General features: G+C 35.8%; 2 protein-coding genes across 3 annotated transcripts in view; one reads left to right on the top strand and one right to left on the bottom strand.

The window, feature by feature from the left end:
- Positions 1 to 10,798: 10,798 nt before the first annotated feature.
- On the top strand, positions 10,799 to 35,327 carry tmcc3 (transmembrane and coiled-coil domain family 3). Of its 2 annotated transcripts, none has more exons than XM_051107426.1 (4): positions 10,799 to 10,885; positions 28,404 to 29,353; positions 32,402 to 32,537; positions 33,758 to 35,327. In XM_051107426.1, exons 2-4 carry the CDS (start codon positions 28,443 to 28,445, stop codon positions 34,058 to 34,060), a joined length of 1,350 nt encoding a protein of 449 aa, XP_050963383.1. In that variant the 5' UTR covers positions 10,799 to 10,885; positions 28,404 to 28,442; the 3' UTR covers positions 34,061 to 35,327. The 2 variants fall into 2 exon arrangements, with proteins under 2 accessions (XP_050963383.1, XP_050963382.1); XM_051107425.1 differs by lacking the exon at positions 10,799 to 10,885 and adding an exon at positions 12,053 to 12,297.
- Positions 35,328 to 38,933: 3,606 nt separating this feature from the next.
- lamb1b (laminin, beta 1b) overlaps positions 38,934 to 72,089 on the bottom strand; it is a 35,075-nt gene continuing 1,919 nt past the window's right edge. The window contains 32 exon segments of the mRNA XM_051107611.1: positions 38,934 to 39,110; positions 39,295 to 39,456; positions 39,458 to 39,472; positions 39,557 to 39,698; positions 41,218 to 41,422; positions 41,723 to 41,867; positions 42,374 to 42,574; positions 43,960 to 44,201; positions 44,285 to 44,469; positions 46,567 to 46,936; positions 50,804 to 50,900; positions 50,990 to 51,204; positions 51,496 to 51,720; positions 51,810 to 51,973; positions 54,278 to 54,509; positions 54,619 to 54,762; positions 55,061 to 55,250; positions 56,458 to 56,578; positions 56,661 to 56,782; positions 56,863 to 57,021; positions 57,156 to 57,291; positions 57,391 to 57,470; positions 57,557 to 57,669; positions 57,815 to 57,991; positions 60,172 to 60,360; positions 60,458 to 60,578; positions 60,650 to 60,849; positions 62,969 to 63,032; positions 63,144 to 63,332; positions 63,554 to 63,627; positions 67,004 to 67,139; positions 69,478 to 69,650. Coding sequence (XP_050963568.1) covers positions 38,949 to 39,110; positions 39,295 to 39,456; positions 39,458 to 39,472; positions 39,557 to 39,698; positions 41,218 to 41,422; positions 41,723 to 41,867; positions 42,374 to 42,574; positions 43,960 to 44,201; positions 44,285 to 44,469; positions 46,567 to 46,936; positions 50,804 to 50,900; positions 50,990 to 51,204; positions 51,496 to 51,720; positions 51,810 to 51,973; positions 54,278 to 54,509; positions 54,619 to 54,762; positions 55,061 to 55,250; positions 56,458 to 56,578; positions 56,661 to 56,782; positions 56,863 to 57,021; positions 57,156 to 57,291; positions 57,391 to 57,470; positions 57,557 to 57,669; positions 57,815 to 57,991; positions 60,172 to 60,360; positions 60,458 to 60,578; positions 60,650 to 60,849; positions 62,969 to 63,032; positions 63,144 to 63,332; positions 63,554 to 63,627; positions 67,004 to 67,139; positions 69,478 to 69,650 — 5,150 coding nt within the window. The 3' untranslated portion in view covers positions 38,934 to 38,948.

Consider the following 72,089-nt stretch of genomic DNA (forward strand, 5'->3'; position numbering starts at 1 on the left):
TACTTAGTACAACTTAACATTTCAAGTTGAATAAACTTATTTGAGTTGACTGAACTTAAAATTTTAAGGCAGCAGGGTAACAAATTATTTTAAGCTGACCCAGCAAATTGTGTTTTTTATTTTTTTACAGTGTAAATAGCCATCTTGTAAATATATACAAATTGCCATGAGATTGCAAGATAAATACTCACAAGAGTTTACGATTTTGTAATTGTGACTTTTTTCTCTCAATTCTGACTTAATAACACAAAATTCTGAGCAATATAAACTCGTAGTTCTCACAAATTTTGAGTAAAAAATTGCTAGAAAAAAAGAATTTCTCTTTTGAGTTTTTATCTCGCAATTTTGACTCTATTTCTCATGATTCTCAGTTTATATCCCGCTGTTCAGACTTTGTAACTTGCAGTTGTGAGTTTATTTCTTGCAATTCCGAGTTTATATTCTGCTATTCAGACTTTATAACTCGCAATTGTGAGTTTATATCACGCATTTCTGAGAAAAAAAAAAAAAAAAAAACCATCAGAATTGCAAGTTTATATCATGCAATTCTGAGAAAAAAAGTCAGAACTCAGAAAAATAAGAACTGTGAGTGTTTATCTTGAGAAAAGTTCTGAGTGTTTATCTTGCAATTCTGACTTTATTTCTCGCAATTCCGAGTTCATATCCTGCTATTCTGACTTTGTAACTCTTAAATGTGTTTATATCACGCAATTCTAAAAAAAAAAAAAAAAAAAACCATCAGAATTGCAAGTTTATATCATGCAATTCTGAGAAAAAAAGTCAGAACTGCAAGAAAAAGTAAGAACTGTGAGATATGAACTCGGATTTGCGAGAAAAGAAGTCAGAATAGCGAGTGTTTATCTTGCAATTCTGACTTTATTTCTCGCAATTCCGAGTTCATATCCTGCTATTCTGATTTTATAACTTTTAAATGTATTTATATCATGCAATTCTGAAAAAAAATGTCAGAATTGCAAGAAAAAGTCAGAATTGCGAGATATTATCTCAGATTTGCAAGAAACAAAGTCAGAATAGTGAGTGTTCATCTTGCAATTCTGACTTTATTGCTCACAATTCCATGATTATATACTGCTATTATGACTTTATAACTCGTAATTGTGTTTACATCATGCAATTCTGAGAAAAAAAATTCAGAATTGTAAGTTTATATGTGAGTTTATAATAAGTCAGGATTGTGAGAAAAAGTCAAGTTTTAATCTCAGAATTCTGACTTCACTTTTCACAATTCCAAATTTATATCTGTCAGGATTCTGGACTTTGTGTTCCATGTTTTCCCTCCAGCCTTAGTTCCTGTTTTCCTTTGGTCATTTTCCTGTTCTTGTTTAGTTTGATTAGTTCATTAGCCCCCACCTGTTATTAATTATCTTGTGTATATTAGTTCCTTCCTGTTTAGTTACCCTTCCTCTGATCTACTAGTGTCTTACGTGTGTTTTCCTGCTCCTGAGTTTTTGTTTTCCCATTCTGTTCACTTTTATTAGACTGTTTAAATATATCTCTGCATCTCTTGCATTCCCCAACAACGTAACATGACAATATCCAACTATTCTAAACTTTATAACTCACAGTGCATGAGTTTTTATCATGCAATGTTTATTAGCGCAATCCTGAGAAAAAAAGAGTTGTGAGATGTAAATTTTCAGTTGTGAAAAAAACTGAATTGTGAGATAAAAAGTCGCAATTACCTTTTTTTTTTTTTATTTAGTGTTGGAAACAGGCTTCCATAGTACTCATAAGCAACTTATAAATAAAAGTGTAAATATTTTGCATTAAATTTTTAGCCAATGACTTGTACAGTTCTTGTTCATTTATTAATGTCATCTGCAATGCTTTATGGGATGAGTAGTTAATTCCTTCAAAATAGGCAAATACAAAAATAGGCGTACATCCATCAAAGAGAGTAGAATGCGGGCACCTCAAAGTGTACTTAATAAATTTAAAATAAATGATATTTCATGCTTTTGCATTCTCTTGCAAAAGTATGGCAGTAATCTAAGAAGCTTTGCACTCATTTATGTTCTCTTGCAAAAGTATGTGCTCCCTGAGAACCTTTGCACTCATTTGCATTTTCTTACAAACGTGTTCTCCCAAGAAACGTTGTAAATGTCTCACCTCATATCTTAAAAAAATAATTTCACAACAGTCATATAGAAAATATCTTCGTGAAGATTCTTTAAATTCCAACAGGTTCAAAACAACATCAAAGTAGGTAAATGGTGGCAAAATCGTATTTTTTAAGTGTACTATCCTTTTAAAGTGGATGGTTGGATAAATAAGGGAAGATTTAATGATAGCTATCTGTGGAAAGTAAAACCGTTTCTCTGCGTCTCGGCCATAAGGGATGAGCTTTTGACGCCAACTCTGGCATGTGTCATGAAAGAAAAAGCAGTTATTGGCTGAGATGAAAGGATGACCAACTGATGCATTCCTCTGTGTGTGCGTATACCAGCTCTTTTCATCTCACCCTTAGAGGATCAAAACTACACCGTAGTGATGTCATGTCCTGCAGGGGGGCTGAGTGAACTGAAAGGGCGAAGGTCATTTTTCTTTCTTTTATCTTTCAGTTCTCAGTCTCTTTATCTTTCTGTTTTTTTGCAGTTCACAGCACTAATTCACTGAAAAGAACAAGGGAAAGGACAAAAGAGTCCTAAGTGGGTGTGTTAGAGAGACAAATGAACAGTACTAGCGTATGAACTACGGACAATAAAAGAGGGATAGAGATAGAGGGGGAGAGAAAGGGAGAGGTATGATAAAAGGTAACAGTGGTATTTCAAGATGGATAACTAATAAGCTAGTTTGACCTGTTGTAGCTGTTGCTGAAGGAATATTTCGCTTAAATATGAAAAGTGAGCCATCGCTGTTGTTCCAAACCCACTTTATTTTTTTTACGTTTACTTAGCCTTATGTGGTTCTGAACCCATTTCATTTGATTTCTTCTGTGGAACACAAAAGAAGACAGTTTGAAGAATGTTCAGTCTGCTCTTGGGCCTGTCCGTTTTTCAAGCAAGCCCCCGTTTACTTTCATTTCAAAGGACAAAAAACACCATATAAGTAGCCCAAATTGTATTTCCAGTCATCTTAAGCTCTACAGTCAATTGTATTCAAGGCATTATTCACTGAAAAGCTTCCCTTCCTGAGGTTTCTAATCTAATTTGCACTTATACATTGAAATTAGGATGATTAAAAGATGACAGATTACTTTTATTTTTGGGTGAACTATCTCTTTAGGAAAGCAGAATGCTTATGTGATTGTGTAAATAAATGGAAGTGAGAACAGTGAGCCACACTTTTTCCATTTTATCTTGTTACCAAACGTCATTTTATTGCACTGTTAATTTAATGTGGTTTCTGCGTGATCAGTGCCAATCAATTTATTAGACTCTGTTTTGGCTTGGTTTTAGTAGAAAAGCTTTCAGCTAGACAGAAACAGCCCTGTGGTCATTCTCATGGATTAGGTTTTCCACTGATTGTTAAAAATAGAAGTCATGGCCTTTACAACACCTATTGTCACACGTTGACATCTGTGTGTGTGAGATGGGGGGCGGGTGGGGACACGTAATTTAGGAACAGAAACAAAAGTGGCTTCGGAAGTAGAAGGGAACAAACCGGCCTTGTTGCATAAACAGCTAGTCACGAATGTGGGTTTCCTTTTAACTATGCTTTGGGGACAAAAGTGAAGTCACTCAAAAATGAAAATTACTCACCCTCAAACCATCCTAGATGTATATGACTTCCTTTTTTCAGACGAATACAATCAGAGTTATATTAAAGGGGTCATATGATGTTGCCAAAAAGAACATTATTTTGTGTATTTGGTATAATGCAATGCGTTTGAGGTTCAAAACATAACACCATGTCTGCATTTGTGATCGTAGAAACAACAAACAACAAGCATTACTCTACACTGCTCAGAACTCACATTTGAATAGCCAGTAACAAATTCTTTAAATATGAAAATGTACTTACAGGCTGTGAGTCAGAAGCGCCAGACTGTCTTTGCAGTGTTGGAATTGACCCACTTTATAGTGTGCGCTGGCATTGTAGGCTACTCTCCCAGGTTCAGGAAACAGTCCTCTGTTAAATGCGCTGCACACGCTCGAATTTTTGCGTTGTACTGTTCTGGAACTGTGTTGTAAATACAACTTAACCACTGATTTCTAGTTGTGTACTCATTTGGAAGGCCAAACAAAGTATTTTTGCTTTCGCAACAAAACACAGCGTCTCCACAACATGGTGGTGGCTGCAACAATACTACAGTGAGAATAAAAGTTACGCATTCTTTCTTGCATATACATTTGGGCGGTGTTATGCAATTCTTCCCACACCTTCACTTAGACATGTGGGGCCGTGTTTAAATGAACCATTTTAGGAGGCCGTGGTTGAGTCTTAATTTTTATAGAGAATATATCTTTGGGTCTGAGAATTTAATCTTTGCAACTTTACAGATCTTATATATGTACAAAACAGCTTGTAACACTCCAAAGACAAAGGAAAACATGAAATCGCATCATATTACTCCTTAAAAAAAATTCCTGGCTCTTCCACGCTTTATAATGGCAGTAAATGGCTGTTGAGATTTTGAAGTCCAATAAAGTGAATCCATCCATCATAAAAGTGCTCCACACGGCTCTGGAGGTAAATAAAAGGCCTTCTGAAGTAAATCGATGCATTTCTGTAAGAAAAATATCCATATTTAAAACTTTATAAACCATAATCTCTAGCTTCTGCTAAATGTCGAATGCACGTTCACCCAGAAAGTGGTGTTCTAGCGGATGACGTAGGTGTAGCATAAGCTCTGGTAAGACGTGATGAACGCGGAAGTGCAGAGGAAAGAGCAAAACAAAACACCGGTCATGAATTAGAAGTACCAAACGAGGATTTGTAAAGAAAAAGAAGGTTTCAATATAAGCCAAGAGGAGACTGGTTTTCCTTTTCTGTAAACAAAACTTTATTCTCACAAAACTAGCATATTCACACTAGTGCTTACACTATACCACATCTTACGTTATCCATTGGAACGCCACTCTCTCATGAACATGCGTATGACAGTTAGCGAAAGCTAGAGATTGCGGTTTATAAAGTTTTAAAAATGGATATTTTTCTTACACAAATGCATTGACTTACTTTGAAAAGGGCTTTATAACTGCCGTGAGCCATGTGGGGTACTTTTTATGATACATGGATGTACTTTATTTTGCTTCAAAGTCTCAACAGCTATTCACTGGCATTACACAGCTTGAATGAGTCAAAAGGGGTCATATGATGTTTTCCTTTGTCTTTGGAGTGTGTTTGCTGTTTGTGCATATGTAAGATCTGTAAAGTTGCAAAGATTAAATTGTCAAACCCAAAGAGATATTCTTTATAAAAGTTAAGACTTGGCCATGACTTCCTAAAATGGCTCATTAAAACACGCTCCCACAAATCTATGTCACTGTGTGGGAAGATTTGCGTAACAACACCAAGAAAGAAGGCGTAAAACTTATTCAGCTGTAGTATTGTTGACACCGCCGCCATGGTGTAGAGACGCTGTGTGTTTCATTGCGAAAGCGAAACTACTTCTTTGGCCTTCCAAATAAGTATACAACTAGAAACCAGTGGTTAAGTTGTATTTACAACACTGTTCCAGAACAGTACAATGCAAATTTTCAAGTGTGTGCAATGCATTTTATGGAGGATTGTTTCCTGAACCTGAGAGAGTAACCTACAATGCCAGATGTGCACAATAAAGTGGGGCAATTCCAACTTTGCAAAGACAGCCTGGCACTTCTGACTCATCAGGTTTTCATATTTACAGAATTTGCTACTGACTATTCAAACGTGAGTTTTGAGCAGTGTAAAGTAGTGCTTGTTTGTCACTTCTACGATTACAAATGCAGACATGGTTTTATGTTTACGCTACGCAACGCAATACATAAAAAGACAGTATAAGTCATTATAATCAGTAATTATGTCCTCACTGGATGCAACAAATGCATCATTTATAATGGGTTTTATAGTTTCTGTCTTGTCGTGCTGGGACACGGCATCACAACATGGTAAGGGCCGTATCATTTCTGTCACACGCTTTAGGTATTTGGCCAATAACAACACACTGGTAGCTGGCTAATCAGAGCACACCACGCTTTTCAGATCGATGACCTTTGTAAAAATCGACACGTTTCAGAAAGGCGGGGCAGAGAGGAACAACAATAATGTAGAGTTTTTGGAAAATAATGATTTTTTAATATGTGTTTTTTTTTTTTTTATGTGAATTGTTTAATACAAATCAACCTCTTTGGACATAAAAATGTCTGTAGCTGACCTATACATTAACACAATAGTGTCTGTATTTTTATATACTTAGGTTGCAAATGCATGTTTAGTTGCAATGCTGTGCAATGTTTTCTTGTAGTTATTATTCTGTTTTACATACAATCATTTCAAATTGATGCTGTGGGCGTTGTGAATTGAATGCATTTCAGAAAAATCCACAGACTCAGAAGCAGTTGTGAGTATATGGGAGGGCAGATGCGATGATTCATTCATTTAATTATGTTTGGCAGATACAGTCTGTAGGTCACTAAAACAGCATCATTTCCATCTGTCTGTATGAGTGATTTAGGTCATGATATTAAAATGCAGATCTGCTCAAGCAGAGGTGGGGTGAGAAACACAGCTGCTTCAGAACTCTCATGTGCATCTTATGCTGGAATGAACAAAAATGGTTAGATCTTAAAGATGATTCACAGATATATCACTAACAACCTCTCGGAACACTTTAGCAACCACATAGTGATGTCACAGGTTGAATATTAGGTGTGTGACAAGCTGTTAAAAAAATTGTTTTTGCCGACTAAATATTGACCTTATGTGCTTACTGTTTTCATGACATTGAACTTACTGCTCCTAAAAGTCACTAATTGCTGTCACATTGACCAACACGTTTTGGGTGGAGGGTTACTGCTGTTCACTCGGTTGACATCACATGGCATTGCCCTTCTCATTAGGTCTAAATGCTAATGTTACAGTCAAACATCTGAATAATCTCTCTACGTGTTTGTACACACACACACAATCTTTCATTTTAGACAGGAAGGCTGAGCTCCAGACACACTATTTGCTCTGGTATGAATGTATGTACAAGCTCTCACAAGTAGGATAAGTGCCGGTGTGATTGAGTAAGGTGCTTGTGCACGGAGAGTAAGCAAGTGTGTGTGTGTCTCAAACTCTGTGTGTGAAGATCTTATTACATTTTGTGTTCAGTTCGATGAACATCAAGTGAAAGGGTATATCAGCCCGAGCCTGTGCGTGAGTGTGCGTCTAACTGGTGTTACCGACAGGGTTATTTCACACACTTGAAATAAAGTAGGCCCTCGAGAGCAGTATATTTTCTTCTGGTGAATATTTCATGCGCTCCATTTGTTTTGAAAACAGCCAGAGATTAGATGTCCTAGAACTGGTCACAGTCCAGCAAGGTGTCAAATTATTTTTTATTCTAAAAGTCTTTTGCTGTAGAACAAAACACTAAATCAAAGAGTGCCATTGCGCTATGGGCGTCCCGAGTTCGAATCCCAGCTCGAGTACCTTTCTCGATCCTCCTTCCTGTCTCACCTACACTGTCCTAAAACAATAAAGGCAAAAAATAAAATTAAAAATGTAAAAATTGTACATTTGTATAACATACATGAAATTAAACTGTTGAGTGATCTATACAGGTGGAGCTGGGGAAGGTGGAGGGTTTTTGTGGAAGGTGGAGTTGCGCTGCAACTGCTACAGCAAGCACTAGCCAAGTATTTGAATGTTGCAACCTCGTCTCATGGCGAAAACGTACCTGTGGAAACTTTTCCGCGAGAGGCGAAATGCATTTAAGTACATATTACTGCAGCTTCCAACAGAAATGTCTAGCTAAAAGAGTGTTCATTTTTTTCCATGAAACAGATAAATGTACTTTTATGCTGAAGTCTAGATGGTATACAGATGTACTGTATAATAATAAAGCAATAAGCCCCAAGAAGCAGTGGTTTACAGTGAATTTATAACAGCTGAGAGGCGTTGTTAGGCACGACACGAAGCGAACCCTTAGCTGTTATAAATTCACTGTAAACCACGGCTTCATGGGGCCTATTGCTTTTATAAAATCTTTTAATTTTTTTATATTGCTTTTCATAAAAATATTCCATATACGTAGGTTTCACAAAATAAAACAGCAAATAAAGTGTAATGATATAAATAACAACAGTATTCTTCCACTGAACAATGTAGTTCCTTAGTAAACAAAGGTGTAGGTTTGTAGAGTATTTTACAACAGCTTAGAACGCAGCTCAACTAATCAGAATCAAGGAACAAAACTACCCGTTTTATAATTACTGTTTTTGCATTATTGTAAGGTAGGGTACACTGTAAAAAACACAATTTGTTACCCTGCTGCCTTCAAATTTTAAGTTCAGTCAACTCAAATAAGTTTAGTCAACTTAAAATGTTAAGTTGTACTAAGTGACAACTTAGATATTTGTGTTTGTTAAACTTAAAAGCAAGGTAATTAACCCAGCTGCCTTAAAATTTTAAGTTGAATCAACTCAAGTGTCTAAGTTGTCACTTAATATAACTTAATATTTCAAGTTGAATAAACATTTTTTGAGTTGACTGAACTTAAAATTTTAAGGTAGCCAGGTCACAAATTATTTTAAGTTGACTCAACAAATTGTGTTTTTACAGTGTAGGTTTTGGGTTGGCGTAGGTGTGGACATTAATAAAATACAATATAATAAATTAAATTTATTCTTAGTTTCCGGCCGCAGCTGTATAAACCAGGTTTTATGTGGCGTTGTTTTTGTACGTGTCACCGCTGACTTGAAATGTTCAACTGATGACTGCAATAACTCTAATGCTGTCACAGTTCTGTCTGTTTGCATTCTTAGTTTCTCCCATTGTCTCCCCCCCGACGATCTGTCTACTTTGGTTTAGTCCCTGTTAGCGTTATCTGGTTCACCTGTCTGTCATTATTAGTTAGCCTTTATAAATCTGTCTTTGTCATGAGTTCCCTGTCGGTCTTTATTGTTGATTTGAGTTTCTGTGTGTGTGGACATCACTCTGTGTTCCTGCCTGTTCCTCTTGAAAGTAATTAAAATAAGATTTGTTTCGTACGTTGTATCCTGTCTTCCATCCAGCACCAGCAACCGTAACAAATGCTCTGTGATGTTTTAAAATAGTGTACCATCTGCACTACACCTAAACCTACCCGATAGTATGAACAAAAGCGAATGTGACGTAAAAACACAATTGCAAGCATGCCGTTTTAGCTTGTTTTTTTCAATCTTTCATCATGAGTCATGTTTTTCACAGGATTCGTACCCAAGGTACGAAATCCAATTCTGTGCCAGCTGAGCTACCGAGCAATCTTGTTATGTCCGGAAAGCGAAACATGGAGCTGTAATCATAACTGTGTATGAAAACGATTACAAGTGTTCACTGTTTTACCGCCTCTACTGCAGCGATACGTACTTATTGGTGCGTATTTTGCGTCTTGCAAAAAAGTTCCCTCAGGTATGTTTTTGTCATGAGACCAGGTTGGAATGTTGAGCAGCAAGCTCATTGGCTGCTGATAGAACTAGAACCAATCAGCTGTGCCATGTGAATAATGATGTGATTATATAAGATTGAGCTTGCACCATCTAGAGTTTCATGACAGAACTACAGCCATATGCAAATGGCTTCATTGGAACGTTTTATAGAATGTAACCTGCCATGCAGGGATGTCAAGAACTTTATGCTGACAGTACTTTATTTTTTTTTTTTTTTATTAAAACAGTCTTTTTGAAAAAGATTGGTAAAATGCGAGTTTAAATTCTTGGCTTTTCAGAGTGTTTACAAAATCAGTTCCAGTTCTTTCAAGGCCAGTGTCTTATTATTTACCAGCATGTCCCTGTTTCTGCATAATATCTTTTGTGGGGAAAATGCTTCAAATTACAATATTGTTTTTGTATTATAATGCTGTTTTTTTTATTATAATGCTGTTTTTTTGGGCTCTCTTTAGTTGTTTACACGCTGTTTTTCATGTTAAGCGTTTTTGAATGTTTTCACATTTTAGAATATCCATTCACCATCGCAAAAGCATAATGCAAGCATCAGTGTTTTTGCATAACCGCATATTACTTAAGCCATAACTGTACCATTTTATTGTTTTATTAATGTCGTAAAGCAGTGTTAAAACCATTTTGCATATAGCACTCCCAAACAAAACTATTTCTGAGCCTGGTGACCACCCCATGACCCTCAGCTATCAGACCTCTGTGCTTAAATGCGATTAGATGATTGACAATTTACAGTCAGGGATTTGTGCTTAAAAAAAAAAAAAGAGATTATTTAGCAGCACAGCAGGGCGGATGAGAATAATTGTAACAGTTCCTCTGGGAAACACATTACTAAACCCATTAAATTAATGACTCTCATACACTAAAGTAGCTTTGGTGTATGATTTCATCATAGTTTGTGCAGTTTGCTAAGCGTAACTATTATTATTAAACATTAAATTCATATGGGTACTGATACTTTAACGCTCCTCCTTCGTTAACCCATGTAGTAAACAACAGGTTAACGGTTAAATGTGGGTATGTTCAGTAAACAATAGCTCTGACCTTGTAGTATTGACCCTTCACCTTGACAAAACACTCTGTGTGTGTGTTTCTATGAGAGCTGGAGATAGTGGTTTGTAAAGCTTGACACACCCTCAATGACGTAACTCTTTCGGACCAGTGGATGTTTAAATATTCAGCACTCATTTGAAAAGGTTTCTCCTCTGAAACATTAATGCGGTAAGATATGATGGTTATTTGTGGTTCGGGAGTCGGGACTATCGGGTGACGTGTTGTGAATCGCAGGAATTGTCTAGGTGAGATAAATAATTACTTGACTGGAGATGCTGTAACGTTTTAATATTCAAGTTTTAATAGATGTAGTTGTTTGTACATGAGGGTATAGAGTGTGTTTGGGGTAGAAAATGTAAAATATTGTTAAAAATTTTGTTTATTAAACAAACATGTTTTGTAGATAATTTCAGTAATATATACACTGCCGTTCAAAAGTTTGCGATCAGTACGATTTTGAATGTCTTTTTAAAGAAGCTTCTTATGCTCATCAAGGCTGCACTGAAACATGATCCTTTAGAAATTATACTAATATTCTGATTTATTATCATTGTTGAAAACAGTTGTGCTGCTTAATATTTTTAAGAACCTTGTGATACTTTTTTCAGGATTCTTTAATAAATAAAAAGTTAAGAACAGCATTTATTCAAAGTAGAAATCGTTTGTAACTATAAAATACCATTTAAAAGTTTGTGGTCTGTATGTTTTTCATAATTAATTTTTTTTTTTTTTTTTTTTTTTTGAAAGAAATGAATACTCTTATTCAGCAAGGATGCGTTAAGTTGATAAAAAGTGATAGCAAAGACTTATATTGTTAGAAAAGATTTCCATTTTGAATAAATGCTGTTCTTTTACTTTTTCTTTTTGTTCAAGAATCCAAAAAAAAGAATCACAGATTCCAAAAAAAATATTAAGCAGCATGACTGTTTCCAACATTGATAATAAAAGTAATATATATATATATATATATATATACTTTTTTTTTCAACTAATTTTGGGTTAGGTTTTGTTTAAGTTATTTATTATTTTAAGTTATTTATTTACTTGATTGTTCTAAATCTGTAATATTTATAGAAACAAAGAAAGATGAATAAATAAATAAATAAATAGGATCACAAAAGGTTCTTTGTGGCGAAAGAAGGTTCTTCAGATTATAAAAAGGTATGGTTCTCATCTACATATTTACGTGTGTAAAATCAGAATATACTTTACATATAACTATATTTTAAAAACTAAAGAAAAAAATACTTTAAAACGACATTTTTGTTTTGATGAATGAAGCGAAAATATTTTACCACCTGTAGTTCCTCCCCTAAATAGCTGTGACGTAATGATGAACTCGCGTCCCGCTCCTCCCTCCAATCTCTCTCTTTCTCTCTTTCTCTCTCTCTCTCTCTCTCTCGCTCTCCAGATAAATGTGCACGAGGGTTGAGTGACTGAGAGAGTGAATGTGTGTGTCGCGCAGATTACAAAGAGGAATCTACGAACCGAGCGCGCGCGGCGGCGCCCCGCAAACCGCGACACAATGTAGCAAACCGAACCGCCGTAATAGCACACGAGAGTCCAGTTTGACCGGACCGAAGTCAACTGAACTATGCCCAGCGCCGAGAGAACTTTACCTGAACTCGAGAGGAACTCTTTCTTACACTGCGAAATGGTAGTTATGCCTGAGTCTTTTTAATCCATCAGTGCAGCATGTTATCTAACCTTGACACTGTGCATGATATGTGTGGATATCATATGGTCAAATGTGTTTCTGCTGTTTATGGTTCCTGAGATGATGTTGTTTTTCCTGTTTATCAATCTCATGCTGCCCCGAAATATCTACCATTTACTATAGTAATGCTGCAGTAACCAGTATCGTTTCGTAAACAATGGTTTCGATACATCGGTTTTGGTTCAAGTACGGCGATTTTACTATCTTTTGCATACATGATTTGGTACTGGTTGTCATGTTGTTTTATTTGCGTACCTTTACTGTGGTTTTACAACGTTTAAATGTAGTAAGGGTCTTAGTAGCTGTATACCTACAGTAATATAACGTCTCAGTTAAACCCTTAAAATGGCAACATATACCTCAAAAATGAATTGCCTGCTACTTTCTAAGACATTAGGGCTTGGTTTACTATTTTTTTTTTTTTTTTTCAAAATAGTGCTTTAATTCAAATATTATAATTTGTATATGTCAAATATGTCATTTACCTCAAGCTTAGTTGACGTCCCATAGCATGCTGACAGTAAATTACTATTGAAAAGTTTGGGGTCAGTAGCCTAAGGTTAAAAAAAAAAGTAAAATTAAAAATAAATACCAAACAAAACATAAATAAATAGAAATTAATACTCTGGGTGCATTAAACTTATTAAAACGTGACCGTACAGACACATTGTTACAAAAATAAATAAATAAAATTAATCTTTTGACCCTTCTATTATCTGAACAGAAACTACTTTGAAAAGTAGTGTTTATGTCTGAGACATTTCGGTTTATTTGCATGATCTATGCATGTTGCTCAAGTTAAAAAAAACAACAACAACAACAACAAAAAACGTTTTATTATAAGATATTCTGTCATAGATTGGACACAATCTTAAAAGGGTCAGATGGGAATACTGATATTTTTATTTATTTATTTTATCTTATTTTTTTACAGACTTTCTTGTTCATAATCTCTTTAAAATTAATTTTCCAATTATAATCAAAGGTTTTTTTTGTGACTACGTCTGGTATAAACATTATAAAAATACGCTGAGTGCTAAAGTACTTCAGTAATGCTTTAACTACTATTGTAACTCTTGTAACTATTGTGTGTCTGTCTCTCCCCATAGTTTATTCATAGGTCATTGGATCAGACAATAGTGATACTTAACCCCAGTTAAACCGGTTATGCTACTGTTTGCCGTAACGGAATGAGTTAATGGCGACGCTTCAGAATTTTAATTAATGGAAATCAAAATTCCAAGTATCTGTTGCACACACGCCTAAACCACATTGAAATGCATTGGAGAGATGGTGGCGTGCTGGGGCATGTGCTTGGGTCTTGAGTCGGGCTGTTGTCAGCAGAACAAGTGCTTCTGTGTCCAACGTACGTGAGTGTGTGCGTGCGTAGACCCCCCCGACCCCTGGCACTAAGACAATGTGTGTGCCAGACTGATGCTGTGCCACATTGTCTTTTTTTTTAATGCAAGTAGCTCCTGCTTTGTTGGTTTGTCATCTTGATAAACCTCAAGAGTGTTGGGGTTTAAGAAGATCAGTGCATTAATGGCACTGCATCAGTCTGTGTGTTTAAATTAGGTTTTTGGAGGAAACACATTTACATGCTGTTAGCACAGAAGGGGGTTTTAGTGAATGGCGGAGTCTCTGACTTAATTGATTGTTTTAGGTCCGCCAGTGCACTATTAGGCCTGGCGTTAATGGAGAGAAAAAAATGTAAAACGCATTCGATTAGCCTTTCGTAATTGAATTGCTTTACGTGTACGGTTTGATGGATCATAAACGTGTTGCGTTAGTGACGCTGCCTTTATGGATCTTCCCATTGGATGAAGTAATGGAGTATTGATTAAATGACAGATCAAATGGAAACATACGTTGAGTTCATATGACTGCAAAGCATTGTGTTTTGCCACTTTGGGATATCTAAAAACACAACATAAACGTTTACAGATCTGTTATTGACCTGTATTGCGGTTACTTGCATTTTCTTGCTTTTAAATTTTTTTTTTCTAGTCTTTAACATGCTGATATGAGTAATGGGTTGAAAATTTCATCATTTTTCTTTTTTTGTCAAGTATGTCGTAATTTTCCAGCAAAGTAGTTTTTATTGCTGTGTACAGTAATACCTGTGTATAATAAAATGTAAACAATCATAAAATATAATAATAAATCACATTTTTAATCATTTTATTACTATAATTTAAATTATAAGCATTAAGTATTTTTTTTTATTACATTTAATGTACCTAGAGGGGACATCTATGGAGAAAGAAATTTCACTGGAAAAACTTTAAAATATGTGTAAATTCTTTTATAAGAGTATGTTTTAAATAGGGTTGTGAAACGATTAATCACGATTAATCGCATGCAAAATAAAAGTTTGGGCTTACATATGTGTGTATATTTATTATGTATATATAAATGCACATGCATACATGTTTAAATTTAAAATAATAATGGTTATAAAATATATATATACAAACACACAAACTTTTATTTTTGATGCAATTAAATGTTTCTTTAAACTTTTGTCTTGGTCATGTAAAACCGACAGATATGTACATTTGTGTAACATGCATTGCAGAATGAGGATAACAGAAAGGAACGTGATGTTACCATCCATAAATTATTAAATGTGACCCAGGACAACAAATCAAAACTAGTCTTAAGGGTCAATTTTTTTAAAATTGAGATTTATACATATGAAAGCTGAATAAATAAGCTATCAATTGATATATGGTTTGTTAGGAAAGGACAATATTTGGCCGAGATACAACTATTTGAAGATCTGGAATTTGAGGGTGCAAAAAATCAGTTCTTGGCAATACATATTACTAAGCAAAAAATAAGTTTTGATATATTTAGGGTAGGAAATTTACAAAATAATACAAATGTATCATTTTGACCCATACAGTGTATTATTGACACTTGCTGCAAATACCTGTGCTACTTATAACTGGTTTTGTGGTCCATGGTCACAAATGATAACAGTAAAATCATATGTTTTAAAATATGAAATGTAATATTTATTACAATAAAAAAATATTATAATAAAAAAAATCTTTAAATAAATCATTTTTAATCTTTGAGGATGTCTCCAAAAACAGATTTAGTCATATTTATGTAACCTCTGGGGACCGTTTTCTTCCCAAAATATAGCTACCACATGCACGCGTTCTAAACGCTTTAGAATGTACTTGTTCTGAGGACGTAGTGGTGGTCATGGGTGTTCTGCATTCCTGTTGTTTCCAGGGTAACCCGTAGAATCCCCCCTCAACCCCCTCACCAGCATGTCTGGATATTGGACTGGTGCAGTGCTAAAAAAAACTAGAGCACTCCCATCAGCGGTGCTGTACATGTCAAATGCTTGCAGTGATGACACACTCTCTCAGTTTCACTCAGAGTTATTGGTGTTTCTGTCCCTGTTGTGACACTGTCCGATGTGGCCATAACTTACTGCTGTACTATTGTGCGTGCGTGTGTGTGTGTGAGTGTGTCACAAATAAGATTGTGGAACTGGCTGTGCCCCAGAATGCCCTCTTGCGAAGACAGAAGATGGATGAGGGTGGATTTGGTATTTTATCTTCCTACTGTATAGGAAGAGATGTGTGTACTGGTGGAAAACAAATTAAAGGAATGTTCCGGGTTTAATAAAATTGAAGTGGCGTGAACAGCATCTGACGTTGTTTACAACCACAGAAAGCAACTGTGACGCATCACAGAGTTTGTAAATGCGAACAAAAGGGGATTCACAGTAATGAACTTACAATGGAAGCACACAGGGCAAAACATTCCTAAAACATTGCTAAAATATGCATTTTCTGAATTGATTTATGAGTGTTTTTTTTAATGATGTATATGAATTAGTAATTCATTAAATGAGTTAAAAATACTTATTTTTGAAAAACAGACTTAAGATATGCATTCCCAAATGTGTAAGGAAACATCAGTGCTTTTTATACTTTATTAAACCACATGACATTTAAACCAATACAAAACCAACATGAAACATCTCTGAGAACTTAGCAAATGTGTTTTAAACTAGTTTTAAATGTCATTTCCTTTTTTTTTTTTTTTTTTTATTCTGGATGCTCTTATTTGTCACCAAAGCACAATTGCTTTAACACAATTTTTGAATGTTTTTTACAGACTGAGGGGAAAGTTTAAAATGATCATCACATTTGAACACATTTTAATATCATGTATTGAGTTTCAGTTCTTGTGCGAGTACAGATATGGTAGAGGAAGTTTGATGTCTTGTACAGGTCTTTATATAGCCATTGTGTCTGCATAATACATTTGCATGTGTGTTTTTGAGAAATTTAAGCGCAATCAAACTGATCTACAGTGAGTTTTGTAGCTCACACAAACATGTTTTTGCCCTCTGGCCTTTGAGTTTCAATGTACTTAGTCACATGACAAGCAGACAGAGCAAGTTTCTGCAGGACCCACATGCTGGACACACCCGAGTATTTATGTGTGTCTTCACGCAGATATGCGTGTTAGAAGTAACAACAGAGTGATAACGGATGGCTCGTGGAGCGTTGTGTTTACACAGAGAATTTAAGGCACAGTTGTTTGTTTTATTCCAGAATGCTTTTAAGTGCCACATGCTTGTTTTTGCAGTTAAATGATCTCTATAATTTATGTGAGCATGTCTCTCCATAGTTTGAAGAAACCTTGTGGGTTTCAGTGTCTGATCCTGATGAGCTTGATAAGAAATGAACTGACCTCATTAACAAGTGTGATAGTTTATAGCACTGCATGTGGGAGGGCTTCATACTGTTTAGTATTTCCAGTTAACTGTGCAATAACTGGTACATGTAGTTGTGTTTTAAAGGAAACTTATTTAATATTCAAAGAAAACTAGATCTGTTATGCTCATTTAAACTGAAGAGGGACAATTTTCGAGTGGTAAGTGACTTCAGTACAGCTTCCAATGTTTTTTGCAAATTAAGTTGACATTTTAATTTTAAAAATGTATTTTTTCTAAAACAGAAATCATGCTATTACATGTCTAAATCTAAATCCAGTTGTTTCTTACACATAAAGGTAAAAAAAGGTAATTGCAACTTTTTATCTCACAATTCTGATTTTTTCAATTTTCACTTTTTAGTTTTTCTCAGAATTGTGAGGTATAAACTTGCAATTCAGAATTGCATGATGTAAACTCAAAATTGCAAGTTATAAAGTCAAAATTGTCAATGATATCACATGACCAATTTGTGTGTATTTTATGAGGTGGCTAATTCAGACAAATTCGATAGACCTCACTCATACGATTTTGTACATTTTCTGTTAGGGGTAGGTTTAGGGGCGGGGATTAGGGTTTAGGGCAAATTCGAATTTGCCACCTCATGAAATATGTACGATTTTTCAGAAAACGTACAAATTCATACGAGCCACCTCGTAAATATGTATCAATTGCTGTAAGATTGGGTCTGAATTGCGAGATATAAACTCACAGTTCTGACTTTTTTTTTTCGTGCAGTTGAGAGATTACATCTCCCAATTCTTTTGGGACCTTTTTCCTCAAAATTCTGAGATTATAACTCGCAATTGTGAGTTTCTAAGTTACAATTGTCAACATTATCTCACAGCTGTTGGCGCCGATAGCCTTGTGGTTAGTGGGCTGACATTGCGCAACTGTGCTTGCGCTGACCCGAGTTCGAATCCCTGAGGTCCTTTGCCGATCCCACCCCCCTCTCTCTCCACCCAGTAATTTCCTGTCTGCTCTCTAGTGTCCTAATAAAAATCTAATAAAATCTAATAAAAAAAGGCAAAAACCTTACTCATACGACCTTACTCGTACGAGACCTTACTCATCACTCATATGATTTTGTACATTTTCTGTGAGGGGTAGGTTTAGGGGTGGTTATATGTATGAATTGCTACGAATTTGCCACCTCATAAAATATGGCAGATTTTTCACAAAATGTACAAATTCATATGAGCCAGGTCATACGAATTCGTATGAAATTCATAAAATATGTTGGAAAATATGTATGTATTTTTGTGAAAGCGGGTCAGAAGTGCAAGATATAAAATCACAATTCTGATATTTTTTTCACAGAATTGTGAGTTATTAAGTGAGAATTGTGAGATATAAACTCATTCTGAGAACACATTAGTCTTTTTTTTTCCCCTCAAAATTGGACTTTATTACGAGTTTCTCACAATTCTGAAAAAAGGCAGTTTATATCAAGCAATTCTAAGAAAAGGACTTCTGACTTTTTTTTTCGGAATTGCGTTTTTATTGGAATTATGAGTTTATATCAAGCAATTATGAGGAAAAAAGTCTGAAGTTTGATCTTGCAATTGAACTACTTGTGAGTTTATATTCTGACTTTATTACTTGCAATTGTGAGTTTGTATCACATTCCTAACTCGCAATTACAATTATATCTCACAATTCTGAGAAAAAGTCAGAATTGTGAGATATAGTCGCAATAACTTTTTTTATTATTATTTTTTTTATCCAATGGTGGAAACGGGCTTCCATAGATCACTGACTGATCACCAAGAAAAAAACAAAAAAACTATGTCTTTTGCCAGAATAGGTGCTTTATATGTACTAATAAAACAGCCAATATATTAATAATAGTCACACTAATAAGTAACCAGTTAATAATGAGAATTGTTCCCTATATGGAAGTGTTACCAAAATCTCTAACTCTTACAGAGCTACTAAGTAGTTTCAAAGATACTCAAGCTGCAAATGAATTTAAATGATATTATTAAAGTAGGGGACCTAGTGATCCAAAATACTGTCAAAAATAGGCGCATGACCCCTTTGACTCTATATTTTCAGTTGTGTGTGTGTGTATGTGTGTGTGTGTGTCCTCAGCTAAAAATGTTAACACACAAACGCCCACATTTACAATGCAACAGCACCTATTCAATGCTCAGACTCTTGACCCACCCAGTGAGGTAATGTAAAGGAAGTCAGATTAATACTGTGATTTCTAAACACAGGAAGATGGTATTATTCTACTCTGCATATAAATACCAATATTTATGTCATGAAGAAAGTCTGCCAAACATGCTGTTTCTGGCTCCTTGGATGTGTGAAATGAATAATCTTAATTATTTCTCCAATTAATTAAGCAGCCTTGACACTAGAGAGAAAAACATCCAGTTAACTAGAACAATAAAGTACAAAATTTGTTTTTATTGTAACAGTAAGACATCTAGTCCATCAGTAATGTTTCTTCCTGTTACACTAGTGTGAGCTTCTACAAAGCTTTGTTTTTACTTTTGTGACTTCCTCATTACAACATAACTGATTCCTGCAGCACATTCCAGACTTGGAGAAGAAAGCCTCAAAGAAACCTCATGCAGTTTGAAAGACCTGCAGTTAGCCATACAGATAGACATTTCAAGTGTGATTTACTTTTTTTTTTTTTTTTTTTTGCATTAGCATTTTTTTTTAATTTGGCACTTTCCTAGTACTTAACACGAGCAGATATAAAACCAGGTTTATTCTTGGTGCCCTTTGCTTGGAAAAAGGATTTGGCTGTTTATACGTGTGGTTTTGCTGTTGGTTTTATTACATTACCTCTAAAGCAGGGCTCTTTTGACTGGATTATAGCTTAGCCAACACACACAGCTGCACAACTCTCTCCCGCCTGGTGTGTGCCTCATTCCCAATGAAGTTAAAGAGAGAATAAATCTTCCCGGGGGGATTTGGAAAAATAGTCAGAAAGAGAGCGAGTGAACACATCTTTTCAGGCTTTTTGTTTGTGGGAATTATGTTATGGACTTTGTGCCTAACTACTATATAAATAAAGTCCTTGTTTGCCTAGGTATATCTCATTAGACTGGGTGAAATAGTGCAGCCGCTGAATGATGCAAAATAATAGTACTGACATGTGACAATAAATATAATATAAATATATAAATATAGCTGCAGTGATTACCGGGGTTCAAGTTCTTAAGGCATTTAAGCATATAAGGAAAAAGACATTACATATTATTTAGCAAGGCTGTACCCATCTAAATCAATGATTTTAAAAAAGCATTTTGACAAATCCAGGTAATTTACCATAGAAATATAATGTTTTTTTTTAGCATTTATGACTGTTACAGCACCAGCTGTGGTCCGATTCCCCTAAAACTTTGCATGCTTGTTTATAATAACCTGTCGCATGTTTAGCAGGTTTTGTGAAGTTTTGAGGTTTCCTTTAGGATTTATAGGATTTTGGGTACATTTGGGCAGGCCCCTTTTCTAAACGACTCCATTGTAGCTTCCCGAAAGGTAAATTTTAACTTTTTTTTTTTTTGATAATTATTGGCCTAGAGAGAATTGTACTGCAGTGTTTTTCCCAGATTAAGTGAAAAACTTAGGACTAGTTAGCAAAATTAGTTTTTTTTTACATCGTCTTCTCAATCACTGAACAATGATTTGGTTGACAGTGGTGATTCTCGAGGCAAAGTTGTCCAGAATGAGAAATTCTATCGTGCGTATGTGCAAAAAACTGCACAGCGTACAAACGTTTATGCTCTTGAAAAATCCCCCCAGTGGCCAATTTCTTTCAAACTTCTCTCAGACATTTGGAGCCTTGAGTTGAACAGGCCCACTGAGTGTCGTCCCGATCGCCCTCCGTTAACCTTGTCTAAGACTGCGTTTACACTAGTGCATTTTCGTAGATGCCCCATTCGACCACTACCCTGCTACCCTGCCTGCTGGGAATGAGAGCCCACTCCACCAGGGGTGTTTCTGCCTCGGCAGTTTTTGCGAATGTGGCCTCTTTAACAGACATCTGCAGAGCTGCAGGTTGGGCTACACCTAACACATTCGCCAGGTTTTACAACCTGCACATGGAACTGCTAGACTCTCGAACGCAAGCTCTTTGACTCAGGACACTGGTTTGTCTGCCATCTAAGTAACAGGGCATCTACCTATACATATCTATGGTTGCACCTGCATGAATGGTTATGTGACATGTTTTTGGTTGTGTAGTTTGGACGGAGCTTGTTTGTTTGTTTGTACGCCAGTATATACAAGGATTGTTTTCATTTTAAAACAAAAATGCACCAGTGCTCAATCGTCGTGCTCAAACTTCGCCAGCCAATGGCAGCCATGTTTTTTGAGATATGCAAATGTCCTTATAAATGCTTGTGGCACTTTGGACCAAGACCGTGCACACCAATTTTCATGTTGATAGAACAAAGCTTTGTGCATTATAGCCATTTTTATATATATTTTTTCCCCTTCTTATAGTGCCAATGGCGAAGCTCTGCAATTTTTTCCCTGAGTTTGGCAGAGATATGTCAGAAGGAGATATAGGCTTTTTACTAAAAGTGGCCCTGGCCCTTTCACACGTTTTGGTGCCTCTTTGCGACAGTGAGTTAAAAGTTCATCTTTTTTAGATAATTATTGATATTCACTCTCCAGAGAATCTTTCTGCACTGGTTTGGTTACAATCGGGTGAAAAACCTAGGTCTAGTTCGCAAAAGTTTTGTCCAGCGTTAGCCAAGAATTCCAGTGACATAAGACACTTGAGCCTGCAGTTGACGATTTAGGAGTTATGAGCGATTTCGTACGTTCCCGTCAGGTCGATTGGGGCGAGCCTTGGTCATGTTATAGGCAGCGTGAGTACTACCATCCCTCGACGTTTCAAGTCTCTATGACTTACGGTTTGGTCTGCATGATCAGTTTTACGTGGAGATCGCTGATCCATGACTATTCTAACAATTACAGTAGGGTTTCAGCGCTACGTGCCCGAACCCCTGATAAGTATCTTTACTGACTGCATCCAAATATGACTACTTCCCTACTATACAGAAGGCGAAAAATAGTATGTGACGAGAAGGAAGTCTGAATTCACAATACTCATAAAATACTACTGCTTAAGACCTACTAATTCCAGCGAGATACTGAAGTGTGTATTCAGTAGTCACATTACAATCATATGAGGCCATAAAAGAGGAGTTGGAAATGGCAGTGAATCAACTGCCAACTGCTTTTTAACATTTGTAAAGTAAAATAAATAATTATTCAAAAGAAGTATCTTGTAAAGAGAGTATGTGATTTCGAATGAACTTGTATTAATGTTTTTATTATTTATACTAAAGTTTTTATTACAATTAACATTATGAACTGTTTTGTTCAGTATGTAGGATGATGCAAAAAGAGATTTGTGTAGGAAACCTTGTAAAGTATGCATAGTCACAGCCAGTGTATGCAGTTTATCCAGTTCAGTCTTATCATTTATTTTAGGGGATTGCCAGCAGAAACACCTGTTTCTCTACAACTTTTCAGGCCTTTGAACATTTGATTTTTAGATTACGTTTGAGTTCACAAAACACTGTCTGAAAACTGACACTCTCATTCTTTGTGTTGGGTATGCAGCTGCATTTGGATGTACTTTAGACATTGTGTTAGAAACCACCATCTCAGCTCTTTGTAATTATATTACTCTGCTGTCTTCTTTCATTTCCTCATTCTCCGCATCTGGAACTCAGACTTTCCTTTGTTAAATGCAAATGATGAGGTGTGCTTTTTAAAAACAAGTCTACTTGTTTGAGTGTCTGACAAAGAATTTCCAGTGGAAGTTTTGATTTCTATTTTATGTAGATGGTTTCGTTTCAACAGTATTGTTTTTGTAGACCTCAGCATTATGTAAAGCATGTGAATAAGCATCTCACTCACATGCTTGCGCACACACACAAGGGGTTTTATAAGTGTACAGAGCTGTTCTATACTCAAAAGCTGAGAGCTCTTCACATGATAGGCCTGCTGTGAGGTCACTTCCACTGGCCACATGCTAACTCTAATCTTTTTATCTTAACCTCTCTCTCTCTCTCTCTCTCGGGTAATAATCCAGGGTTGGATTATAAATCTCAGTACACACATTCTTTGTTGAATTTGTAGGGGTGTAAACCTTAGGTTTTAGTTTTAGAGAGAGAACATGATATACTTTCAGTAAATTAACAGGTTTGGTTATACTGAGATTCTGTTAGTTTCAGTTATGTTTATGTGCATGTGTAATTATTATGTGTAATTACTATCATTATGTGTTATTATAAAGTTAAAAATAAATCAAAATAATAATTGGGAGGAAGAAATGATGCCGACGTGTTAGACAGGCTTCATTTAAATACAAAGTCATGTTTTAACGTCAGTTTAAGAATTTAAGATTATTATCCAAGAAATATCCAAAAATTCCAGATTAGAGATGACGTAAATCAGGCGCCAGGTGCGTGTGGGTCACATGAAGGAGAAAGTAAGGGATGTTAGATGAGCAGACGGCCTGTTTTACACGTTTGATCTGACTGACCTAGTTCTCCAGAGTACCATCTCTGCCCTGAAGACAGTCTGGTCAAAGTTAAAAGAGGTTCAGTGACACATGCGCAAACATGATTAGAACTTTTTTACAAGCATTAATCATTAAAAGCCATTTGACAATAAAGCTATGTTTGTTTCACTTGGCATTAGGGCTGCCCTCGACTATTTTTCTGATCGACTAGTAGTCTTTCATTTTAAGCGTTAGCTGACTATTAGTCGCATGTTTATTAATAAACACATAAATTATAATAATGAGCTTTTAATTGCCTACATAGCCTAATAAGCGCTTAAGCGCATGCAAAAAAAAAACTTGCCACAGCACACCAGCAGATATAATAATTATGAATTTGTCAGGTAACAACATCAAGGAGTCTTAATGTTTAATTTATCGATAAACTAGTGCTTTCTTTGTTTTCGGCTTAAAGAAGTCCACTTCCAAAACAAAGATTCACAGATAATGTACTCACCCCATTGTCATCCAAGATGTTCATGTCTTTCTTTCTTCAGTCGTAAAGAAAATCTTTTTTTTAAAGAAAACCTTTCAGCATTTTTCTTCATATAATGGACTGATATGGTCCCCCGATTTTGAACTTCCAAAATGCAGTTTAAATGCGGCTTGAAACGATCCTAAATGCGGGTATTATCTAGCGTAACAATTGGTTATTTTTATAAAAATAATACAATTTAAATACTTTTTAATGTTTTGTCTCACTCTGCCTAAACTGTTTTTGTTCCGGGTCATGACAGTTGGGGTATGTCGAAAAACTCCCATCTCATGCTCTCCCTCAACTTTAAAATAATCCTATATTGCTGTTTTACCTTTTTTGTTAAGGGCGTTTGATCTTCTTTGCATGTTGACATTGCAAAGACACTGTAAAAAATAAAAAACACAATTTGTTGAGTCAGCTTAAAATTTAATTTGTTACCCTGCTGCCTTAAAATTTTAAGTTCAGTCAACTAAAATAAGTTTATTCAACTTGAAATATTAAATTATAGTAAGTAACAACTTGGATATTTGTGTTTGCTAAACTTAACAGATGGGTAAGTAACTCAGCTGCCTTAAAATTTTAAGTTGATTCAACTCAAATATCTAAGTTGACACTTAGTATAATTTAACATTTCAAGTTGAATAAACTTTTTTTGAGTTGACTGAACTTAAAATTTTAAGGCAGCAATGTTACAAATTATTTTAAGTTGACTCAACAAATTTTTTTTTACAGTGTGGGTCGGTACTTCTGCAGCGATGTAGGATGATTTTGAAATGATTTTTGAAGTTGAGGGAGAAAATACGATTGGAGTTTTTCGACATACCAAAACTGTCTTGAGCCAGAATACACCAAGTTGTAATGTTACCTTGGTGACATAAATTAGGTGCATGCGAAAATAAATAAAGAAATAAATAAATGTGTGAGGCATTAAAAACAACACATACAAATTTAGTGACAGTGAAACATTGGTCAGTTTACACTTTCGAAACTCTCACACTGTGTTCAGACCAAAGAAATTGTGAAATGAAACTGATGTAAACTGATGTATGATGTTTGTTGATTTTGCAGAAGTCCTTTGTAATCATCACAACAGATTAAACCAAAAGAGCTTTAGAGTTTTGAGTTTAAAAATGTAGTAAAAATTAAAATAAGTGTCCTCATATGCTTCGATCCAAATTATGAATCACGGGATGTATCATTTCTATTCAGATTCATGAACTTTGCCAGTAAATGCTTGAGCTGACATGAATTTGTTCCCTGTGGTCTGCATTTGCTTGTCTTATCTTCCCTCTCCTCCACTGCAGTCGAGTCATAAAAGCCTGTGTCCCTGATCTCTGTCGGCCTGTTGCCGCTTGATGGCTAGCTGCCATGGTAACAGACAAATTTAATTTCATTGCAAATATCTGACATTTAGACATCTGAATAAAGTTTTATACAAGCATACGGAGATAATTCACCCCAAAGAGCTGATAATAATAAGTATTCTTCTCTGAAAAGAGCTTTTCTGAAGCCATAGTGATGGCTCATAACTTTGAAAATTGCAGCCTCCATCTGTCTCTTGTTAGTGTGTTTGTAAGTGTTGAGATGCTGAATGTAGCTCTTAGTAAGGCTTGAGAATGGCCTGACAAAAATGAACCGTCTTCACAATCTTGGAGAAGAGAAGATGCATCCAGGATTTGAAAGGATAATTCAGCCAAAACTGAACTTAGTGTCATCATCTATTCATCCTCATTTATGTTAGGTCATCTCGTTAGCTATTAATTCATCTCCACTTTACCTCAAAAATCGAATTTATGTTTCTCTAATAGAATTGCCAGGAAGATTTTTAGATCCATCACAGATGGGAAGATTTTCAGAATTGAGAATGAATGAATAATTTAAAACGTCTCAAATAGCTTTTAAAGACATGAGGTCAAAAAGGTCAAAAGTTTACATACACCTTGCGGAATCTGCAAAATGTTAATTATTTGACCAAAATAAGAGGGATCATACAAAATGCATGTTATTTTTATTTAGTACTGACCTGAATAAGATATTTCACATAAAAGACATTATTTTTGTTCACATTTTCATTTTTAATCATGAACTTTTATGACAGCAGCATAGTGTTTAAAAAAAAAAAAAAAAAAAAAAAAAAAAAAAAACTACGCTAGGGCTGGGTAAACAAAACAAAAAAAAAAAGATTTCTCGATTTTAATAGATTCTCATTTTGATGAACCAATATCGATTCTTAAATCCCAATCGATCTTTTGGTCTATGCTGTTTTCAGATGATGAATGAACAGTACACAGTGTGCCTTCCTTCCAATAAATAGCAATAAGCTAGGCTTTGTTACTTTTGATACGAAACAAAGTCTCAGATTTTAGATTCTGTCCATTACGAAATTCAAGCAATAAATACCATTTTGGCGCTTTTTAATGTGGCTTGATAGATCGTTGTAGCTTCTGTGTAATCGCCTGTGAGTATTCAAACGCATAACAAAACATTCTTGACAGTTTCGTTTTTGTTCTGGATCCCATGCTCTGCTGCCAGACTTAAGCGCACTCGTCACCAACTGGACAGGAGTAGGAATTACAGTTAGAAGTTACAATAAATCACCCTCAGTGTAATCTGTCAAAGTGACGGATGGCCTTCAGAATTTTTTCGTCACTGATTAAAAAATTCTGTCAATGACGGACAATTCTCAGTTTATGTGACATCTGATGTATAATTGCGAATCATTTTAAAAATGTTGTGTATAGGTGAAACTTTTTACCAACGCAAGGGAGAAAGTTTTCGTTTTTGACTACATTGTTGTCGTGTAAATGTAGCCTGAAATGCAGTGAAAAGAACGGGAGAACAGGATCTAGTGTAAACATGGCCTTAGGATGTTTCCTGAATACCTGCGAATGTATTTTTATGCTTTAGTACAGTCAAAAAATCACATATGTCACCATATTCATTTTTTTTTTGTTAGTAAGTACCAAGGTACAGTGTGCATGCAGATCCAACGGACAACTTTAAAATGGATTGACCTGAGTTTTCATTTTTGGATGAGCTACCCTTTTAGCTTGCCTGAATGAATTTTATGTCTTTCAGGACCTTGGGGATGGCTTATTATTGTCAGCCCATTGCACAGTTTCATAAAATGACCTTATGAAGAGTTTTGTTCATTTCCACATTCTAAGAGGAATTCCTTCCACTTCATTTGGGCCACGGCTTATTTCAGTTCTAAAAATGTTGACCTAAATCTTTATTTACTGCTAAGCTACAAGAGAACCATTTTCTTTATTCATAGTCATTACATTGCAGGGCTCGAAATTAACCCTTTGTCCAGGAGAAGAGAATTTTACTTGATGGACAAGTCGGCTGATTAAAACATCAGTAACAAAACAACCAGAGTAGCACAGAAACTTTGGCGAGAACGTTTCTGATTTTATTGGATTCAGTGTAAATGGTGATTGATGATGGATAATGTGTTGACAGTAACAAGCCAGTTGAGGCTTCTGCAGCCTGTCAGCGTGTGAAAGGGAATTTAATGGAAAGATCAAAACACAAATAAGCCAACGAAGATAGTTTTTCATGGAAACAGCCCTATAGTGTCTTATTACTCTAAAAAAAATACTTTCCAGACAAGCAAACTTTTTTTTATTACTTGGACAAGTGAGTGACCGATTTACCTGTCTGAAGGACAAGCACATGACAGGGCTTAATGTCGTGCCCTGCATTGGAGAAATCCTGAATTACGTTAGGTAGCTTATAAAGTCCTTTTCCAGCTTTTAGTTTCGGGCAGTGCCATCATGTGACTGCATGACTGAAAAAAACAAACAAAAAAAGTTTCCTTCGCTTATTTCCTGTTGCAATAAAGTACGGCTTCTTTTGTCCTATGGTTGCTTTTCTGGATCCTGTCCAACTGTGTGCCTCTGTTATATTTATTTTAGAAGGCCTATAAATATACATATATATTTAATTTAATCTTGGAGGATTAATAAACTGAATAGAGCAGAAAAAAATGCAGTTGGTAATCAAGGACTGGTAAAAATTGACTAATTTTTGAGTGATGAAGAAAATGATTTCCTCAGTAAGCCTTTTGAAATGTTTCACAGAAATGTGCAGTTCAAAAGAAATAAAATTCCCAATTGTATCTGCTTTTTTGCTCAATTTGAATTTAGAAACAGTGTTAAAATTATGCTATATTTGTCATTTGCCCAGTACTAAATACAAGCTCTTTGTGAACATTTGTATCCTATGCATCCTAAAGATATTTATATTATTCTCTCTCTGTTTCTGTTCAGGCGGAGAGAAGTGGTGACGTGAACACCCTCACTGTGCCAATGGTCATGCGTAGAGGAGGTTCAGAGACGTGTTTAGATCTGGATTCTGATCTGGTGGTACGGGACAGCCCACGATCACGTACTGGTCTGGACTCCCTGCAGCAGAAAGTGCTAAAAGTAAAAGAGCAGTTGAGAATTGAACAAAATTTACAGGATGAAAACGTGGCAGAGTATCTCAAACTCATTAACAGCGCCGACAAGCAGCAGAGCAGCCGTATCAAACAAGTCTTTGAGAAAAAGAACCAGAAAACGGCACACAATATCGCTCAGCTTCAAAAGAAGCTAGAGCAGTATCAACGCAAAATGAAGGAATGCGACATCTCAAATGGGACCAAACACACGCCACCACACCCCAAAGAAAATGAGTTGTCCAAAGACAACCTCAAGGAAAGTGTGGTCACAGGAAGTGGGCGCCACCCACATTTGGACAAAGTCAAAACTATCGGCCCGGGAGTTTCGCTATCGCCACCGTTCTTCTTCAGCAAACCCAGAGAGATTGCAAACCTCATTCGCAACAAATTTGGTAGCGCGGACAACATTGCACACCTAAAGAGCACCATGGAGACGGGAGGTGGGCTGCAGGCGGAAGGGGGAGCACGAAATCTGAGCGGCAGCGCCACGATAACCCCTAAACCCAAATACCCAAGCGATGACGAGTGCTCCACAGAGACGTCTGTGTCGGTTGAGAGTAATGGTCATGTGACTGGATCAGGTGTGACAGGGCAGCACAGCGGGTCTGGGAGAGAAGGAGCCCAAGGGGAAAACAGCAGCCGGCTGGTGGAAGCATGGGAGGAAATCAGGGAGTTGAGAGTGACTCAGAATCTCATGGCAGAAGACATTGAGACTCTGAAGAACCAGTTTAGATGTGAATTTGAGAATATTATGCAAACACTACAAGAGGAGCGGTACAGGTAAATAGTCTTTAACAATTACATTTTGATATAATCATATTAGTCTTCCAGATAAGTGGTTTTCAATCCTGGTCCTGTGGACCCACTGCTCTGCACGTCTTCCTTATCTGACACACTCAGTTCAGTTCATGGATCTCTCTCCTAATGAGCTGATGATCTGAATCAGGTGAGTTAAATAAGGGAGACACAAAATTTGCAGAGCAGTGGGTCCCCAAGACCAGGATTAGAAGGCACTGTTTTAGATAACGATTGATAGATCGATATTGGTCGTGGTCACGTACACACTGCAGCTAAATTCGATTGTCAGTTCACCTTTTACTCCTTAATCACGTTCTGTACACACATAATTCACTAAAATATGAGAGTGACAACTGCATTCGACCACAGCATTAACTGCCGAATAATACTGCATTTATCGAAATTCTACGCAGTGTGTAGAGAACTGAACTGAACAACTAGTTGTTAATGACGTATTTAAATGCGCATCAGAAATGTATCTTCGTCTGTATGTGAGATGTAAAAAAATAACAGTGAAAGAAGTCTTAACCTTAGCACATTTTGGTAAAGTGGTAAAGTGTCAATGTTGCCAGATCTTCATAGGAAAAAACAACAAAAAATACTAAAACACCCAAATGCTTCGTTTTATAATACACACACCAAAAATAATCTCATATCCGCAACAGGCCACTTTATTAACTCCATAAAGTTCTTAGCTTTATGAGCTAAGATGAAACAACATGCCTAAAAGTGCTTGTAAATATGAGGACATGGCAACACTGCTCTCTCTAAAGCAGCCTTCTGAGTATAAATATAACACAGCACATCTATCAGCGGTAGTTTAGTCAAAATTGATGGACAAAAATAGTCTTTAGCCAAAAAATTTGGCAGGTACCAAATGGCTAAATTCTTATTCACTCCCACTAAACGCCAAAATGTGGGTGTAACTGCTGTTCCGTTCACATATGGAACGATAATTTACAAGACTCACTCCCATCATATTTATCATATTTTTTCAACGCTATCTTATGACCAGTTTGTTCGTATTTTATGAGGTGGCTAATTCGTACAATTTTGTATGATCTGTCTAGACCCAAGTGATGGGTAGGTTTAAAGGAGAAGTCCACTTCCAGAACAACAATTACAAATAATTTACTCACCCCCTTGTCATCCACGATGTTCATGTCTTTCTTTCTTCAGTCGTAAATAAATTATGTTTTTTGAGGAGAAATTTCAGCATTTTTCCCCATATAATGGATGGCTATGGTGCCCCGATTTTGAACTTCCAAATTTAAATGCGGTTTCAAACGATCACAAATGCAGTTGTAAATGATCCCAGCCGAGGAAGAAGGGCCTTGTCTAGCGAAACGATCGGTTATTTTCATTAAAAAAAATACAATTTAAATACTTTTTAATCTCAAACGCTCGTCATGTCTTGCTCTGCCTGAACTCTGTGTATTCTAGCTCAAGACAGTTAGGGTATGTCGAAAAACTCTGTGATATTTGTGCGTATTTTCTCCCTCAACTTCAAAAATCATTTAAAAATCATCCTACATCACTGCAGAAGTACTGACCCAGTCTTTGCAAAGTGAACATGCAAAGAAGATCAAACCTGTAACAAAAAAGGTCAAACAGAGATATAGGACAATTTTGAAGTTGAGGGAGAACATGAGATGGGAGTTTTTCGACATACCCTAACTATCATGAACAGGAACAAAAACAATCCAGGCAGAGTAAGACAAGATGAGCATTTGGCATTAAAAAGTATGTAAATTGTATTATTTTTATTAAAATAACTGATCGTTTCACTAGATAAGACCCTTTTTACTCGGCTGGGATTGTTTACAGCCGCATTTGGGATTGTTTGAAGCCGCATTTAAACTGCATTTTGAAAGTTCAAAATCAGGGCACCATAGAAGTCCATTATATGGAGAAAAATGCTGAAATGTTTTCCTCAAAATACATAAGTTCTTTACAACTGGATAAAGAAAGACATGAACATCATGGATGACAAGGGGGTGAGTAAATTATTGTAAATTGTTGTTCTGGAAGTAGACTTCTCCTTTTAGGGCAGGGTTCTTGTTCGTATGAACAAACATGGTGCTACACATGTAACATATGAAATAACTCGCATATGTAACATACATGAAATCACCCCGTAGTAGATCTATACAGGTGGAGCTGGGGAGGTGGAGGGTTTCTGAAGCGTGCTGTAACTGCTACAGCAAACACAAGCCGAGTAATTGAATGCTGAGCAGCAAGCTCATTGGCTGCAGATACGGAAGAAACCAATCAGCTGCGCTATTAGAATAATAATGTCATTATGTCAGACTGAGTTATACCCTATAGGCCTGCGCCATCTAGTTTCATGACGGAACTTTGTATTTAAATTGTTGTTGTACGTTATGATGTGATTGTAACATTAACTTGTAGCACTTAAAACCAATTTTTGTGTTTCATTTATTTAGACAATAGTATCCACCTTTCTCTTCCCGTAAGAGTGGGCACAGCCATTTGTAATTTTTATGAATCTGGCTTCCGGTCTCATCCACGTCCAGCTATTTTTAGCTGTACAAAAAAAGCTTGTTTTGCTGCTTGATACTGCAAATTGGTGTGTTTTACCATAATATTTTAATGTATTATCTTAATTATGAGCACACTGGTTTGTAGTGCAAACAGTTTTACCGTTTACCGCACGTTGTTTATTCTTCTCGTTATTTCCCTATAGCGGGTAATGGACCGGAAGTCTCATCCATAGGTTTACTTCCACGTTGAAGAAAAAGGTGGATACAATTTATAATATCATTTATCATTTAGAATTTATCTTTAATCATCGGCCATATCATACAAGTAATTATCAGCTTCTCACTTGAATATCAAATATTGCAGGTTCCCACATATCTCATGAACATTTGTGGCATGTTTGGATATCAGCATATCGTGCTGAGACCAATATACAAAACTCATAAGCTGGTCTTTTCAGCCAGCCAGACACCTTTATTTCCACTCTATATTTCTCACACATTGTCATTATTTGTTTTTCTGTATAAGGTGTGAGCGGTTGGAAGAACAGCTGAACGACCTCACAGAGCTCCATCAGAACGAGACCGGAAACCTTAAACAGGAGCTAGCCAGCATTGAAGAAAAGATGGCCTATCAAGCTAATGAACGAGCACGAGATATACAGGTACAGACATACACAAAAACACTAACATACAAGCATGAAAGGACTTATCCTAAACCAGTGGTGTCCTAACTTGGTACTAGAGTGCCACAGTCCTGCAGAGTATAGCTTCAACCTGCCTTAACACACCTGCCTGGAAATTTGTAGATAGTATGTCTAGTAAGATCCTGATTAGCTGGTTCAGGTATGATTACCTGGGGTTGAAGCTGAACTCTGCAGGACAGTGGCCCTCCAAGGCAGGATTGGACACCATTGTCTGCTTTTTCCATGTTAATCTGAGATTTAGTTCTAACTAGCTACAACCATGACAACCCATGCTAAAATCTCACTTCATGCAACTATATTTTAAACACCAAATATGTTCTGTTTTTGAATTCAAATTTAAGACAAATACTTGACACGAATGCATAGTTTGTGCATACAGCCAAACACATAGGCCTTGTCCAATTCATCTTTTTCTCTCCGTTTTGGCCTTCCGTTTACACCGAGACACATTTTTGTTAAGGAAAATGGAGCTTTTTGAAAACGTTTTACAAAGTGGATAAATTTGAAAACATAATTTTTGCATTTGTAGTGTGAGCTCTGAAAATCTAGGCTTTTAAAAAAGATGACGTACACTATCAGTCAAAAGTTTTTGAACCGTAAGATTTTTTAAAAAATAAAAATTTGCATTTATTTGATTTATTTGCCTGCATTTATTTGATCCAAAATACAGCAAAAGAAGTAATATTCTGAAATAATTTTACGATTTAAAACAACCACTTTTTTTTATTAATATTATCAATATTTAAAACAGTTGAGTACATTTTTTTTTTTTTTTTTTCCCAGGATTGCATTTATCTGAAATACATAAGTTAATATATTTTTTTTCCTAAGAATAATGAATACTTTTATTTAGCAAGGATGCTATAAATTGTTCAAAAGTGACGATAAAGATATTTACAATGTTACAAAAGATTTCTGTTTCAGAGAAATACTGTTCTTCTGAACTTTCTATTCATCAAAGAAACCTGAAAATTCCACTCGGTTGCTTTCAACATAATAAAAATGTTTTTGAGCAGGAAATCAGAATATTAGAATGATTTCTGAAGGAGCATGTGATGATGCCAATCTGTTCCAAGCGCTTTATAATCACTCTAGTTTTCCAGTGGCTGTTCAACAATCAATTTTGGAACACTGCTTTGCCAATCTGGAATTGTTTCTCTTTCTTTTCTTCTCCGCAGGATGCTTTAGAAATTTGTCAGACGCGAGTGAGTAAGTTGGAGTTACAGCAACAACAGCAGCAGGTCTTGCAGTTGGAAGGCGCAGACGCCAAAGTGCTGCTGGGAAAATGCATCAACATCATGCTGGCCATCGTCACCGTGATCCTGGTGTGCGTCTCCACTGCTGCTAAGTTTTCCGCTCCACTGATGCGGAGCCGTCTACACGTGTTCGGGACTTTCGTATGCGTCTGTCTACTGGTGTACAGCTGGAGCAACTGGGAGCATTTGCAGTGTGCAATAGAACGAATGTTGCTGCCCAGATGAGAGACATAAAACATGCATTCGCATGCGTGTTCAGCGATGTTCTCGTCAGATTAAGTGCTCCTCATGGGATGTTCCCTTCAAAATGTGACTGTCCCAAGATGTTTGCTTTAACACTTTTTCTTTTTTTTGTCTGTTTTGTTTTTGTGTGTATGTGAAAGTATTCAAGATGTACTGTAGCAGAAACGGGTCCATCTCTGTGACTGTATTGTGTTACTTCAAACAGCTTTTGTTAGCCGTGTCTTAAAAGTAAAGGTTAAACGCCTTTTTAAAGTTTGATGTGCTTTTTTTAGGTGGCGATGGTGTGTATAGGCTTACAAAAACACATCTGGGTAATATTTCATCCCACAATCATAAGGAAAAAAACTGCATAAAGAAAATGAAGACTAATATGAGACCATAGTTTTTACTTTAGTTTAATTATTTTTTTTGTATCAATTTTACATTTTTCTCAAGGGTGTTAATCACATGTTTTTTTTTTTTTTTCTTGTTTTAATATACTTTTTTTTTATTATTATTATTGCAGTAATGAGAACGTTTGGGAAACAAGCTTGATTTTCTTTATGCCGTGGTTATTTTTGTTTGCAATTTTGGGTGAAATACAAACAAATGCGCACATGTTTTAGCCATGCTTTGTGAGTTTCATCCGTTTACTGTTTTCTAGCATTATTTGTACTGTTGAAATGGCCTGAAGTTCTTTTCACTGGCACTTTAAACACAGCGCCCAGGTTTATGAGATTCTGTGTGGGTTTTTTATTTTTTTTTTATTCTTTGGTCTGAGCGGTGGTGCTCTGTACTGACCACAAAAGATGGAAACACTGTCTTTTTGTTTGTTGTGTAATAGAAATGCCTTGGGGGTTATAGAAACTGGAACATGAGAAGGAAACAAATGTCTCTGTCAAGTTTATGTAACATATTCTGAACTGTTTCTCGTGAAAGTTAGAATTACTATTTTTATATACATTTTTAATTTGCTTTATGCTCTAACGATTCCCACAATGCAAACTGATTTTGGCATTATTACCACTGTCCCTTTGAGTGTGTGCCTACCTGTGGTTTTGACTGAAGACTGTATAAGCCACAAAATCTGAATTTACCCATCAAGATGAACTAAAATGTGGTGTAAATTAAAGTTGTAGAGGCATTTTACCTTTAAGCATGGGGAAAGTGATTTTATTTTATACATGCTTCAGTGTCTATGTGGTAGGAGACTGGTCTGGTCTTAAATGTCGTCTAAACCTAAAATTAAACGGCCTCGTTTTTACTTACATTTGACTGTTTGTTGATTCCTTACTTACCCAACTACCTGATGCATTTCTCATTCGATGAACCGTTTTGTTTTTTTGTTCTTTTTGTGAAAATGTAGTTGTTCAGTTCATATATAACACTGCTTGTTGTGTCTGACATTAGTTACTTGAAAGATGATCCTTTGCGAGACCTGCGTTGAATGTCTTTCATTATTTTCAAAGGTCACTGATGATGCTTATTCTTCAGCGACTTTATAATGATTGTCGCCATCTTGCGGTTGATGAAGGAAACGGAGGACGATGAACTACAGGAAAAACCGTTTTTTAACGTCGTCAGACTTAAAAGCGTAACCGGCCACTCCACTATATTTAACAAACCCCCGGTTAGAAATGCATACTAAGCTTTTAAATCTGAAAAAGACTGTCAGACTTTGAATTTACAGCAAATTATTAAGCGCTTGAGTGAACTGATTCAATCTCAGTCTCAGGATCGATTAGCTGTTTGACATTGAGAAGCAAGAACCGAGTTATTTAATTACTATTACTAATAATTCGTTAGTACATTTTTAAAACGAGTATCTACTGAAAATGTAGTTAAGTTAAAGGGTTAGTTAACTGAAAAATATAACTTCTCTCATTAATTGCTCACCCTCATGTGGGTAATTAGTGTTTTCACGACGCCTCATCAAACGGCCATATTGGCGGCACTTAACTTACGCCACTGAACCGAACGAAACTCGCATATTTTGCTTAATATTCCAGCTGAAAATGTCCAATTATTGTCATGTTTTGGGCTGTTACTAATTGGTCGGACCGGGAAAAACATTTTGAGTACTACAGAGTGCCAAAAGGTATAACAAATCAAGAAGAAGAGTGCCAAAAACTGTCTAAGGGAACAAAGAGCGTTTGTAGTTGGCCAAACTAACCCAGGATTTCCAGGGCAAGAATCTTGGCAACATTCATGTTTGTTCTTATCATTTCCAGTCAGGTAGGTGAAATATTAGGCTAATATCTTAATTAAGATATCTGCTCTTACGTATATTTACCACCTATTTATTTTGGTTCCCTGACGAAAAAAACAGCATATGCTGGTAGGTATGTTTTGATGCTGGTTTAAGATGGTCCTTTGCTGGTCATGTTGCTGGTCAAGGACCAGCATAAACCAGCAAAGGACCAGCATAGACCAGCAAAGGACCAGCTTAAACCAGCACCAAAACATACCCAACCAGCATCCCAGCATCAAAACATAGCTACCAGCATATGCTGGTTTTTTCACCAGGGTTTGTTGAAATATTGTACCCTTTCCTGCTTGCTTGCTCTTCTCTGTACATTTTTTCTGTGGTTTAGTCAGCATAAATTAGCAGAACTACGTCCTCAGTAATGCATTAATGTCACATCCTTTCCTTTCATTTTTTTTCCTTTTCCTTTTCCTAACCGTGCCAATCTTTTATGGAGAGTACCATGACGCAAACGTGCTTTTCCTCTGTTCTACATCAACAGCATTCATTGTGGTACTTTCCATAATGGCGGAAGCTGGTAACTCAAGTTGTTATTTTTGTTTTTTTGTGCACAAAAAGTATTCTCGTGGCGTCATAAAATAAGTTGAACCACTGATGTCACATGGACCATTTTAACAATGTCATAACTATGTTTTTGTGCTTTGACCATGGTAGGATCGTTGCTGTCTATGAAGGGTCAACGAGCTGTTGGATTTCATCAAACATATATTGTGTTGCGAAGATAAACGAAGGATTGACTGGTTTGGAACGACATGAGGGTGAGTAATTAATGACAGAATTTTCATTTTTGAGTGAACGAACTCTTTAACAGCGGTGCTACTTGTAGTTAGCAACACAGCACTCATTGAAGACTATTTAGTTTTTGTAGAATTAGCTATTTACAGACCTGTTTTCTTAAATCTTGAATTAGGCTGTCATTAGGGCCAAAGCACCAATGGTGCGAGGAACCTATTGGAATGGCACCGATTCTTCTTCTTTTTCTCCACAAATGAATCACATTTTTGAGGGCCTAAACATGCTCAAAAACTCATGAAATGCTGCACACTCCAAAATGATATGGGTTTCAGAAATGGGGGTGACAAAATGGCTCGATAGCACCACCTATAAAATTTCTACGAAGTGCCCCTAGAGCTATGTTTCACATACATGTACAAAATTCGGTATGCACATGTAACACACCAATACCTACAAAAAAGTCCCTCGGTACGAAGTCCGAACCCAACAGGAGGTCTGTTATTTTGAATTTTATCTGCAAGTTTTGTGCCGTTTCAGGCGTTGTATTTTAACAAACTCTTAGAGATTTAACCAGTTCAACACCAAATTTGATCAGTGTAATCTAAAGCACTTTGTGACATTAAATTGCGAAGATCTTGAGTTTTCATTTAAGGGTGTGTCCGTGGCGGCCTGACAAACTTTGATGTTTCTCCATGAAAAAGGAAGTTGTTATAATTCAGGCATACAATGTCCGATCTGCACCAAAATTCACGTTTGATAAGATTCATGTCCTGAACACATGCACATGACCATACTCAGTTATAGCTATAGCGCAACCTTGCTGGCAACAGGATATGCCATGATTTACACTAACTGTAACATACCATGTTCAATCTGCACCAGACTTCATATGTTTAACTGGCAAGGTATTTACATGGTTATATATGCCACTTTAAATGACATATTTCTCCTATATTAACCACTTTAAATGCATATTGTTGACCATTTGCTGTTTTCCCAAATCCACCGAGTGGCAGTGAGCCCAATTGCAAGGGCCTGCTTGCAGCTTTAATTGCGTTTTACTGGCTTTTTTCCATCTCCAATGTCACTCTCAGCAACATCACCATTTAAATCGATGAAACCGATTGTTAGAGAAGACTGAGTCAACATATACAGTTGACTCAAACGTTTTATTATTGTTTAATAATAATAATAATAATAATATTAAATGGTTACTGTATTATCAATATTAATGCGTTTACATATAAACATTTTGTATAGTTGTTTTGATCATTTAGCTGTTGTTTAGTTATTGCTTCATTATCACATAATCTAATGAAATTCTTATTTTGGCATTTCATTGTCACCAGTTTTATCAAGTAAATCCAACCTGACTTGCTGTTCACAATGAATGGGTTTCCTCTTACTGCCCCCTGAGGAATTTTTGGTTGATATTCTTGCATATATAGGACACAATAAACCGCGTTAGCTTTTTTTCATAGTTCATTAAGGTTAAAAATATATATATTGAGGTGTCATGGTATGTCATCTTACATTGTTTTTCAGTGTGACCTTAAATGAATTGGATTCAGGTAGTTAGTAACTTAGTTTTGACTAAATAAAACTGCATTAACGTAACTGTCATCTGATTATAGTCTGGGCTTATAACATTATTTATTAGTTTTTGGTCATAGCAGTTAAGCACAGGTGCTGTAGATTGTGATTTTCTGACTGAGTTCTTGCAGAACATCTTTGGCCTTATTCTCCAGCCCATCCAGCTCCTGAGCTTTTTCCACCAGAATCTGTTGATTTACCTCAAATGATCTCTCCAGCTCTGCAAGTGTTAAAAAGGAAGAAAAGTGAGGAATCATAGATAAATCTATAGTCTAGTATTCAAGTCTTTGAGCAGTTTTACCTCTTAGTCTGTAGCTTGTTTGTGGCATCTAATAATAGATCTTTTGCCTCCTGACGTAGTTGCTCGGCCTTCTGACGTGCATCAAACACACCTGCTGCCTTTTGATCTATCAGACCACTGGCCAGTAATAACTTAGGTTGCACGAGTGTGTCAATCTCCTAAAATACACAAATACAATACGTAATGGTCAAAAGTGTATGAGTGTCCCAAATAAAAAAAAAAAAAACGAAAAACAACTATATAAATATAATCATATGTATTCAAGAAAAGTATAAGTTTAATGCCCTGAATGAATGTATGTTAGATTAAATTAACAGAACATCATTGTTAAAAGCCAGTTACCCGTGCCGTGTGCTCAATTTCTGGTGTGATGTATTCAGTCTGTCTCTGAGTTTGATCTGCACTGCTGGACGTTTCTAGAGTTTTCTGTTGGAGTTCGTAAACCTCTCTTTCAAGTTCCAGAAATCTTCCTGTGCTGCTACTCAGTTTGAACTCCGTCGCTTCCGGTTTTTGATTGTACCTAGACACATATTTGATTTAAAAGACTTGAAAAAACCTGATTATCTAAAGGACACATAGGGATTTTAAAGGTATATGTACTCACATCTTCGATTTGTTGTTTTGTTTGGTTCAAGTCACTCTCAGCCTCTTTTATTTTTTCTCTGGCAGCGGTCTGAGCACGCTCAGTGTCCTCTAGAGTTTCCTTCACCTTATCGGTGGTCTGTTTCAGTGCTGTAGCTCTCTCACTGTGATACAAAAAACACATTTATGTAATAAAGGAAGATGTTTTTATGTTGCAGGAGTTGATTTTATTTAGGGCTGAAAAATCGATTAATCACGATTATTTGCGATTAATTACATCCAACATAAAAGTTTGTGTACATAATATATGTGTGTGTGTGTTATGTATGTATGTATGTATGTATATACACTACCTTGCGAAAGTATTCATACCCCTTCATTTTTTTTTCACTTTTTGTTATGCAGCCTAATGTTAAACTGCTTTAAATAACATTTTCTCACATCAATCTACACTTTATACACCATAATGACAAAGCAAATACCAATTTGTGACAACTTTGAAAATTTATTCAAATTCAGAAACTTAAATAAGTACATTGCATAAGTATTCATACCCTTAATGTGGTACTTAGTATTTAGAAACACCTTACAGCCTGGAATCATTGTTCATCAGACCAGGGAAACTTGTTTCTCACAATCTGGTAGTTCTTTAGGTGCTTTGTTGCAAATTTCAGTTGGGATTTCAAGTGTCTTCACTGAGAAGAGTTTGACCACACCACTATAAAGACCAGATTGGTGGAGTGTTGCAGTGATGTTTGTCCTTCTGTGAGGTTCTCTCATCTACATATCTATGATCATGGAGCTCAAATAGAGTGACCATCAGCTTCTTGGTCACCAGTTTAACAAAGGCCCTTCTCCATCAATTGCTCAGTTTGGCCAGGAGGCCAGCTATAGGAAGAGTCCTAGTTGTTCCAAACGTCTTCCATTATGGATACTGGAGGCTACATGTTTCTGTGAACCTTTAATGCAGCAGAATTTTTCTGAACTCCAGATCTGTGACTTGATGCAATCCTGTCTCTGAGCTCTACAGGCAGTTCTTTTGACCTTAGGGCTTGTTTTTCCCCTGATATGCATCTTCAGCTGTTACACCTTTTATTGAGGTGTGTGCCTTTCCAAATCATACTTATTAAAATGAATTTGCCACAGGTTAATCCTACGCAAAACATAGTATCATCTACAAGTGATATGAATGCTCCTGAGCTAAATTTCAAGTGTCCCAGAAAAGGGTATGAATACTTATGCAATGGAATCATTTTTAATTTCTAATAAATTTGCAAAGTAATCACAAACCCTTTTTTTGCTTTGTGATTATGGTGTATGGAGTGTAGATTGAAGTGGAAAACAAAGTTATTTAAAGCAGTTTAACATAAGGCTACAACATGAAAAAAAATGAAGGGGTATGAATACTTTTGCAAGGCACTGTATAAATACACACACATACATGCATATATTTATTAAACTGAAATTATATTTCGTATTTATTTTTTTTTTTTAAACCAGAGGTACCACAGGTAGATAACATAGTTAGGGCTTCACAAGGCCTTTGTCCTGGACAAAGAGGGGCCTTGGAGTCAAGAAGGTTAAGAATCTTTTATCCACTGTTGGACATTGCCAGTGGACAAATCAAAAAGGGATATTTTGAAAATTTAACATCTAAAAGTGACAGTGTGTGTGATTACTCACTTGGCCTCTTGTGCTTCTTGCAGGAGTCTCTCTGCAGTTTGCGCATTGTCTGCTGTTTGGTTAAGAATATCATCCACCTGGGTAAGTCTGGCCACATGTTCGCGGATCTCCGCGGTCACGTTCTTTAGTGCACCGGGCGGCACTGGCAAACTCAGTTTCATCACCTCATTTGCTACTTCCTCTATACGCTTTGGATCAGTTTCATCTACACAGACAAACAGATTCAGGTTTCTAAAATCAACATTAAATTTTTTTTCTGTATTTGTGACATAATTTATATATGATCTGTCATGGTCCTACAGCAGTACTGTATATATCTGTGGTTTATAGCAGAAAGACATAACGGGTATATTAAGTTATTATACTATTCAACAATATAATGGCATTTTATGCAGATCTGCAAACCTTGCAAACTACACTAACTGTGTGTTTGAAGAAAGTTTGTTTGTATGCTATTCTGAACACATTCAAAATGTGAGCGTTTGCTGTATGTGACAACTCGTACTTGTGAGGAAGTCTCGTATTTGCTGAATGAGGTCTCTGAGCTCCTCATTGGTTTGTTCCACACGTGCTTTGCTCTGATTGGCTTTCAGTAACACATCCTGAGCATTGAGCTTGGCCTCATCTGCACGTCCTCGAGCATCTGACACCTACAAAAAACACACATGCATGTCCTTATCAGCATACTTATTGAAATCTTGTATATTATCAAAGTTAAAAACAGTTGTGCTGATTAATATTTTTTGCGGAAAACGGTGATACATTTTTTTTCAGTAGTACTTTGAATGTTTCTAAAGAACATTTATTTGTAAATTTGCAACGTTTAAATCTTTATTATCAATATTGATCAATTTAATATGTGATTGCTAAATAAAAATATTAATTTCTCACAAAAAATAACAAAAACATGAATTTCAGGTCCATCAAAAAAAAAAAAGTATGAGTAAATGCAAATATTTCTTTAAAAATATACATGTGTGTGCATTTATATAATATATATATATATATATATATATATATGTATGTATATATACACGATACACGCACAGATATTACGTAAACACAAAGGTTTAATTTGCATGCAATTAATTGCGATTAATCAATTTGACATCAATAAAATTAAGTTATATTAAATAATACTGTTGTGAATACCTACCATCTTGTTTAGCTTGTCTACTTCTCCTAAAGCATGCAGGACATCTTGGTCTAAGTTTTTGGCTTTGTTCAAAGCCTCTTGGGATCGTGTCACAATGGTCTCACATCGTTCCCCACCGCACTGGGACGTGCCATCCTCGCTCACACATCCCAGACCACCACAGTCACCGCAACCATCTAGACCTGACACCCCTCCGCACACCTACACACACATTAATACATCTGATATTATAACTCATAAAACATAGGTTAGATACATTGAAATAAGCAGCACAGTTTCGGTTTTGACTAATGTTTCTCAAAAGGATATTTTTGGCTCAGGCTATTTTTTTGAGAACTGATCAGCACAAGCACCAAAATAGTAATGCATTCTGACTCCTTTTGTGCACAATAAAGTTCTTCCAATAAGGAGTCTAGATTAGTGTTATTACTAAAACAATTATAAAAATTTAGAATTAAAAACTTTAGAAAAAGAAAAATAGAAATGCTGCTTTTGCAGCTAAGTACTAAAATAACAAAAACATGAATTTCAGAGGACTTAATAAATGAAGTAGTACTGTCAAATCGATTAATCGTGATTAATCGCATCCAAAATAAAAATGAGTAAATGTAAATGTTTCTTAAATATATACATGTATGTGTGTATTTGTATATACATATACACAGCACACAAACATATATTATGTAAACACTTATTTTGGATGCAATTAATCACAATTAATCGATTTGGCAGCACTAAAATTAAGTTATAATAACTAATACTGTGAATACCTACCATCTTGTTTAGCATATCTACTTCTCTTAAAGCATGCAGGATCTCTTGGTCTAAGTTTTTGGCACTGTTCAAGGCCTTTTGTAAACATCGTGCTGTGGAAATTACATCATGCTTCACAGTGTCCGAAGTGTGAATTCATATGACCATTAATAGTTTAAAAACACCTATCATATCACTTTAGAAGACACTTATACATCAACTAAGGTCGTATGGATTATCGTTGTATTAGTTTTGCATGGTTTTTGAAGCATCAACGTTATAGAATTTTTTTTTTCAGTGTCTTGTGGCAAGTTTAAAATGGCTATTATTGAAAACATTATTGCACAATGTGAACGCCTCCCAAAAAATTGGCGCTTCCTTAGGACCAACCTATTAGACATTTAGATAACCCACTCACTACACTGTAAAAAACAAAACAAAAAATTTGAGTCAACAAAATAATTTGTTACCCTGCTCACTTATAATTTTAAGTTCAGATAACTCAAAAAAAGATTAGTCAACTTGAAATGTTGAGTTTTACTAAGTGACAACTTAGATATTCGAGTTGACTAAACTAAAAAAATTGGTTTGTCAAACTTAAAAGCTGTGTTTGTTACCCGGCTGCCTTAAAATTGTAAGTTGAGTCAACTCAAATATCTAAGTTGTCACTTAGTAAAACTTGACATTTCAAGTTGACTAAACTTTTTTGAGATGACTGAACTCAAAAATTTCAAGGCAGCTGGGTAACAAATTATTTTAAGTTGGCTCAACAATTTTTTTTTTTTTTTTTTACAGTGTAGTTGATTTTTTAATTCTTAATGTAGTTTAATTACCTGACGGCTTAGTCGTGAAAGGTCTGCGGAGTCTAGTTCGGATTCCATTTTGTCCAGCCTCTGTATATGCAGCTGATGCTTCAGGTTAAATTCTTTCTCTGTGCTGCCTAGTTTGGCCTCGGCAGCTTTCCGTGTCTGGGCAGACTCTTTAACCAAACTTTCTGGGTCAGAAACGGCTCGATTAACACGAAACTCCGCCTCACCTGATTCCCTGTAATACTCCCTGATGCTGTCCGTCGCACCTGCAGGAGACGGCCACCACGCACTTTAGATACACACAAGTGTGTGTTGAATTTAAACCTGTATGTTTGTGTGCTCTTCTCACCTCTGGGGTCTAAATGTTTGATGTTCAGGACCTGCTGCTGTGTGTCAGAGGAGATCTCCTGTAGGTTTTGGGCCTCCTTAGTCAGGCTTTTTAGGTTCTCCACAGCCTGCTGATGGTCAGCTGATACCTTCTCCAGATCTTTTTCAGATCGGTCCATAGACTTTCTCATGGCTGATGCTGTCTCACTAAGATCAGGAGAAAGAAACTTAAATATTCACCGTTCACAAAAAGTGAACGGTGTGAAAAAGAACGTTCAATTCACGCTGTCCCTGGTCTTGAAAGCAGACCCAGATCTCTTTGGTCCATTTTAGTTGTGACCGATACAAGTTATAGTTAAAAATGAATTCCCAAATAAGGACAATGAATGCGATTTTTACTATCGTATGGGTTTGGAATGACATGAGAGTGAATAAATTATGTTTGAATGGTATTTTTTGAAGAACCATTGCTTTAAAGTTACAATGGTGTTTTAGTGCCATGTTAAAAAAAAAAAAAACTAAGATTACGAGTCGTAATATTTTGAGAATTAAGTCGAAATACTACGAGAATAAAGTTTTGCAGAGTAGGTGGTAGAATTTTTACAAAGAAACCAGTAGGCTATAATTGAATAAATTGATTCACATGAATACAGCGATCTGTCATGCCATTAAGAGCTGGAAAAACACATTACTGTTAGGCACATTGTTTGTATTTCGCTATATAACTGGTTTTGAAAGCTGAGACTTTGTTTTATATTAAAAGAACCAAAAGCACAAAGCTTTTTGCTATTGTTGGGGGGCTGGCGCACTACAATAACAAATGCAATCAAAGACATGAAATATAATTTCCAAGCATCCTGTCCCCATGAGTATGACACATGGTATGATTTCTGCAAATAATCCCACATATATTTGTAGTATTAAAAAGGGTTAAAGAAAAGAGAGGCACCCCCCCCAAAGGAATGTCAATTTGTTGATGTTAAGATAAAAAGTTGTTCCTGTTTAGTTTGTTAATAAATATCACATTCTTGATATTAAGCTGTTTCCAACTTCTTCCGGTGCTGTCCAGGCCATTTGCATGCGCAAATACAGGCTGTACTCTCAAAATAATATAACTTTAATTTCTATGATTTGAATTCTCAAAATATTCGACTTTATTCTCGTAATATTTCGACTTTATTCTTGAAATATTTCAACTTTATTCTCTTAATTTTCACTTTATTCTCCAAATATTACAAATTTAATCTCAAAATATTTAGACTTTAATCTTGAAATATTTTGACTTTATTGTAGTAATATTTCGACTTTATTCTTGTAATACTTTGACTTTATTCTCGTAATACCTCAACTTTGTTCTCATTATATTTTGACTTTTTTTCTCATAATTTCGTCTTTATTCTCCAAATATTACGACTTTAATCTCAAAATATTTTGACTTTGTTCTTGTAATATTTAAACTTTATTTTTGTAATTTCGACTTTATTCTCAAAATATTGCGACTTTAATCTTGAAATATTTTGACTTTATTCTCGTAATATTTCGAATTTCTCATAATTTTGACTTTATTCTCTAAATATTACAACTTTAATCTCAAAAATTTTTGACTTTGTTCTTGTAATATTTCGACTTTATTCTCAAAATATTGCGACTTTAATCTTGAAATATTTCGACTTTATTCTCGAAAAAAAGTGTGCAGAGAGAGAGCGACTTTGTTCTCATTATGTTTTGACTTTTTTCTCATAATTTCGTCTTTATTCTCCAAATATTACGACTTTAATCTCAAAATATTTTGACTTTGTTCTTGTAATATTTCAACTTTATTTTTGTAATTTTGACTTTATTCTCAAAATATTACGACTTCAATCTTGAAATATGTATTTTTTCTCGTAATATTTAGTCTTTTTTCTCAAAATATTTCTACTTTTTTCTCGTAATGTTTCAGCTTTATTCTCATAATTTTGACTTTATTCTCCAAATATTACGACTTTAATGTCCAAATATTACAACTTTATTCTCAAAATATTTTGACTTTACTCTCAAAATATTTCGACTTTCTCATAATTTTGACTTTATTCTCCAAATATTACAACTTTAATCTTAAAATATTTAGACTTTATTCTCATAATATTTCGACTTTATTCTCATAATTTCGACTTTATTCTCAAAACATTATGACTTTAGTCTACTAATCTTAGATATTTTTTTAATTTTTTAACGTGGTACTTAAAACGGCATCGTATAAAGGTAATAGGAGAGTATAAAGAAAACAATGGGGTGATATGTGTGCGAATATGTAATACACACTTGGCTTGCTGAAGCATCCTCTGCATGTGTGTGAGCGTTTGCTCAACCTTGTCATCTTCCAGAATCTGTTTTAGCTGTTTGGTTTCATCATCCAGATTCGATATGATGTCTTTATAGGGCGTAGCCACGCCCGTCTCTTTCATTTCCTCCACTGTATCCACCAGTCTCTGCGTGTGATTGTTCAGCTCTCCCACATTAACATCCCATTCACGGAAACACGTATGACAGGCCTCACAGTCAGGAAAGGTCCCAACGTAGCCACGCCCACACGAGTCACACCTACGCCCGGCCACGCCCTCTACGCACACACACTCGCCAGTCATCTTATTACACTGTTGAGTGGCAGTGCCTCGTGGGTCACAGTCGCATGCTGGAACACAAACATGCACAAATGATTTAAAAAATGAAATGATGCCAAAATTCTTCATGTGATTTAAAATCTTGGATGCGAGTGCTGGAACGAACAGCAAATTCTTGTATGCGTATGTGCGCTGGAATGTGTGAGAACACATCTGCGTATTACCACGCATGATATACTATGTGAAGAAACTGGGAAAAATGTGTGTTTGGTAGAATCTCCTAAAGACGGTGTCTGGATCATATTTAACCCTTCAAATATATAAGAAAATTAAGCGTATTGTCAGTACCATTATCTTTAATTATTGCAACCAATTTTTATACTATTTAATATTGTATTACAAAAAATTGTATTATCAATACGACAGTGGGAAAACAAACAAACAAATAAATAAACTGTACAATATTAGCTAAAAAAACCATTTTCATTACTTAAAATAAAAATAAGTGAAACAAACTTATTTTATTTCAAATAATTGCCAAAACCAACAAGTTGAAGTACTAAAATAACAAAACAGTACAAAAAAACACCCACTAAATTCAAAATAAAAAAATAAAATATTATTAAAAAATATTATTAAAAAATAAAACAAAAAAAGAACCAGAATTATTACAAAACAACTTATTTTAATGATAAAAATATTAGATTTTTGTTTTTACATCTTAAGAAATATACATTTTATTAAGTAAATATTTAGGAAAATAATACAGTTTTAAATGTATAGTTTTGATTTGAAATTAGAATCATTGTGCTGTACATTTATGAGTTGTCACTGATGACGAGAAGCATAAAATTGATGTCACAATGCAAAAAATCTTAACAATCCTAAAATTAGATTCATTTTCGTTGTGCAAAGTATAATTTCATATGTGACCCTGGACCACAAAACCAGTCATAAGGATACACTATAAAAAAAAATCAAAATATTGAGAAAATCGCCTTTAAAGTTGTCCAAATTAAGTTCTAAGCAATGCATATTACTAATCAAAAATCAAGTTTTGACATATCTACGGCAGGAAATTTACAAAATATCTTCATGGATTATGATCTTTACTTAATATCCTAATAATTTTAGGCATAAAAGACAAAAATTGATCATTTTTGGCTTTTGCTACAAATATACCCATGCTACTTAAGACTGGTTTTGTGGTCCAAGGTCACATATTATTTTCCTCTTGTCATCGGGATGAAATGTGACATTGTGTTTGGTTCATAACATTCCTTTGGAATATTATGAGAACTTTCTAATTGTTTTTTGGCATTAAGTGCGCTTGTGTACCTCCACTGGAAATTCCCTCCTCCCCTTTTTATTTGGTCTTGACTTTGAAACATAAATGCAACATTTAAGTTGCATATCAGGTTTATGATCTTTATCTGAAAAAAGAACACTGTTAAAGGTGTTATTTCAACCGAATTAAATATTGCGTAGGTAAACGCAGACATTAGCCTCAAACCATCATAAGACACTTGAATTCCAAGATGTTTTGCATTAGTGCTTACTTAAGTGTGCCAGAAAGATAAAAAGCAGGAAAAGAGAAAAATAGAGATATTGCTTGTTTGGTTGTAGTTCAACAAGAATACTCATAACACACTTCTGCTTAAAGTAACAGGAAACCCTTATTCAAATAAACTCTAGGTCTCTTGAACTCTATCTCCAGAATATCAGAAAAAAAGAGAATAAATCACACTGACTCTAATAAACACATATGCATATATTTTCCAACCAGTTTAAACATTCTGGGAGTCTATTTACACTGTGTGCATGTATTTGTTTGTAGCAGCCCAGACTCACAAAGGAAACTTTGTCTTCGTTCTACGGAAACATTGTCTGGTAACATTTGAACTGTGTATCGGAGAAATCCATTACGACTTTGGATGCTATGTTGCATTTGAGTAACGCAAGAGAATTTCTCACTTGAACAGAACCAAATCACATGAAAATCAACTGCTGGCAAAGATTTTGGAGATTTCTCTAAAATAAGGCTTTAGCATGATTAGGACTTTATAGAATTCTACAATATAAGGTAAAATGTGGAAAAAAACGTGGAGGTCGGAAAGCATTTTTTTTTTTCTTGAGAGTTTGTTAGTTTGTATTTGTATGTGGTTAATGTGTTCTATGCAGTGTTTACACTGTCAGCTGTTTCAAATTTTGTACACATATCAGGCATATCTCCGTGCACAATTTTTTTGTAATTGCTTTATAACCAATTGGTTCAGTCTGGTCTGAAATTCACTTGATGTTAAGGACATGTTAACAAATGCATGAGAACTGCATTCATCTAAGTTGCAAATTTATCACAACATCAGAAAAAAAAGTACATGAAATAAGCATTTCCATCTAATGTGTTCAAGAGAACAAAATAATAATTTCCAAAGAAACTGTATATATGTTTTTTAAATAATACACTCTAAGCAAACTCTGAAAAAAAGATGGCATAGTGTTTATGTTAAGATGATAGTTCACCCCAAAAATGAAAATTCTGTCATTTTTGGTGAACTATCCTTTTAATATGAAGGAATTTTCCACATTAATTTTGACAGGTGTTTCACGCACGTACTTCCCCTAAAGTTTTCATCAATATGTTTATGCTAATTTTGGGATACTGCATAAAATTAATGGATCAGTTTTTGCATCAGTTTCTCTGAAAATGTTTTTTAAACACATTAAATGGAAACACTGCTTTATTTATGAATTGATTGATTAATTGATACATTATAAGATACACATTGTGTTGTATTTCTATGGATTTCTTGTCTTACAAAAATAATCTTTTTTATTTTATTTTGAAATAAGAATAATTTTATGAGAATCTAGGGTTGTCACCATAGATAACGACAAAACCTCAAAGTAAAACATTTAAATGCACTGCAGTGAGAATTTGGTTATATTGTTATATTGTCAAGAAAAGAATGTATTAATGTATTAATGTATTAATGCGTGATTTTTTTCATCATCCAAGCGATGTTAAAAAAAAACACAAGAAATTCCTGAATCATTAGATAAAGTAAAAAATACTAAAATAAAACATTGATTTGTTTAAGAAAACATTTTCAGAGAAACTAATGCAAAATAGAAATGAAACTAATTATATTTTTCTGTATTTAGGAATACCTATTTGCATCTTGGTGTTTCCGTCCATTAATTTTTATGCACTATCCCAAATTTTGTATAAAAAATCCAACCCTCTCAACTGACTTTGTATTGTAAGAAGCTGCCTCCTTGTCATTTCTGACTTTTAACAAATAACAGAACAATGTCTAAAAGCTGCTGTATGACAAGGTGTACAGTAAACAAGCTACAAAACCCAGAACTATAAGCTGTTGACCCCAAAAAAACACTAGAAATGAGCATTTAAGGACACGAAAGTAGAGCGCAACATGTAATATTACTCTGAGAACTACGCCCACTGGAGGGAAGCATAATCGGCAACAGGAAATGTTTATTGTTTTTAACCATGCCAAAAGATTATTTCACCATCCTATGTGAACCTGAGAGGAGGAGATATATTGAGAAACTAAATGTTATTGGTCTATGTCAGTGCCCCGTTTCCTTACCTTCCTTTTGTTGGAGAAATGATCCAACTGAATGGCCCAATGTAAAATACCCTGACATCTACAACTATTTGTGTCCTTAAACACTCATTTGTTTTGGGCTGACAGCTTATAAAAACGTAGTTTTTGCTATAAGTCAGAAATGACAAGGAGGGAGCTTCCCGCAATACAAAGTCGATGGAGAGGGTTGGATTGCCCCGCCCCCACCTCCCGGTTTGGGCATGGCCTAAATGCACTCTGTCTCTATTGAGGATGAAAATATACTATTCAACTGAACCAATATTAGTATAGCAGAAATCGTTTTTTAACAACACAATGCAGACTCACCGTGGCACTGGACCTCAGGATCACCCCAGAACAGTTCCCTGCACTCCTCACATGTCCTGCCTCCAAAACCAGGCTTACAGGAACACTGACCGGTCAGCTAAGACAAGCGTAAACACATGAGAAATAGTGTAAAGTTTGTATTTCCCTTGATGTATGATTTTAAATTTAAGCATATGTAGTTTATACCAGGTCGCAGGAGGATGTGTAAGAATGTTCGGGGTGACACTGGCAAGGTTGGCATCCATTGCCGCTGTTGATGTTCCATGTGTTGGGGGCACAGCGGTCACAGTTCTGACCCACAACGCCGGGCAGACATGGACACTGGCCGTTAACCCTGTCACACTCACAAAGGCCATCAACACAACTTTGCCTGGAGGTTCCCACGAGATGACACATACATCCTGAAGACAAAACGAAACAAACAAGCACTTACAATAGCGAAAAAGATACATTGCTCAGAAGTTGCTAATAATAGCTGACTCAAAAATATAGATTTTGTGGTGGAACACAAAGAACGATATTTTGAAAAGTCAATTGTTGTTTTGGACCCCATTGACTTTGAATGCATTAGTTCTTCAAAATATCCTCTATTGTGTTCCACAGAAGAAAGGACATGATGGAGAAAAGGACAACTAGTACCACATACTAAAAGAACACTGATAAACGGACACTTGTTTAGACTGTATACTTACTTCTGCAGTTCTGAGTACGAGCGTCTCCATAATAACCACGACTGCAGTACTGGCACGCATTGCCATCGGTGTGAAACAGGCATTTGAGACAGGCACCAGTGCGGGGGTCACATGAGTCAGGGTCCTGCATGTTAATATTTCCGTTACACTGACAAGGATGGCACCGTCCTCCTGGTACCTGAGGGTTACCATAGTAACCAGAGGCACATTCCTCACACTTAGCTCCTATAGGATGATACAGGAGTGAGATTCGTTTTATCTGAGATTTGAGATTTAGTTTGTATTCTGTTAATTTCTCTGACTGTTGTATTCACCTTTGTAGCCTGAGTTGCATACACAGACCATTTGGAGAGAGCTGGGATTTTGGTAACAGCTGTCAGCAAACTGCATTCCACTTCCAGGTCCATTGGGACACATACAAGGGCGGCACGGCTCACTGGAGCCCAGAAGTGTGTTGCGGTAGTAACCACTTTCACACCTGGAACAGAGGGTTTCAAGAAACACAAGTGTCTTCATGAAGTATTCCATGTAGTTCAAATGGTGGAGCATCACACTAGCAACCCCAATATCTAAGGTTCAATTTTAGTGGAATTTATGAACATATAAAAATGCATACCTTAAGTCAAATATAAGTATTTTTGGATAAAAGATGCATAAATACCAAGTTCTGTCATGAAACTCTAGATGGCGCAGGCTGAGAGGTCCTTAACGCAAACTGATGATATTCACAGCGTTAAACTACTTGCCACAAGCTGACTGGTTCGTGTTGTATACGCAGCCAATGAGCTTGCTGCTTTACATTTAAATGGCTGGTTTCGCATCATGCTTTCAGAGTTCCTCTGAAACCCTCCACCTCCCCAGCTCCACCTGTGTAGATCTGCGGGTTATTATGTATGCTACTTGTGCAGCAGCCATATGACTTAAATACTCGCAGCACCGCATTGGTGTATGTATTTGCAGTAGCAAGTTCCTATACTTCCTTTGCAGCAATAATCTACAACAATAGCCCACTGGGGCCCACTGAGCCCATAGGCTGAGCTGCACGATGGAGCCCACTGAGCCCAGAAACCGAACTGCACCATGGGGCCCACTGAATGTTACATCTGCTGCCTTTGAAACAACAAAAATAATATCTCTTCTTAATATCACTCCATCATTGTTTGACATTGTTTACTGCTTTGCTCAGACAAGGAGACTAAATGTAAAGGTTTTTGAAAAAAATGCACAAACTTCATGAATATTTATTGATTTATGGACTAACATCGTGTCTTAAATGCGACAAGATTCCAGCGACAAGCAATTTGGCTGTCCACACCAGATGCAAGGCGACAGCGCAACATAACAGAATCACTCAATATCACAGTCATTCAGAAGTGAGAAGCGCACTGCACTCTCAATGAAATGGACAAGTTTAAAATCTAATTCATAAATATTAAACCTTTTTAACATTATTAAAACTACATACTGAGTGACTGCTACCATCTTTGTCATGGAAAACACTTTTTCACAATTCCTGTGGAATTGGGCTCCTTTAAAGGATAAGTTCACTTCCAGAACAAAAATTTACAGATAATTTACTCACCCCCTTGAGTAATCCAAGATGTTCATGTCTTTCTTTCTTCAGTCAGTAAGAAATTATGTTTTTGAGGAAAACATTTCAGGAATTATCTCCATATAGTGGACTTCAATGGTGCCCCCAATTTTAAACTTCCAAAATGCGGTTTAAATGCAGCTTCAAATGGCTCTAAACATTTCACCATTGAAGTCCACTATATGGAGATAATTCCTGAAATGTTTTCCTCAAAAAACATAATTTCTTATTGACTGAAGAAAGAAAGACATGAGCATCATGGATGACAAGGGGGTGAGTACATTATCTGTAAATTTTTGTTCTGAAAGTGAACTTCTCCTTTCTCTTTTGTTGTGAAAACCTGGCAACCCTGACTTGTTGGTTCGCACTGAGTTTGCAGTTTTAATGTATGTTTGCTTAAATTTATTTTCAAGATCTGAGGTAAATTATCTAGTATTGAGATTATCATTGTCAAACTTTGTATGTTCTTGTTCTGGCCATGACGTTGCAGAAATAGAAACCGTTTCTAAAACAGACATTTTTGTGTGTCGCCGTCACAGCTAGTTAGGACAAAAACTGATTTTTGCATTAGTTATTAGTTATGTTATGTAGCTATGATTGCTTGTTTCTTGCTAAACTACTCACTACAACATTTTCACACACAGTATACTGTATTTTATTTTGTACCACAATTCAGTTAAAGCCTGGAAAGTGGTGCAAACTCTGCTCTGGTTTAAAACCGGTCTGAGTTAAAACCGGTCTTTACCCTGGGTTTTAAAAGACGTTAACCCACTGTTAAGTTTAGTGTGAAAATCATATGCCATCAAAATGGCATTAATCTCACCAAATCACAGTTATACTATCATTATTCACTTTTTTTCAACACAGAAGTAAGCTATTTTCAGTGAATGTGCGAGACTTCCGGTTCATTAGCCACTGTAGGGAAATAACGAGAAAAATAACAAAGTACAGTAAACAGTAAAACTGTTTGCACTACAAATTGTTGTGTTTATAATTAAGAGTATACATTAAAATAATATAGTAAGACACACCACTTTGCAATATCAAGCAGCAAAACAAGCTGTTTGTGCGGCTAAAAATAGCTGGAACTGAATGACACCAGAAGCCAGACACATTACAATTACAAATGGCTACGCCCGCTCTTACAGTAAAAATAAGTTGGATACCACCAAACCACACACCAAATCTTACCTCTCACAGTTTTGGCCTGTGGTGTGACCCCTGCAGTACAGACACTCGCCTGTCAGTGGGTGGCACTGTTCACTGTTCCCGTTACAAAAGCAGGACTGGCACTGAGGGAAACCCCAATGGTTAGGCTTACAGTTCCCACACTGGCGCCCATATGCCCCTGGCACACATAAACACTGGCCCGTGGTGGGGTGACAGATAAGGTTCTGAGAGCCCAAAGGGTTGCAGTCACATGCTGATGAGAAAAGGTGATCAGAAAAACAATGTCGAAGTTATTCTATGCTAATGGCTATGTTGGTGCTCATTAGTTTGTGTATGTGTGCATATGTGTAGTGTTCACTAACGTCTACATCCCGAGGGTCCAAACAGGTAGGTGGCCGGGGCACAGGTGTTGCAGTTCTTGCCCAAAACGTTTGGTCGACACTGGCACTGCCCACCGATACTGTCACACACTGTGCTCAGAGAACCTTGGGGGTCACACTTACACTCTGCCAGAGATAAATAATTGAGAGACAAAAAGCCATTATTCAGCAAAACTCATTTCCTGTCCATGCCTACTTTCATTTGGAAATTGGCTGAAGGACAATTAAGTTTTAAAAATGAATGTACTTTTAAAGCTGAAGCATGCAGTTTCTGCACCACTAGCATCACCAAACTAAATAGCACAGTAATATTTTTTTCTAAAAACAGCATTTAAGGATTGTATAGCATAAACAGGTACTTAATTTGAAAACCTCTAGTGTTTAAACCATTTAGCTGCATTTGTTATTCTTCTGTCTTTCTCACCCAGAGCTCCATTGTGCATTAGTGCCGACACACTTAAGATGTAATCTCTGCAAATATCCGTTAAGGGGATTTTAATAACACTCTGGCTGCGTTCCATGCATCTGTATTTCTGGAACATCTCCCAGTCTTCCTGCTGCTTGGGTCCGCCAGAAAATAGATCCAGGTCTTCCACCTTGGGCAAAACCACTATCTACAGAAGTCAGAGGTCAAGGTTTAAGTCATGGGCATGAATATTATAACAAACCATTGTGTTGCGAATAATTGCATTAGTGGGTATGTGTGTATTGTAATTGCAAATGTGAGTTGGTTTTTGTCATATTCATCACTGCAAAAAATGGCAAAGTTGTAAATTAAACAGATTATTGGAGCATGTTTTACAAGAAAATACTATTTCAGTCATTTTACTTCAAAATTTTGTTTAATTTAAAGTGTTACTTGTAGTGCTGTCAAACGATTAATCACGATTAATCGCATCCAAAATAAAGTTTTCGTCTATATAATTCATGTGTGTGTACTGTGTATATTTATTATATACACAGTATACACACATATATTATGTAAAAACTTTTATTTTGGATGTGATTAATCGCAATTAATCGTTTGACAGCACTTGCTGTTTCTTTGTAATTATTTGTGAAATTTACCAGCAATTTCGCGAAAACTGTTAATCCAGCAAATTTAAGGTAAATTACACACACACACACACACACACACACACACACACACACGTTTGTTTTTGTGAATTGTGGGGACTTTCCATAGACTTCTATAGATTTTTTACTGACCAAACGATATTGTCTATCCCCTAACCCAACCCTAAACCTAAACCTACCCCTTACAGAAAACATGTTTGCATCGTTACACTTTCAGATAATCATCATTTACTATTTTTAATCATTTTTTAACATTGTGGGGACCACAGGCCCCCACAAAATTTCAAAATTTTCTTGTGGGGACATTTGGTCCCCACAATGTAGCAAAAACAAGTACACACACACACACACACAAAATTCAGTGTGGGAAAAAGGTACTGTGTAAAAGCATTCAACCAGCTTCATAAATGTATGGTAATGTCTTGAATGATAATGTAATGAATCTAAAATACTAAAAATACTAGCTGAATTTGGTATTTTAGATATGTTTTTATTAGTTTTGGTTAGAATAAAAACACTTCCTTCCTTAATTTAGCTATAGATGGTAACAATATCATTTAAACCACTAAAGGTATGTCTAAAGTCATCACCATCACACTAAAATATGTATTTATTTTATTTACAAAAAAAATCTAAATCTGACTACTGAATTTGTACATAATTTGTAAAGTATACAGTTTTTGAATTCTAAAAATGCTATAAATGAATACATTTAATTCATAGATATAAATTAAATAAACTTACTGAATCAACAAGTGTGTGAGGTGAAGAGTGATAGCTGTATGATGAGTACTGTGAGAAGCTAATTGTCACTGTGTAATTTTGACCCTTCTCCAAACACACTGGATCAGGCAGAACTGCATATCTAAAACACATAAACAAACGTTCAGGAGTCAAAAACACAATAAACAAAACTAAACACTGCACGCACACCAATGCAATCTTACCTTGATCCAGGGTGTAGTGAGGTGGTCTGCTCATCATTGTATGTAGACGTGCAGTGTGCTGCTGGGTAAGTGCCTCCGGGCCGCTCTATCTGTACTACAACCTGCTCCCATTCATCTGGCAACTACAATAAATGCATTAAACACATGTGTTTACAGTTTAGCAGATACGTTATAAATTGAATATTACATGTATGTTTATTACCAGTGGTTCATAGCGGATCATTAAGTTGTATTCCATAGATCGTGGTAAATTGTAAATGTTGAACCTCAGTGTTTCACCCTCTGGTACATTCACAAATCCTTTACCCGTCCAGGTGGGTTTACGATCCAAAGGTAACGGTCTCTGAACCACTTTTACTTCCTGTTAATATAACATTCTTACTGTTTGTAAATGGTCACCTTTAATTTTTTCATAAAGTCATTGTCGAATTCAATACGTGTCACAACTTTAAAACGCTGCTTTTTTAAATAATCGAAGGCCAATGTTACACTTACCGGTCCAAAGGAAGCATCCTCAGCTTCATAAATATAGTGGTCCAGTGCCGCAAAGTAGTACCCAGAACGCACCTGGTCACAACGCCTACCAAACATATGCTTCTTACAAACGCACTGCCCTGTTTCCCGAGAGCAACTAAAGAGTGAACAAAAATGTAAGGTAGATTATGTATATTGATAACTGACACAGTTATGATAATCGATTATTGTTAACAAAGCTGATGCGGGTACTTACTTATTATTCAAAGCCCCGCCTATATCACAGTCACATGGTCTGCAGCCATCCATATCATTACTGAGACCCCAGTGCTGTGGCTGAAAGGGAAAACTGGGTTATGCACAAGCACAAATATACAAATACATAAACCAGATTATATTAGCTTGTTACAACACTCTTTTACCAGACACTGATCACAATTTCGTCCAGTCACAAGACGTTTGCAGTAACAGCTTCCTGTCTGTATATCACAGGGACTTCCTGCTGGGAGTGTGCCTAGAGGATTACAGCTGCATGCTGGGTTTACAAAAACAAACACAAAAGAAAGAATAAGACAAACATGATCATACTGAAAACAGACAAACAGGAAGCCAGAGGTCAAAGCTTTGAAAAAATATGAAAAAGCCACTGGTGAGATGGATGTATATGTGTGTTTACGTACGCCGACAGCCTAATGGGTCATCGCTGAGGCCATAGTGTCCTTTTTTACAGTGGTCACAACGTTGTCCCTCCACATTAGCTTTGCAACGACACTGTCCAGCAATCATATCTCTTAGAACATCCGTAGCGCTGTCACATAAGCCTCCGTTCAGGGAACCATGTGGGTCACAATCACAGGCTAAACACAAACACACAGATTACACAATTATAAGGTAAAATAAAATAATTATTAGTTTTCTATCCCACTTTAATATGCAGAGCCAGTATACTTTTAGTTATTTAAATGCCAATTCTGTCATAATACTATAGATGGCACAGGCTGGTTCTTAATGCAAACTTAATGATATTCACAGCGTTAAACTACTTGGCACAAGATGATTGAATCATGTTGCATTCACAGCCAATGAGCTTGCTGCTTTACATTTAAATAGCTGGTTATCATTCACTTTTTAGAGTTCCTCTGAAACCCTCCAGCTCCCCAGCTCCACCTGTATAGATCTGCTACAGGCAATAATCTACATCAACAGAAATTAAGCAGCATAGCAGATCTATTCTGTCAAGACCAAATACATTAACATTGTCATATCAATTATCATGAAGAATCTTCCGAGAGTTGTCATGACTGAACTCAGTATTAAAGAGAAGGTCATATATTTTTTTTTAAATGTCCTAATATTGTGTTGGAGTCCCCTACAACAGGTTTAAATTCATCTAAGGTCAGAAAACATTGTAATTTTCTCAGAATATACATGCATACATATTCATTTGTCGATGATTTTGAAATGGTTCGATTGAATCAGCTTTGAGCATGATGTCTGTAAACCCCTCCCTTTCATAAGCCTACTCTGCTCTGATTGGTCAGCTGGCCAAGTCTGTTGTGACTGGCACAGAGAGTACTTGAGCAAGTTAGCAAGCGCTACCATCTGTGTTGCCAAGTTGGTGGTTGTTTTTGATGTCAGTGGGTTGAATCAACCCCAGTAACGTCATATTTATCCCCTGGAATGCAAATTTACTTGGGGAACCCTGACAAAAAGCATGTATTTTACACCCAGAACGCAATTTTTTAAAGGGGGACTCCCCTCGAAACACGATTGGGCTAGTTTTGAGTAGCAATTGGGTGGGTTTTGTTGTGAAAACCTGGCAACCCTGAAGCACCATTACATAAAACAATAATATAGTGCTCCAATCTGTTCTTAAAATAATGGCATAAAAACATTTCATTTAACTTATGCAAGCGAATCGTTCCCACAGCTAAATTTTAGCTGCTAATTTTAAACTCTAAACACATAAAAAATAATGGTGGATACTTTAACCAAGTGACAAACTAATGAAACTACAGTTTGTTAATTTAAAATATGTCTACGTTGTCAGCACCGACAGCCTTGTGCTAGCCACATAGCGCCGTTGCCCTCCGGGCGTCCCGTGTTCGAATCCCGACTCAAGGACCTTTCCCGATCCCTCTCTCCCACTTCACTTCCTGTCAATTCTGCTCTGTCATGTCTCGAATAAAGACAAAAAAATGGCAAAAAATTGATCTTTAAAATATGTCTAAGTTAAATTTTTTATCATTAAATGAAGTAACGATTTAAAACGACATTAATCAACACATTCTTAGGAAATAGTGGGTTCACAGCATTATCAGAACTATTTTAGTAAGACAGTAATATCAAGGTTTACCTGGAAACCTAAAGCTGCACTAGGTATACATCACATATTAGCTCAAAAAACTAGATATTTTGGTCACTCACTTGAAAATGTACACGTAACGTATCAATTGTACTTACAGGTTGTGGTTCGTAAATGCTTGTTAGTCCAAATAAAGAAGCCAAAGTATTGCTGCGGTATCGTGGAAAAAATTTATTTTAACCACTGATTCTTCACATCATCTTTCGACAATGAAAACAAAACAAACTTGCTGTCACAGTGAAGAATACAGTGTCTTCTCGACATGTAAACACACTAACTAGTGGAAGTGTTTGTGGGTAGTTTAGACTGCTCATATTTCGTGGGCAGGTGGGCATTATGCAGTGTGTTACCCAGTGACTTAGATCAGTAACAGGCAGAAGATTCAAAAATATAACGACTCGTTAAGGCGATTCTGAGTCGACTCTTTTTTTGAGAGACAGTATCTTTATGTATAATGCACTTTTTTGATTAACAACTTTGCAGACTGTTCACATTGATGGATAGCTATGCTATAAACTGCAAAAAATATATTTTTCGAAAACCTATATGACCTGCTCTTTAAGCTATTAAATTGTACTTTACCTGTAATATGCTTTCAAGAAATGCATATTATAAAAAAGCTTTACAGCATTCTTTTTTCATTGTAACAGAACAAAATTTAAACACACTTACGCTCACAGATCCTGGGGTCTCTGATGTCTCTTCCAGCGTGCTTGTAGTAAAAGGGTTTGCAGTTCTCACACCATTGGCCCTCTGTGTTGTGCAGACAGTCATCACACACTCCTCCACTCCTATTTCCCGATGACAGATACACTGCCATGTCAAAATGACAGGTGTGCGAGTGATGGTTACACTCACATTCTGAAAGAAAGAGAAAAGATGAGTGAACTAAGCATGCATTTCAGAATGTAGAAACGTCATAATGTCTGTTTTTGTAATGAACTGTGGCCTGTCATACTCTTGCATGCATTTGTCTCTCGGCCCACTGCTGGTCTCCAGGGGAGATCTTGGTAGAAGTCTTCACACTCTTCACAGTTCAGTCCAGTAGTGTGGTGATTACACACGCAGTGACCATGAACCTGCACACACACACACCGGTGAGCAGTGCGAGTGAATCTGGATTGTGACTATAGTTGTTGTGTTTACTCACCATGCCCTCGACCCCTGCCTCAATGCCGACTGGTGCACACTTGGAGGCGTGGCCATAGCAGAAACAATTGCCACGGACAACCATGTCAAAGAGAGCGTAATAGTATTTCTCTTTCACCCTCTCTTGGTCATCAAACAGATCATCACCTAGAGTGTGCAACTTTTCCATCCGTACGCGCAAGTTGGTGATCTTCAGTAGGTCTACATGCATGTAATGCACATACAAACAAATATCAGTAGTCAGTCCAAAAATATATACACACACTTTTTTTTTCTAAACCACTTCTTAGTTTTTGACACAATAGCTGGGTTTCCAAACCAAAGTTGTGAATATAACTTATGTGCAAAACTGGAATATTGTGTAAAACATTTGCGAATGAGCACCATTTCCATCCAGTGAGTCAAAGAGAACTAAATCATCACTTAATGATAAACTGGCAGAAACAATAAATGCGGTCATAGCTTTCGGAGGTGGATGCCAGCTGTTTGGAAACACAGCTGCCTCCCAGACTCTGGGAGTTCTGGGAGGCAATTATACAGAAATACTTTGATGACAGACTTTCAGAATGACCATAACAACATTTCAGATTAGTCTGCTGGTTAGTCCGGTTATGCCGTCCCATAGCGCAAAGTCGCATTACTTTTTTGATGCGCATGGAGGAATGTATTCAACAAATTTCAACAAGTTTCCGTCTCCCATTATGCGCATTAACTCTTTTTCGCACAAGCCAAAAAACACCTCAAGTGAGCGTAAAAAGTTTTTGCGAATTAAGGGATTTTCTTTCAAAATTTGGCATTTCCATCACTTGTTTCTTATGCGATACAAAATGCAAACAAAAACAGGGTGATGGAAACATAGCTAATGACTCATTGTGTGGGTTCAATTTCCCTCTGAATTTACAGTTCAATCATTCTCGGAAAATAATGTAAATGCTAAAGCATTTTTTCTTGCCATTTTTCACCTTTAAAAATCTTTCGGACATCATAATTAAGCGAGTGAATTTTCCTTGTATTTTTATTAGTATTTTTATTGTATTTAAGCAAGCGATTTTTATTTATATGTGGGTTGTTGATGTGACATGGAGTTTTTACTGTCCCACAAGATAAAAATGAATATAATTAAATAATTGTCATTATTTAAAATGCTACACTGCCCTCCAAAAGTTTGGAAACACCCCTGGCAAAGTGTGGTTTTGGACAATATCAGCATAAATCCTTATCATTTTTTTGGTGCAAATACATTAAAGTAACTTGACATTATCATTAAAGACCAGCAATAATAATTTTCATTTTGATTACGTAATATTGGCAATATATACATGTCAAAGTCAGACATGCCCCTTTGTCAGCTGTGATGCCTGGTTACTGGTTTAAACTTGGCACAGGTTTGGCACACCTTAATAGCTTCAACAATTCATTGCCAATTAAATTAAATGTAGAATACAATGAATTTAGGCCCAGATTATGCAGAGCTGTAATAGCTGCTAATGGTGGATATTTTGATGAATCGAAAATGTACGTTTTTTCTATGTATAAACTGTTTATGTAATAAAATATATTTTCGTGGTTTGTGTTGTCCCTTATCAGTGCAAAATTATCACAAATTAAAAAGGATTCATGCCAATATTGTCCAAAACCCCACTTTTCTAGGGTGTTTCCAAACTTTTGGAGGGCAGTGTATAAATTGCTAGAAGGGGCTAGTAACATACTGATTGAAAGAGACTGAATTTTGTTTAAAAAAACACGTTGATATTGTTTATCTCAATTAAACTTTCTTTTTCCTTTGACATGTCCAAAATTAAATAGAAATTCTTTAATAATTACCATTTCTGTCCTTTAGTGTGACGTAATGTCCTATGGTGTGACGCACATAAAACAACCAAAGATTTGTTTTTATTTCAAAATATCTTTAAAAAAGCACAGTTGAGTGATATAATGGGAGAGATATAAATATCACATATTTTAAAATTGTATAATTCTCAGCAGTTTTGAACAGAAGACAGCTAAGCTTATCTTGTTGACAAAGTTTGTCTTGAAATTGTCCAACAAGTCATTTGGAAAAAATTGTTAATTATAATTTTAAGCTAAATAAATAACACTATATGAAAAGAAGTGTCGAACAATGAAGATTAATCTCTCTCATTCTATTTGTATATTTAAATATTCTATTTGTATATTATTGTATTTTTTTTTTTTGCTATGTCACACCATAGGACAAATTTATGGTATAGTTCAGTAATATAAATAAATAAATAAATAAAAACATTTGTGTAAAAAAATCTGTAGAATCTGTAGATTGTTGCTGTCATGAATTACTTACTCTGAATGCGTGGGCTGTAAGGGTCAGGAATCTTAAACGCAGGATCAAGCGCTCTGAAAATGACCTGTGTACAAGCAAACAAAAAAAAGTGACTCAGGAGTTTACACACTGCTGTTTGCATTGTATTTATAAGTACTTATGTGTATATTTGTCTGTATGCTTGAGTACTACACACTTCTCCTTCTGTTGATGGCTCCAAGCCTGAATAGCGGCTGTCACAAATGACATCATCCACTTTTCTGATTGGCCCCTTAGGAACGTGCGGATAGGATTCAGAGCAGCTGAAAGCGTAGTAACGGTACACCTGCCAGCTATGCCCATAATCTGCCGAACGCTCAATCAGCATGGCTGCCGGCCGGTAGGTCTGTGGACGAAAAAAGCAATAAGCTTAAGGTAAATTTCTCAAAAGCATTGTAGGAAGTAAATCATAGAGACGACTTGTTCCAATGGTTGATATGATCTGCTTACAATGCTTTCAGAAACACAACCTGAGAAGCACTTCAAAGATATCTCACATATGTTCCACATTCCTCAAGACTGCTCTAGTCCAGCATGTTTACATGTGCGTGAGATTGTCTTTCTCACCTTAAAGGTCATGATGAGGTGTGTAAAGTGGAATTCGGCTTCCAAATCCAGTTGAATGGTCACATTTTCAACTCCTGATATAGAGGAATGGATAAATGAGTGAGGAAACAAACAGACAAGGTTAGGTAGAGAGGCTGAAATTTACTGGACTCTTCTAAATTAGATTTTATGCAATAGTTCCAGTCCTCTAATTTGACAAATATGCACCGAATATGTACAGATATGCACCTTGTGTGATATTATTACACGTGTTTTTTCCGTTTTTTCGTATTTGTCATCCTTTCCTATCAAAATGCTTGCTACGGATGTGAAAACGTAGAAAATCGAACTTGATTCAAACTTTTTTATGACAGACGAAATTTCGGAGGCAGTGTGTAAACATGATTGACACATGATTGATTTTTTTTCATCTTTTTCTAACCACTTAATATTTAACAAAATGCTTTTTATTATTTTATATACATTTTTAGACAAGCACAGTAATATTTTACATATTTGTTAGTTTGAAAGGATCTGGTAGGAATAGTTTCTAGTTCAAAACATCAAAGTCAATGGGTTATTTCACGAAAAAAGAATTTTCCTTGATCTTTTGAAACAAAAGACCATCCAGACCAAGATCCATGTTTGAATATGCCTACTTCCCTAACAAATAGTATAGAGCTGAAAAACAATACATGAATTGAGTAGTATATCTAAATTCATAGTACACTGTAAAAAAAACAATTTGAGTCAACTTAAAATAATTTGTTACCCAGCTGCCTTAAAATTTTAAGTTCAGTCAACTTAAAAAGTGACAACAGATATTTGAGTTGATTCAACTTAAAATTTTAAGGCAGCTGGGTTACTTACCCAGCTTTTAAGTTTAACAAACACAAATATCTAAGTTGTTACTTAGTACAACTTAACATTTCAAGTTGACTAAACTTATTTGAGTTGACTGAACTTAAAATTTTAAGGCTGCAGGGTAACAAATTATTTTAAGCTGACTCAACAAATTGTGTCTTTTGTTTTTTACATGTACTTTTTTAGTTTCTCATTCAGTTTAGTAGCTACTCAAACAGTATGTAATTCCAGAAGCTAAGCTGCAAAAACTACTTGTTCTGCAGTCAATAGCTTTCTGGCATCAGAATCTTATATTTGCACATCAACAACTCCTGTTGGGTGTTGAAAAACATCCATTCATGTAATAAAAAGGAAGCAGGATAGATACTGATATTCCAAAAAAACCAGGATAATGTAAGTACAAAGAAAAGGAAAACATGCTCAATGAATCATGCACAGGAATGCTGAACTTTAAAATGGTCAACGTAGTGGTTGATGGCAACATAGTTGGATAGTTTTTTGAACCACAGTTTAAATTAAGTTTGCAGAGAGAAGGATCAGGCTGCTTAAATAATATTAGACTTGACAGAAAACCCATAGCCAATGAGTAAATATTATAATTGATTTTACGTGCATAGACATGGAGCTCCTATTTCAAGGTTTCAAGGTTGTCTTCCAAAAGTATTGCAGTTCCCTGAGAAATTTTGTGCTTGATTGTAAAAGCATTTTAATATATTTTTTGTTCACACTTGATTATTTCTATCACATATTTTCTTGGGGCAACAGAAACGTTTTTGTGAGAGAATGCAGACGTTGTGCAAAAGAACGCAAAACCACTGAAATGTTCCTCCCATCTCATTTTTTCCCACCACCATGTCGTTTTAGGGGCTCCATACAATACAAATCTTAAAAGTACAATAGCAACTGTAAAACAGGCTGTTTAATTCTACTGAAAAACTAAATAATCACAAGTCTAACATTATAAGTGGTCCATGAATAAAGTAGTAAACTATCACTGTACAAAAAGCAACATTACACACCAAACGAAGTTGAAAATATAAAACCCTCTTAAAGTCACAACAAACATGCTAGAACTTTATAGAAAATTATAGAAAACATTATAGAACATTTTCTTCTTCATAATTAGTGGGAACAGGGGTGTAACAAAAGAGTAGCACTATGCCAAATAAAGCATCCCAAGTCATAAATTCCCTGAATTAGTGATGCCGTGCCACACCCTTAGATTCAGTCCGGTAGCGTGACTGTTGTGGAAGCTAGTCGCTAGGGAGAGAGCAGGCCAGCTGTTTCCCACGCCCAGCGGTTGCATTCATCCCAGCTCTTACTTTCACATTCCCAGTACTTCCTGTCAGCTCTCCTTCTCGGCTGAACTATTTCTTTTCCTTTTTCTCTGCCTTATCTCTCCAAGTTTCTGCAGTGACACATAGTACTGCATGTTCTTTCGGTGTATATTCTTTTGGGACCAATAATATGAGAATTGTGTAGACCTGAAGGTGTACTTCATCATTACTCACCCTTATGTTGTTCCAAACCTTTGTAACTTTCTTTCTTATTTGGAACACAAAATAATACATTTTGGTAACTTTTTGGAAATATTTTGGAAGAATGTTGGTAACTAAATAATTGTGGTGATCACTGACTTCCACAATATGGTCAAAAAACTTTGAGACACATCTAAAAATATCTTCTTTTATGTTTCACAGAAAAACAGAAAGACAAATAGGTTTGGAAACACATAAGTGTAAGTAAATGATAATGAAATTTGCATTTTTTGAGTAAACTGTCCCTTACGTGTCATTTGTCTCAGTTTTTTTTTTTTTTTTTGGCGTTTTTGTCTTTATTGTGATAGGACAGATCATACAGAACAGGAAGCGAAGTGGGAGCGAGAGAAGGGGGCGGGATCGGGAAAGGTCCTCAAGCCTGGATTCGAACTCGGGACGCCCGTAGTGCAATGGCGCTGAATGGCGGTGTACTGCCCACAATACTATTGGTGCCAAATTTGTCTCAGTTTTTAATAAAATTACTAATAAAAACATACAGAAATGAGACAATTTTTAGAAGCAAAAAATATGTACACAGCAAGTAGAACGTAGCACAACAATACATTTTATGCCAAAACTCATTATAGGATATTAAGTAAAGATAATGTTCCATGAAGATATTTTGTAAATTTCCTCCCGTAAATATATCAAAACTTAATTTTTGATTAGTAATACGCATTGCTAAGTACTTTGTTTGAACAACTTTAAAGGCAATTTTCTCAATATTTAGATTTTTGGCACTCCAGATTCCAGATTTTCACATTTTTGTATCTCGCCAAATATTGTCCTATCCTAATAAACCATAAATGACCTTTATGACTGGTTTTGTGGTCCAAGGTCACATTTGGTCTTTGAAGAATGTATGAATATTTCAGTTCATGTGAGATCTAACTTTTGATTGCAACTTTGGCATCTGTAATTCTGAGCTAAGGTTGAGACTAAGTTGACATCTCCTTTGAAACTCTACAAGAGACACATGAGAAAATCTGATTAATCTGTTTAGAAAAACAACTGAGATATTAATAAGATCTTTATTAGTGATTGTTGTTATTGTAATGTGAGAACTTACCATTCTCGGACTGCCACCAGGTTTTGAGGCGATTGGGAGTGAAGGTTGTCACAACATTCTCAATGGTGTGGCTGTTGGGATTGGTGAACTCATTGTACATCCGTCGGGAATCGCATTCAAAACAGTTTTCCTGTTCCTGACGATGGACAGAGATCGAAATGCAGATGTTAATGGAGCGTGTGAGACATATAGAGTCTTCTGGGGTTTAGCGGAATGGAAAACATAATCATGCGAACAGCAGGAATCCAGATGTTCTGGATGTGCACCTGTTTTTCTCACCCTCTCATACACATGACTCACTAACATAAACACAAGTATACACAGAAAAACTCACACAGACTAAATCTAACTGACTTGGTCAAGTAAAATGACATCAAGTCATTAAAACAGAACAAAAATTAAAAAGTAACTGGTTATTTTTTTCATACTATGAAAGTTATAAAGGACTTGTCCTCAAAAACTGACAAAAATACATTATAGAAACAGTCTAAATGACTGTATTTGCTATATCATGTGCTATATTTTACATATTGGGCCAGATTTACTAAACAGGGCAAATTAGCGTGGGAGCACAATCCCATAAAAGTGCAGATGGGAATGGAAAGTTCTGTGGTTTATCTACTGACAATGCACATATTAATGGACACAGGCGCAGCAAGATCATTTCCATTAAATTAGTGTCTGGTTTAAGAAATGTTGTCTTTGTGTGAGAAATAATGGCACAAATACTAGAAAACTGACTAGCGCAAATCTTAGTAAATCTATTAATTTAAATACTCTCCTCCCAAAAACTGTCCTACAAATGCAAAAACTCCTACAAATGTATAAGCAAAAATGTATAGTCAGTCAAAAAAAAAACTGTTTTCAAACCTTTTCAGCACAAATTTTTCACTGTGTGTCTTTAGGTAATCTTGACAGTAAGTCTTTTTTTTTAAAAGATTTATTTTTGGCGTTTTTATGCCTTTATTTAGATAGGACAGTGCAGTTGGACATGAAGCAAAGTGGGAGAGCAAGAAGGGGATGGGATCAGGAAAGGTCCATGAGCCGGGATTCAAACTGATAGTAAGTAGTTTTTTAACACCAAAGAGGATTTGCACTGGCACAAGCTGTTAGTAAATCTTGCCCATAGTCCTCTGAAGTCATTCAGTTGCATCTGGATTTTGCTGTAATATTGATACTAATGATAGTCCCGTACACTTAAACTCTAACATATCATTCACAAACTTGGCATCAAGACAAATGTCATTGGTTCTCTCGAGCCTTGTAAACATTTGCAAATTCAATATGCTTAAGTGAAAATGAGATTTAGGTTATTTAATGATTTTTTAATGAATGGGTTTCTAAATAGCTTCCAAGCTCATTTCTTATCATTGTAAGGAAAAGAATCACTAGGGCATTCTGCAAAACATCTCCTTCTCTATGAAGAAACAAAGTAGGATTTGGAATGTCATGAGGTTGAGTAAATGATGAAAGAATTTTCACTTTTGTTTAAACTATTCCTTTAAGGTTTGATAGCATCTCATATTTACAAATCCGGTGTGTGTGCTATACATTGAACTGTTAAGTTCCAGATTAAATCTACACACAGTTCAGATCACACGCATGTCACACATTGATATTTACTGCCAGACTTTAGTCTGAGCTTCTCACCATTGGTCCATTCATCACTCACAATATGTAATACACAGAAAAAATGGGCCACACAGATAATGTAATGAGCAAAACAGTGGCCTAAGGGGGTCTGGAACATCTGACATGGGGCCTTCATCCTCCCACCACATAATCTCCACACAGAGATCTGATTGTTTATCAGACAGTGAATATAAGTGTGGAAAGAAACCCACCCAACAACATAGAAAGATTATGATCAAATCAGATGTTTTTTAGGTTATATAATATAATGTATAACGAATACTAAAAATAACTGAAAATTGTTAAAAAAAATTTTTTGTATATTTTGTATTTAAGTCAAAAAAATATATATACATATAAAATTTACATTATATTATATAGTGCATAAAAATAGTTATACATACAATATTTTGTGTTTAAACTAGGGCTGTCAAACAATTAATCACATACAAAATAAAAGTTTGAGTTTGCCTAATATATGTGTGTGTACTGTGTAATTATTATGTATATATAAATACAAATACATTCACGTATATATTTAAGAAAAATTTACAAGTATGTGTATTATCTTTTTTATAAAATTTGTTTTATATAAATACAAATATTTTTGTACATAACATATTTCTCTTAAATATATACATTAATTTGTGTGTATTTATATATACATAATGATTACACACAGTACACACACATATATTAGGCAAACTCAAACTTTTATTTTATTAAATTGCAATTAATCGTTTGACAGCCCTAGTTTAAACCAATTTAACATTTCTTGGGATAATTCTTATGTGCTTGTCTGTCTTTTATATAACAAGACTGTATATCTAAGAATGCATTACCTGTAAATGGCTCACAATGCAGAATGTCTCTGGTCCATCCAGTCCGCAGGTGGAGGAGGCTGTAAGCCGATGTGCTCTCCCTATCAGCAAATCACCTGTTGCAGGGTAACAGCTCCCCTCTGCACACTTGTCATTGTTATCGGGTAGTTGTGCTAGGGTGTGCACAGCAATAGCTACGGAAATCACATTGATTGTAATGATTAGATTGCATTCTAATATTTTTGAGCATGAGTGGCATAAGTGTCATGAACCCCAAATGATAACCAAAGACATAAAAAAAAGTACAGTTAAGGTTAATTCATATGGGAGACCAGAGTTGTCACACTTATTGCTTCAGTAAATATTTCTCAGGGTATTTTTTCTATATATGTATATATAAATACACATGCATAGATATATTTAAGAAAAATGTTGTTTTAGTGCCATCAAACGATTAATCGCGATTAATCACATCCAAATGAAAGGTTTTTGTTTACATAATATATGTGTTTAAATATGTATGATGTATATATAAATACACATGCACAGATATATTTAAGAAAAATGTTGTTTTAGTGCTGTAAAATGATTAATCGCGATTATTCGCATCCAAATGAAAGGTTTTTGTTTGCATAATATATGTGTGTGAATAGAGATGCACGATATTGGATTTTTGCCGATATCCGATATGCCGATATTTTTTCATCTCATTTTGGCCGATACCGATACCGATACCGATATATATCATTTTATTTGGAAAGTTAGTTTTTAACAATAACTTATTCGTTAGGATTAAATAAATAGTAATGAGTGGTTTACATTCAATCCCTTCTTTTTCATCAGTAGACTAGCATTATTTATGATCTGAATTTTGTAAATTAAGTTCACTTTTGCTATGTTATAAGCCGAACTTCGGATGCTTTCACTTTCGAATTCGCAATCTGAATACAACATTTCAAAACGAAAACAGAAAAGTAGAACTAAACTGGGTGACTGTGAGGGTGCTTTGCGGGACATGAACAGGACATAATTCATTGCTACAATTTCTTAATTCGTTCCTATGATTTATTAATTTATTAATTTGTAAAATGAGGGAACGAATTAATATGTAGTATTAATGAATTGTTAATTTATTCCCACGAAATATTTTATTTCCCACCCGCAATTTATCACAGTAAGAGATACGAAAACATGGATTAAAAGTGAATGACAAGAAAATAAACCTAAGAAATTAAAGGGTGAGACGGTGAGGATTTGGGAAAATAAAAATATTAAGTTATGTGGCAATTCGTGACCAACTGGCAAAACAGTACACTTTTTTTGCACAAGAATACCAACATGTTTACCTTCTCTGGTTTAACAAGCGGTCTTTTACCCTACTCGAAAACCAAATCCTCCGTCCACCATCGTTTCCAGAATAGTCGCGTCCTTTTTGCCGTCACCACCTGGCTCGTGCTGACACTACAAATACAAACCAGGCTCTACACCCGAAGCGCTCACAACGAAAACTACTCTTTGCGTGATCAGTGAAATCCTGAATATGCCACGGCTTTGTAACTCTGTAACCCGCGCTGTATGGAGCAGTGCGACCACGTCAAATTTTAACTTGCACATTTAAAAAAAAAAAAAAAAAAAAAGTGACAGTTTTGATCATTCTAGAGCCCTGCAATACAAAGGCATTCAACATGGAAAGAAAGTAATAGAAATGTAGTCACTAAGTCATGTTTAATTATAATTTCTAATTATTTTATACGGTGCACTGCGCTCTGACAGGGCTGCGGGACACGAACATAATTATTTCCTACAACTTGTTAATTCGTTCCTACGTTTTATTAATTTATTAATTTGTAAAATAAGGGAACGAATTAAAAAGTCGTATTAACGAATTCTTAATTTATTGCCACGAAATCTTTTATTTCCCACACGCAGTTTACCCGCATAAATGATCCGACAACATGGATTAAAAGTAAATGACAAGAAAACAAACCTGCGAAATTAAAGGGTGAGACGGTGATGATTTGTGAAAAGAAACTATAAATATTATTAAGTTTGTGGCAATTCGTGACCAACCGGGAAAACAGGACACACAGCCGCTTATGGCTTTAAATGTATTGGCTCTAACTGCATGAATCCAAAAGTATGGTCGCTACTAACATTTGCCTGCTAACCGATTATTTAACTTATAAAGAATGCTTTGTACCTCACTTGTGTCATATTCACGAAAAATGTTTCATATGAGCAACAGTGTGTTTTGCCGTTGCGCCGCCGAAGAAAGAGAATTCACTGACCGCGCGCCGTAATTACTTTTTATTTTAAATGCAGATCATGTCATGTGCAAACACAGCCATTGGGTTTCAAAATACAACAAAGAGCACCATAAAACCATTTAAAATGTGCATTTAGCGATCTAGTGACTGGATATGAAACAGGCAACAGTAAATTATCCCAAATGGAACAACGGCGCGCTTTCTCCTATAGCCGCTGCTGCCACTGCACGTGCTATTGCTATGCATCATTCTGTATGTGTATTCTCAGTTTAAATGCAGCGATACAAAACAGTGAATCTACTCCTCATTCAGTCAAAACTTTGCTTCAAGAATGAGCCACACTGCTGACGTGATCTAATCCCTAGC

Source organism: Labeo rohita, chromosome 4, assembly GCF_022985175.1.
Source record: "Labeo rohita strain BAU-BD-2019 chromosome 4, IGBB_LRoh.1.0, whole genome shotgun sequence".
In the NCBI taxonomy this organism is placed as follows: domain Eukaryota; kingdom Metazoa; phylum Chordata; class Actinopteri; order Cypriniformes; family Cyprinidae; genus Labeo; species Labeo rohita.

Excerpts from the sequence above, each read along its gene's own strand:
- tmcc3 (XM_051107425.1), top strand. The coding sequence starts at position 12,235 with ATGCCCAGCGCCGAGAGAACTTTACCTGAACTCGAGAGGAACTCTTTC. Across the intron at positions 12,298-28,403 it reads CTTTCTTACACTGCGAAATG|GCGGAGAGAAGTGGTGACGT; the intron begins GTAGTTATGCCT and ends GTTTCTGTTCAG. Across the intron at positions 29,354-32,401 it reads CTACAAGAGGAGCGGTACAG|GTGTGAGCGGTTGGAAGAAC; the intron begins GTAAATAGTCTT and ends TTTCTGTATAAG.